The sequence below is a fragment of the Phragmites australis genome, chromosome 6, assembly GCF_958298935.1.
Source record: "Phragmites australis chromosome 6, lpPhrAust1.1, whole genome shotgun sequence".
Classification (NCBI taxonomy): domain Eukaryota; kingdom Viridiplantae; phylum Streptophyta; class Magnoliopsida; order Poales; family Poaceae; genus Phragmites; species Phragmites australis.
Genome location: NC_084926.1, coordinates 32,567,756 through 32,639,844, shown reverse-complemented (window position 1 = coordinate 32,639,844; position 72,089 = coordinate 32,567,756). Strand labels below are relative to the sequence as shown.

The window sequence follows — 72,089 nt, the reverse complement described above, 5'->3', positions numbered from 1 at the left end:
CGGCCACTGCTACCAGGGCGGAGGAGAACGCGAAGCACGAGGCGGAACTGACCGCCCGTGAACGCGCCTTATCCGAGATGGTGGCCAAGACGAAGCAGGCTGCCGGCTCCGCAGCAGTCGGCGGTTCTTCTGGTCCGGTCGGGGACCAGGGACTTGAGGCGCAGCTGCGGGCCGCCAAGGAGAAGCTCGAGACCGCTTTTGTCTCGCGGGTCAACCTGCAGCATATGCTGGAAGACATACTCCGGCGGATGCGGCGGGCCGTAGAGAAGGGTGGTCTTGGGTGGCTCGTTGAAGATCAGAAGAGCGACAGCCCCGCACGACAAGTGTTGGGGCTTCAGCAGGTCTGCGAGCGCCTTGAAGCCCTGCCTTGGGCGGTCCAGGAACTTGCCACCCGGGAGGGACGTGGCTTGGCACATGCAGTGGCCGAGCACGTCCTGGCCTGCTACCGAAGCAGGGACCCGAACTTCCCGCTGGAGCCGGCGCGGGAGGGAGTGGTCGAGGCTGAGGGAGAGGCCGCCCGGGAAGCGGTCTGGAGTACCGCCACCGTGGTGGCAGCTGGCTTCAGGCGAGAGGTGCCGTCGCCGCCAGCCCCCGGGGATGACTCAGAGGATTCAGCCGACGCCTCCGCCGCCGACTAGATCTTTTGTAGCTTTTTTCTTTCTTTTGTCGTCTTGATGAATGTAAATATAGGAGTGAAACCTTAGAAAATGTCTTGTATATGTCTTGTGAATATAATGGCAGCTTTTCATTGGGCTCGCAACTCCAATTTCTCTCAGTGTTTGATGTTTCTTCTGATGTTTTGCCTGGAAGTCCCGGGGAGTACTCAGTCGGGCCATTCCCGACCTTCTCATCCCCGAGAACGAAGTTGTCCCGATCGCTATTGCTAGCGTAGTCGGCCCTCGAGCTCTCACGAGTCCGCATTGTCTAAGTTAAGAAACAAAGACACAGACTTCCTTGCCCGGGAGATAGATCGATCCAGCACGGAACATGCCGTGCCCAGTGAACACTTTTTCACTTCGCGACCACTCAGTTAGTAGACGGGAGACGCGTGCGGGCGAGAATGTGACCAAGAGTCCTCGTGGTCCGGTGGTGCCCGGGCTTAAAACGGGCCGGACCGAGCACTGACAGCCCGCCCCCGAGGCCTGAGCTCCGGACTACTCGAGCAGCTCGAGCGATAGGATTACCCAGGGCACCCGAGGACTCGGTAGCGCTCGGGGTCCTTAAAAGCGGACCGAACACCACGACCACCATGAAGGGCTTCGGTCAGACATTACCGCACGCGCGGTACTCCTTTCTACAAACCGCTCTGTCGTTCTGGGAAAAAGTAGACACGCGGCAGGGTTTTGCGTGCGAGGAGACCACCTCGCCGAACAGATTAAAGCGCGAGAGCCCCCGAGAATGACTCGGGAACATAAATTTACTGAAAGCAGACTTGTCTGAATATAACCACTCACCGGACAGCTGTCGGCCTTCCGGCCAACCGATCCAGGAGGGGTGTGCTTCCGAGCTCGGGTGCCTGGGGACTTGGTTCTTTCAACGGATCGCCCGAGTGCCCAGAGGCATACGAGGCTCCTGGGGTCGGGTGATCTCGACCACCCATGCCTAAGTGGTAGGACCACCCGAGGACCCTTGGGGCCGACCAGAGACTGGGGCATCGAAGCTCTCGCGGTCGAACTGCTCGTGATTGCCAGCCTGTGACTTAAGAGAGAATATAGAATTTCTTTGTCTGGTGCGCTCTGTTAGTGCGGTACTTGCTATAGACTGCTCTCGTTTTTGACCCGAGACCTCTTGAATACCCAAACCGGCGGACAAGAGCGGACAGAGGCATAACCCAGAGGTCCTATGGTTCGGTGGCGCCCGGGTATGACAAACCAGACCGAGCACCGATAGCCCGCTCCGGGGGCCTGAGCTCCGGACTACTCGAGCAGCTCGAGCGATGGGATTACCCAGAGCACCCCGAAACTCGGTAGCGCCCGGAAGCCTGCCACGACACCGAACACCACAGCCTACCATGCCGGACGTAAGTCAGCGGCGACTGCTCGCTTGCATACCGATTGGGATTCTTTTATCAGCGGGGAAAATGAGAGAGCGAACTTTTTCTCGCACAACCGAGCTCCTCACCAGACAGATTAAACATACGGAATCCAGAAAAATATTTCGACATAGCGATTGCTTATTGAAATACTGGATGTGCAATATTTACAAGGTTGGGCGACAGCGACTTACCCAAGGGGCGGAGCCCTCGGACTGCTTGGGCGGGGAGAAGCCCCCGGCCTTGCTGACCTGAGCCGCGAGCACGACCATCTACGGGTAGAAGCGTCGGAGATGCTCGATGTTCCACGGATTCGGGAGTGGCAGTCCTTCCTCCGTCGCCAACCTGAAAGAACCTGCCCGCGGGACCGCGATCACGGTGAAGGGACCTTCCCACACAGGGGACAGCTTATTCATTCCTTCGTGCGACTGGACGCATCGGAGAACTAGGTCCCCCACCTCAAGAGACCGGGCCCGGACATGGTGTAGATGATAACGCCGCAGACTCTGCTGGTATCGAGCCGCCCGGATGGCGGCACGCCGCCGGCGCTCTTCCAGGTAGTCCACGTTGTCACGCCTTTGTTGCTCCTGCTCACCCTCAGAATACGCATGCACTCGAGGGGAGCCCAGAGTGAGCTCGGAGGGGAGGACTGCCTCGGCGCCATAGACAAGGAAGAACGGAGTCTCCCCGGTGGCGCGGCTTGGCGTAGTCCGATTAGCCCACAGCACGGCTGGCAGCTCGTCCACCCATCCCTTCCCGTGCTTAGCGAGCACGTTATAGGTCCGGGTTTTGAGGCCCTTCAGTATCTCCACGTTGGCGAGCTCGACCTGCCCGTTACTCCGAGGATGAGCGACGGAAGCGAAGCAGAGCTTGATGCCGAGGTCTTCGCAATAGTCCCCGAACAGGGCACTTGTGAACTGGGTGCCGTTGTCGGTGATGATCCGGTTCGGGACGCCAAAGCGGCTGGTGATACCGCGGATAAACTGGAGCGCCGTGTTTTTGGTCACCTTGATGACTGGGACCGCCTCCGGCCACTTGGTGAACTTGTCGATGGCGACATATAGGTATGCATAGCCCCCGATTGTTCGGGGGAATGGACCCAGAATGTCCAAACCCTAGACCGCGAAAGGCCATGACAGGGGAATGGTATGAAGAGCCTGAGCTGGCTGGTGAATCTGCTTTGCGTGGAACTGGCACGCCCTGCAGCGCCAAACCAGCTCGGAAGCATCCTGGAGAGCTGTAGGCCAGTAGAAACCTTGCCGGAAGGCCTTCCCGACCAGCGTGCGGAATGATGAATGGCCACCGCACTCGCCCTCGTGGACCTCAGCGAGAAGATCGCTGCCTTCTGCCTGGGAGATGCATTTCAGGAGGACACCTCCTGCGCTACGCCGGTAAAGATCCCCATCTACTATGGCATAGCGTCTGGACTGCCGAGCAACTCTTTCGGCAGACGCCTCATCCCCGGGTAGGAACTTTTCGTTCAAGTATCCTCGGATGTCAGACATCCACGAGGCATCTTGAGAACATTCGGTAAGCGCAGCGCACTCACCGGGCGGCGGCGCCCTGATGGGGCTTCCCACTGAGGGCACCGCCGGGGTCCCCTGAATTGAGTTCGAGGTTTCCCCTTCATCCTGTTCGGCAGGCAGGATGGAAGGCCGTGCGAGTCTTTCTTCAAAGACTCCGGCAGGGACACGCGCGCGTGAGGAGGCCAGGCGGGAGAGCTCGTCGACCAGAGCGTTGTCGCGACGAGGGATGTGCCGCAACTCTAGGCCATCGAAGCGCCTCTCGAGCTTCCTGACCGCAGCCACGTACGCCGCCATTTGAGGATCCGTGCACTGGTACTCCTTGGATACCTGGTTGATGACCAGTTGGGAGTCCCCTTTGACCAGGAGGCAACGAATCCCAAGCCCCACAGCAGCCCGAGGCCGGCGATGAGACCTTCGTACTCCGCCATGTTGTTGGATGCGCGGAACTGCAACTGCACGACGTACCGGAGCTTTTCACCCGTTGGGGAGGTGAGAACCACTCCGGCCCCTGCGCCTTTCAGCGAGAGGGAGCCGTCGAAGTGCATGACCCAGTACCCGGGCGCGTCGTGCCCGGGATAGGCAGAGATCTCTTCTGGGACGATGTAGGGGACGGGCGTCCACTCTGCCAAGAAGTCAGAGAGCGCCTGGCTTTTGATTGCCTGGCGACTGACGAAGTGTAGGTCGAACTCCGCCAGCTCTACCGTCCATTTGACAACGCGCCCGGTGCCTTCCCGGTTCCGGAGAATGGGCCCCAGTGGATACATGGTAACCACCGAGACCTTGTGCGCCTGGAAGTAGTGGCGTAGCTTCCGGGAAGCGATGAGCACGGCATAGAGCAGCTTCTGCGCCTGGGGATATCTTATCTTGGCTTCCCGGAGGACTTCACTGACAAAGTACACCGGTCGCTGCACCCGGCGGGCCCGAACGGCGGCTTCACCTGGGGGGCTGCTGCAGCCGCCAGGTTCGGCGGCACGGTCGGGGCTGGTCGGGCATGCGGGCTCGACTCCCTGTCTGGGAGGAGCAGTGTGCTCGGGCTCGACCCCTTGCCCAGTGGGAGCCGTGAGGACAGATGAGTGATCGGGGGCCTCTGGGAGCTGGGACCCAGCACCCGGCCCTGAACACTCGTCGCGCTCCACCACCAGTACTATGCTCACGACCTGAGGAGTGGCTGAAATGTAGAGCAGTAGGGGTTCACCTTGAGAGGGAGCCACCAGCACGGGTGGCGAAGTGAGGTACTTCTTTAAGTCGCGGAAGGCCTGTTCGGCCTCCGGCGTCCAGTCGAAACGACCGGACTTCTTCAGAAGCTTGAAGAGGGGGAGCCCTCGCTCCCCGAGCTTGGAGATGAAGCGCCCGAGGGCTGCCATGCAGTCGGCGAGACGCTGGACCTCCTTGAGTCGAGCCGGGGGTCGCATCTGCTCGATGGCCCGGATCTTCTCTGGGTTGACCTCGATTCCTCGGCCAGAGACCAAGAAACCAAGGAGCTTGCCCGCCGGTACCCCGAAGACACACTTCTCCGGGTTGAGCTTGAGGCGGGTAGAGCAGAGACTGTTGAAAGTCTCGGCAAGGTCCTCGAGCAGGGTGGCGCGGTCTCGGGTTTTGACCACAAGATCGTCGATGTAAGCTTCGACGTTGCGGCCAACCTGCGAGTCAAGGGTAATATGAATAGCGCGCTGGAAGGAAGATCCAGCATTGCGCAGGCCAAAAGGCATTGATATGTAGCAATAAGTCCCCACCGGAGTGGTAAAAGCAGTTTTTTCCTCGTCCCCTACGGCCATGCGAATCTGGTGATACCCAGAGTTTGCATCTAAAAAGTACAAAAGATCACATCCCGCAGTTGCATCTACAATTTGATCAATACAAGGTAAGGGGAAGGGATCTTTAGGGCAAGCCTTATTTAGGTCGGTGTAGTCCACGCACATGCGGAGCTTGCCGTTGGCCTTCGGGACGATGACTGGGTTTGCGAGCCAGTCGGGGTGAAGGACTTCTCGGATAAATCCGGCGTCGAGGAGCTTGCTAACCTGCTCGCGGATAAACTCCTGGCGCTCAAGCGCCTGTCGCCGGACCTTCTGCTTCACCGGGCGGGCGTCCGGACGCACCGCCAAGTGATGCTCGATCACCTCCCTAGGGATCCTGGGCATGTCGGACGGTTGCCAGGCAAACACGTCTGCGTTAGCCCGGAGGAAGGCGGCGAGCACGCTTTCCTATTTGCTGCCCAGGTCACCGCCGATCCGGACGACCTGGGTGGCATTTTCGCCCACCACGACCTCCTTCGTTGGAACAGAGGTGTCAGCGGCGAGTCGGGGTTTGGATGAAGAGGGTCCCGGGCCCCCTGTAGAGCCATCGACCTCGGCCTGCGCTGAGACCAGAGCCATGTATGACTGTTCAGCGCAGGAGACGGCGCCGCCGGAGTCGGCGATCACGGAGATGGAGCCTGCGGGGCCGGGCATCTTAACCGTAAGGTATGCATAATGCACGGCCATCATAAACTTGGCGAGCACCGGACGCCCGAGGATGGCGTTGTAGGGGAGAGGGAGCTCCGCGACGTCAAAGAGGACGCACTCCGTGCGGAAGTTGTCCCGGCTCCCGAACGTCACGGGCAACTCGACCTGCCCGAGGGGCAGGGAGTGCCCGGGGGTCACTCCGCAGAAGGGGAGCGATGGCTTTAGGCGTCGGGAGGACACCTGCAGCTTCTCAAAAGCCTCCTTGGAGAGGAGGTTGAGGCCGGCACCACCGTCGATCAGCACTCTGCCGACCTTAACATTGCAGATAGTGGAAGACACTACCAGAGGTAGCCGCCCCACGGCTGCAGTACTGGCGGGGTGATCAGCCATGCTGAACGTGATCGGAGCATCCGACCACCTCAGGGGCCTTGCGGCCTCCTCGCTCGGGGTTGTCGAGCACACCTCGCGTCGCATGACCTTGATGCCATTGCGCGAGCAAGGTGTGTAGGCGCCTCCATCGATGAAGGCGACGGCGTGCTCGGGCTCCTGGAAGCCGAGCTCGGCGTTGTCGGGGGCGAACTCAACATCGCCTCCTCCGCGGGACTCGTCGCGCTCCCTCTGGCGCTGCTCCACGAGTCCTTTGACCGTACGACACTCCGTGAGGTCGTGCCATCTGGTCTGGTGTATGGGACACCATTTACCTGGCTCGGGCCCCGCAGGAGCGGGGGCCCTCGCTGGAGCAGGAGCTCGGCCGGGGGCCGGGGCTCTTGCGGGAGCCGGTGCCCTAGCTGGTGCCGGGGCCCTCGTGGGCACGGAGGCCCGAGGAGGATCCCTAGCAGGGGCCCTGGCGGGACATCGGTCGACGCCCGGCCGGCGCTCTTGCCGGCGGTCGGGCTCTTGCGGCACCCTATGAGCGGGGACCTGGGTCGGCTCAACGGGAGCGGCCTCGCGCTTCCTTCTCTTCTTCTTTTCCCGCTTGTCGGAGCGGGAAGAACTTGGCTGGTCAGAGGCGGGGCGAGGAGCATGCCACGCCCTGGCCTCCGCAGCCTTGGCGCACTTATCGGCCAGTGCGAAGAGTTCCGTAGTGGTCTCGATCTCATGCGTACCTAGCTTTTCGAGCATCCGCTCGTCGCGGACGCCCTGCCGGAAAGCAACAATAACAGCATGGGGGGCCACTCGCGGAATAGTGTTGCGAACCTGGCTGAAGCGCTGTATAAAGCGCCGTAGCGTCTCCCCTTCCTGCTGTTGGACGGCGTGGAGGTCGCACTCCAAACCGGGGCGCGTAAACGTGCCCTGAAAGTTGGCCACAAACTGGTGGCACAGGTCATCCCAGGAGCTAATAGACCCTGGGGGTAAGTTCATAAGCCAAGAGCGGGCGGAGCCCCTCAAGGCAACATGAAAATAGTTTGCCATCACCTTTTCGCTGCCTCCGGCCGCTTGTACGGCCGTTGTGTAGATCTGGAGGAACTCGACGGGGTCGATGGACCCGTCGTACTTCTCCGGCAGCTCGGGGCGGAACTTGGAAGGCCACCTGACCCGGCGGAGCTCGGTGGTGAAGGCACGGCAGCCGGTGCCGTACCCCGCAGTACGAGTAGGGGTCCTTGGTGGCGAGTGGCGGCGAGCCGGGGATTCCTGGTGGCCTCGGGCCGGGAGAGAGGAAGCCTGGTCCTCTGCCCCGACCCCCTGCCGGGTCTCCCGCTGGCGCTCGAGAGTAACTCGGGCATCCTCGGGGCCCCTCCGCTCGTCAAGGCGCAAGCGAAGGTCCCGGGCTTCGGACACGGCCAGGGGGACGGCACTTCGCCTGGAGGCCCCTCGGCCCGTGCGGGTGTTGCCCGTTGAGGAGCCGGCTCTGGCGGCACCACGCTGAGAGGTGGTGCGAGGACTCCCGGCCTGCACCTGGCGACGGGCAGTGCCAACCAGAGCGACGACATCTTGGATCCACCGGCCTTCCGGAGTGTTCGGCGTGGCCTGAATGGGCGGGTGCCTGAGGAGAGCATGCGCTGCAAGCAGCGCGCTCCCTGGGCCGGCCTCGCTGAATGCGAGCCTGTGCCGAGGTGGCACCCGACGCGGTCCAGAGGCGGACCTAGCGGCCGGGGTCCCGACCTCCTGCTGGGTGTCGGAAAGTGCGTCGACAGCGGTGGCGGCGGCCCTGATGGGCCCAGCGCCCAGATCCCCTTGAGCGGGAAAAACCGTGCACGTGGATGGCGGCTGCTGCTAGAATGCAGTAGCGACTGGGCTCTCCCGGGCGTCGGGCAGCACTCCGTCAGTGGAAGTGGAGCCGGAACGCTGGAGACGGTGCCCACCAGCCATCTTTTCCTGTGGAAAAAAGCGAAACAAACAAATCCAGGGATATTCCCCCCTACCTGGCGCGCCAGCTGTCGGAGGATGAACTCCTGTCGCAGGGATCCCGAGAGACCCCTTTTTAGAGATTCGGCCGGGGGGATGATCCTGAACGAGCTTGTCTGGGAAATAAATGGGAACGGAAATAAATGCAGTGGCTGGTGGTGGGAGATGATCGACCTAGTGCAAGAAAGATGGGTGCACCGGGGTTTAGACAGGTTCGGGCCGCACGGAGGCGTAACACCCTACTCCTGTGTGAGTGTTATATCTCTCCTTGAAGGGAATTCTTCAAGGATGTATCTGGTTACAGGGGTGATCTGTCTACAGAGAGCTTGAGGCTCTCGTGTTCTAGCTTGGCTTGAGCTTGTTTGTGATGTTCTTCACCTTTTGATCTGGGCTTCGGGTGCTTCTTGAGGGTTGTCGGGGGTTTCCTTCGTGATGTCTTTATGTGTTCTCCATCCTTTCCTTTTATAGGCGCGCCGACCTCAACTTATCCAGAATGGGAAAGAGGGGGCGCGAATGTCAAGGCGCCACGGAGAAAGGCGTCATCATTCCGTCTTGGCGAAGTGACAGGGGCGGTGGAAAAATGCGGCGTGCATCCGACCACCCGCCACTGTGGATGTCCTCCGGCGCCATTAAGAGGGCCCACCGGGCAGCCACAGAGGTGCCCGGTGCGCCCACCCTGTCTTGTTCTTCTGCCAGGGCAGGGTGGCAGGTGGAGTGCTTCGATTTTGGCAATGTTATCCCGAGGCACCCGGGTGAAACGAGACGGGACTTGTGCATTTAATGGACCCACGCCCCCCTGCCAGAGCATGGCAGGATCTGACACTAGGGCGTGGGCAGCTGAGAATGTCAGGATGTCAGGATGTGAGGCCGCGCGTGCCAATTAAATGCGGCATTGGGCCTTTGACTGGCTGACACCCCGACGATGGGACCCTTTGGGTCGTCGGACGATCTTGCGCGAACCTTCGGGGAACCGAGTCCTCGGGGGTTCCCACGTGCAGCCCCGAGCACTCTCTCCCGAGCACTCCGGTGAGACCTTCAGGGAACCGAGTCCTCGGGGGCTGCCACGTGCAGCCCCGAGCACTCTCTCCCGAGCACTTCGGTGAGACCTTCGGGGAACCGAGTCCTCGGGGGCTGCCACGTGCAGCCCCGAGCACTCTCTCCCGAGTACTTGGCTGTTTGGATCATCGGGGGACTACAGTACTCGGGGGTAGGCGAGAACCCTTCCGAGCACTTTCTTCCCGGTACTTGGACTCTGCGGATCATCGGGGAACTGGGGTGCTCGGGAACCGGAGGCGGCGGCCCCGAGCACCTTCTCCCGGGACTTAGCTTCTTCTTATCTTGCAGGGTGGACCTCGCGGGATGGTGACGCGTGGCGGATGGCCGGCCCGGTCTCAGGACTCAGGGACCCCTGGTTCCTGATACACCGACAGACAAGGTGTGGGCGGTGTTAGGGGTGTCATCTGCTCACGAGGAGTCCTCAGGCAGTTCGGAGAGGGAACCCGGACACCGTTGACCGCTTGCACCGGTTAAGGACCGACCGTCGGTGTAGTCGGCTTTAGCACTTACCTTACTCACCACATGCTGATATAATGGTAGGCAAGCTGATTACCTTCATAGACGTGGTCATGTGGGCCTCGTCATAGACGGTGTGAGTCCGGTTTGAGTCCAGGCTTTTAGCGGTATTAGTTTGCTCGGGGAGTAGTTCTAATATCGCCGCGCCGAGCTATGGTTGATCCACATGGTTGGGCCTGGTTGGGAAAGGTTGTCATGGGTACCTCCTTGTGTGCATCTTAGCGGGTGGCACAAGCCGTATGGTCCCTGTGTCGTGTGGGTCTAGGAGTATCCCCCTGCAGGGTGTATAATCAGTTCGAACTGCCGCGCTCTCGATCATGAGCATTGCTATCGCTTATCTCCACTGAGCGACCATGTTTTGGTCATAGAGTTTCGATGTGGGTTGTGGCATGGTTGGTTTGGGGTGGTTTGGTCGGTATGTGGTTGGTGGTTTGGTGGGAATGGTTTACTTTCATACACTTGTTGTTTATATATCTGTTCTGATCAGTTGGTTGGCAGGGTTTGAGTCGGTGGTTGGTTAAGTCAGTTGCTTACACCTAGAGTCTAGGTTGCTTACCGCTTAATGAACCTAAACATGTCTTAATCCTTGCTACGGCTTTAAATGCATGATCCTTGGAGTCGAGAATATATATATACTCATATTGTGTAAGACTTGCTAGTACCTTCGTACTAAGAGGTGCTGCCCTTAAGTTGCTTTCAGGTTCGTAGGTTGGCGAGGAAGAGGCAGTGTTCGGCTACTTTGTGCCTGCCGATCAGGGTGGCGGGTAGGAGTAGCACCTTCTACTCCGAACTCCGGCGCTTTTGGTATGGAGCCTAAGGGCATACGGCTCCATACTCTTTTGTTGTATAGGTTTTTCTTCCGCTGCATAGTTGTTGTTGTTCCTCTTTTGTTGTAAATTGTGGAAGCAGTTGCATGTTTAATAATTGTAATCCAGTTTAATTACTTGCTCTCTATTAAACTGTGTTGTGATATTTGAGTTGGAAGGCATGTGCTCCGATCCTGGGCACAAAACACGTGCCGGGACTACCGGAATGGTATTCTGGTTAATCGTCGAGGTTGTGATTATGAATAATGATCCTCCTGATGATTAATTAGAATACTATTTGGACGGTTCCTCACAGCTTCGTACTCGCTAAATATGTTCGCTAAGTCTTTTATGTGACTGACACAACAAAGAAGAAACGCTTTTTGGTTCTCGGTGGGAAAAGACGCATCATCAAAGCTGTAAACATCATCGATGACGAGGGGTTTAATCAATTCGATGAAATCCCCCCTTTGCTACTGCAACCGTGCCACACCTTTCGCGACTGAGAAAATTCCATACCTGCGCTCTGACCATAACGAAGGGATCCATGTCAAGAAAGCACAAAAACAACGAATTTGAAATTTATTGTAGAATTTGTAATATTAATGTCAAATTTGAATTTTAGGTTTAAAGTTATTTGAATTTGCACTATTAATGTCAAATTTGTAATATTAAGATCTTGTTTAAATTTGTATATATTAAATTTGCAATATTAATGTCAAATTTCAATTATTAATGTCAAATTTGTAGTATTATTGAATCTTAATCTGAAATTTTTATCAAAGTTATAAGTGACGGGTGATACTATTCACCCATCACTTATTATACCTCATAGGTTACAGGTGATACTATTCACCCATCATTTATGACTGTCTTCACTGGTCTGGTGAAGAGAGTCATAGGTGACAGGTGAATAGTATCACCCATCACCGATGAGGTATAATAAGTGATGGGTAGATAGAATAGGTGACGGGTATTAGTGTTGACCTACCATCTATGACCGTGTAACTATATATAGGATGCATCCCGTTTCATTTTTTCTAAGTCTCGACCCCCCGTGCCCAAACTCGTAGAGCCTTCGAGCTTGCCGCTGTTGCCGCCTCCAAGCCCTTCACCGTTAACCTGAGCCAGTTGCCGTTGCTACCATCCAAGCACTCGGTGCGCCGCCACCCTCAGAGCCCCGCCTCCTCCAAGCACTCGACACAATCGCCTTCCTCCGCGATGACCCCGGCCTCCGCAACGCCACTTCTCATCTCTCTAGGTCAGCTCCCAGATCCGTGACGCCGCTCCTCCTCTCTCTCGCTTATGTCCCTTGTGTGCTAAACAACTGCGATTAGATTGGATGTGGAATTTGGAGGTCCAACTGCACCATTGACTCACTTTTATTACTCTTATTTGAAGTGCCACACCACTAACTCTAAACCTCAGAAAACCCATTGTATTAAATTGTATTGTTGTTATCTTTGAAGCTGCAAAACTAGCTGGCATCAAAACCATGGATGCTTTATTATACAATAGATGCTCAAGTGCAGTTCTTTTAATATCTCATTGCTGTCTTCCTTTTATAAATTTTAGCAAAAATAACTTTTGGTGGTTTCATTTTGATATAAGTATCTTAGCATTGGTGGGCTTTCTTTGATGCCTAAATAGTAGCATTCCTCTAATAATCCTAAATCTCATATTAACTTCTTTAGATACTTTTATTAATCTCTCGTATTCTTTTTGGTGAAAATTGGATTTCCTTTTCTTGGAAATTGATTGCTTGTTCTTCCTCTCATGATACAACAGTTCTTCTTTCAGCAAGTTGTTTTGCAAGAATGTGATATATAGCATCCAGGCCTCATGTTTCTCTATATCCAGTGCAATATCTTTGTGTGTTTTTAAATATCTTGAGGGAACTTCCAGTGCAATATCTTTGTGTGGTCTTAAATATCTTGAGGGAACTGAGTATCCTGTCTTTCTTTTGGCTGCACTTCCTCCAGCATAAAATGCTAGAAGCTGCATATTAGTTCGTATCATGCAGGATGGATGTATCTATCTAAAGTAAATGCTAGTGCAAGTAGTTAGGAAATCCAATGGTTTGTTAGTCCAAAAGTTAAGTTTTCCTTTTTTATAGTATAGCATAGTGCATTGATTTGTAAGTCCAATGGTTTGTAAGTATCATTATCTTCTTGTATATATTACATTTGGATAGAGTGATAGAGTACACCATGACAGGAGAAAGGACGATTACAGGAGTCCAAAATATTATTCAATTATATTACACTTGATCGAAAGAAAATCCTTAACCTTGATTCCTTTTCTTTCCTCTAAGAAAGCACGGGGAAGAAGAGGACTGTCACTTATAAGAAACCCAAAGCACAAATGATGCTATCACTAGAGGCCACCCTGATACAAGAAAGGGCAGATAGGAGCCTAAGCCCACACGCGTCGTCCTCCTCCGGCAGCAGTGAAAGCTAGTATCACAACCCTAGCCCTGACCCGTCACTGATGCGGGAGAGCCAATGTCGGGCAAGTGATGAAGAATATAATCCCGCTGAAGAGGTATTGATATGAGTCAATGCATTTCATACTTATTGAATGGAGAAATATTTTTTGTTTATGTCAACTCCCCTTGTTTTCTCTCTAGATGGCGGAAGCGCAGTCTCGAAGCCAGACAGCTGGTAGTGGTGCATGAGCCCGAAAGGCAAGGTCACAAACACAGTGGCCGACGGACAAGGTTACCATCACAGGAATCGATGCTGACGGGCTGCCTACGGATGAAAAGTCCCTGAATAGATTTCGGAGGGTCGTAGGGCTCATGGCATAGGAAAGGGTGCCAATAATGACTTAGTTCTATGACCTCAGTGACGAAGCAAAGAAGGAGTTGTTCGATAATGTCGTGAAGGAGTATCTGGAGTACCCTGGCAACATGAGCGAGCATCAAATGGTCGCCGTGGTCAATTCAACAATGAAAGCAATCGCTAAACTTCACTGAAGCTTTAAGAGCAAGCTTGTGAATCGCTACTTGGCTAAAGGGGTGGCACCCTTCGAGAGCTACAAGCACCTGAAATAGGAAGATTGGGATGCTTTTGTGTAGATGAAGAAATCAGAGCAGTTCAAAAAGGAGAGCGAGGAGAAGAAGCAGCTTTGGGCTAGGAACAAGCAAAACCATAGGACCGGCGCAACTGGATACGTTGGGAAAAGGCCGAAATGGAAGACAGAGGATGATAAGTTAGCCAGAGAAGGCTGTGAGAATCCTTGGTTGCAATTCTCGAGACAATCGTGGTCATATTTGCGTGCAAGGGGTGAGCTATCCGAAAGCGGGGAAATCACATTCAGAAATAGCGAAACCCAGGTAGTCATAGAAAAAGTTAAAGAAAAGGCAGCCGAAGCCAGCAAAGATTCTTTACTGGGGTCAAGGAAAATGTTGTTCTCTCAGCGGCGCTGGGAAACCCGGAGCACCCAAGTCAAATGTGGGGTGCATCAAGTTCCCAGGGCTGGAAATACGGCTTTCTCAAATACCTCAGGATGTACAAGATGAGGAAGAGGTCTGCAGTGGACATGGATGGATTGACAAAGGATATCACCCAGAAAGTTTATGCAAACATCATGGAGCAGTTTGCATCACAGGGAATACAAATTATCATGGCAGCGGAAGCTAGCCCCGGAGCTATAGGGAAGAGTAGTTGCGCCTTCAAGGAGGTCGAGCAACAAGTAGCTGCTGCCGTGATTGAGCCGGATATGATTGACCAGCTAGAAGGGCCCATGCCTTGCAGCCTTGTAATTAGGCCTAGCGGGTATCACGTCAACATTACAAGGGGCTAGGTGCTTCCAGGAGTCTCTATCTTATATACAGTCTCAATACGTGCGGGCTATGCCGTGGTTACGGTGGACATGGTACATAACAATGTCACCGATCATGTGTTAGAGCTCCTAGCCAATGATGAAGTCACCACTTTGGATGAAGTGCTTCATCAAAGGAACCAGTGGAAGAGGGGAAACATCATGGTCTCCAGCGCATCTCAGTTTGGACGATCTCCAAGTGCACCGCCACCGCACCCCGAACTTCCAGAGAAGGCAGCTTCACTGCCTTCTCCTCCTCCAGAGAAGCTAGCTCCACTGCCTTCTCGTCTGCATCCGGCAACCTCGCTTCCAGATCCAATTCCGCCTCCCCCAGAGAGTCCAAAGAAGAAAAAAAAGGAGGCCGAGAAGAAAGTCTCTAAGAAGCACCTGTTGAAGAAGTCGATGGCTATTGTACCGGTAAAGAAGTCCATGAACATTGGAGCAGCGTGGACTAGTGCCAACACAAAATTTGAATATGGGAAGCCCATGATGACGGTAGATGGCCTAACAAGGGTGGGATAAGCATGTGTCGACCTGCATAATTACTACATACAGGCTTCTAGAGATAGCAATGCCACATCTATAGTAATTCAATACAAATGACGACACCTCTTAAGTAATGTAGACAGCTACTTCATTGTGTTTCAATGACTTATATGACCTCTTCAACCTTGATGCCCTGGTCATTTCGTTATTACAAATCTTCACATTGTAAGTCCTTTGAAACTAAATATTTATTAATTAATATCACTAAGTCTTGAAGCTAACTATATTTTTATCTGCAGACACATGATAAAAGAAACAAAGAAGAACAAGGAGCCCATCACATTTCTTGACCCTGAGGCCATTTCAATATCGGTCATCCAACTTCACCTCGACTATGCTATGGACCATGTGACCAGGGCAATGCAACAACATTTCAAAATGCAGTACTTGATGGGCGCCCAAAACACCGGTGGTCATTGGATCTTACTGGTCATTTTCCTCAAGTGGAACTTGGTGTTGTACCTCGACTCGTCAAGACCAGTAGGACCAAAGGCAAACCTGGAGAGCGTGATTACAGCGCTATAAAAGGACTCCTCGATGCGTAAGTTCTACTTGACTTAGTTTACATATTTAACTTTTCTAATATTCAAATGCTCCCGAATTGATCCATCTTTATGCAGGGCCTTTGATAACTACATTTGAGTTCAACCTAACTACAACGAGAAAGACGGCCACAGACTGACACGCAAGACCAGCTTCACGGTAAGTGCTACCAAACATATTACTAAATACTCTTTATTGTTGTTTTTCTCTTTTTGATCTAGCATTAAATTTTCTTTCCAGCAGTACCACCAACAACCATCGGGCAACCAATGCGGATTCTATGTTACATGGAACATGATCCTCACAATCCGAGCAAAGGATATCAAATCCCCCGATGTAAGTTCAATACAAGATTATTCATAACTAATTTTAGTAATTAGTTTAATTCCATGATAACATTACATTGCTGACGCGTCAAATTATGCAAGAATTTAATGCTATTTTTATCAACGATGGTGCACTCCAGGAGATTCGATGATGGCGAGTTTCACTATAGAACCCCTATGTTGTTAGGTCTTTTGTAATATGAGTTGATTGGAACTCTATAATATTTGTGATTTTGTAATGAATTGATTGGAACTTTGTAGCCTTTGTGATTCTGTGATGAAGCGAGTTCTTATATAACTGTGTTTGTCGATATGGATTTGGATATGTTGTTGTTGTTTGCAGGGAGAAGAAGGCTGCCAAATCCTGGCTACGCTCCAGGATGCAGTCTGGAAGCAGTACATTCCTATCGAGTAATATACACATCAATGACAGGTAACCTAGGTTACCTGTCACTTATGTATTTCTCTCAGCACATGGGTGACACACATAAGTAACAGGTAACTAGATTATCCTTCACTTATATTATAACATAATTAACGGGTAACTATATTAACCGTCACTTATGTCCATCACCAAAGCACATGGGAGACGCTCAAAGGTGATGGGTCAAAGTTATAACCCGTCACCGATGATATCATTAGTGATAGGTCCTTACCTGTCACCAATAACTAATAATCAGTGACGTCATCCATAACAAATATGATCCGTCACCTATGCCTATTTTTCACGTAGAGATATATGGGTACATACATAGGATAACAGAGCTATTACTAGCTGCATTTACGTAAAGATAACAAATTTTCTTACGGTTTGCCAAAGGTCAGTGTGAAACTCCACTTTTTTTTTGGCTGCTATGCTATCCTAATGGACTTCACTTTCCAAGCACAGTTGTTTTTTTTTCCCCATTCCTTAGTGAGCCATCCAATCCTTAGTTGCAGTAGCTATGGCGAAAACGAGGTTGGCAAATGTGCCTATCTTGGTGCCGTACTAATTTTCAATCGACCATACACTTGTTTTCCATGGTAGTTGTTACGTGTTTAAGCCCCAACAGCCAATGCATTACTACTTATAAACAAACATATCTATATTGAAATTGCCATATATAGTTTTCGTAAAAGCCACATTTCAAATTCGAACAGTTATTTGAGTTTAAGCATTTAATTAGATTAATCTCCCATGAAAATGATACAGGTAGGCTTCCCGGAAAACATTTATTTACTATAATACTGAAATTTTGTTGACTACGGTTTGCCAAAGAAAATTGACTGGGGACTTTCGCTGAAAGAGTGCCTCAAGTGAACGCAGGGTCAAGAACTCAATCAAGATGAATGGATAAATGGATAATGTGACTATAAATTTATCACCTTTTACTCAATAAAATATTCGACGATGTGTAAACCATCAATCTTACAAATTTATAGATGGAGTAGGTGTACTTCATATATACGAATCACGTAGCACGCACATAGATTTATATAGGTTCAAGTCTCCCTTAGAATAATAATCCTATATCTTATTTGTCTTGCATTGATTTCCAAGACTGAGTACAGAGGATTCTTGGTAAGCCTAGATAGATCTAAACCTAGTCGAGGGGCTTCTTATGCATAGTCGTGTAGAATTGCTAATGTAGAAGGCTTGAGGGCAAGGCTTTTGTGAGGTTGAATGGCATTTGAATTGGCTTGCTCTCTGCAGGGTCCCCTGACTCTATATATATAGGGGGTTATCGTATGGCTTCTAAGTCCTTTCATATCATTCTTAGAGATAAACTTCTATATTTACGAGATACCCTAGGCACATGCGGGCCGGTTCCACATGCCTAGGAATTCCTTTTCTAGGCATATAGATATGGTATGGGAATATAGGAAAGCCTAGAGGATCCGGATACGGTAGTTTTATACTACCCATCGTCAAGTCCCCTATCAGTACGCGAAATGGGGCTTGAACAGAGCAAAAGCTTAGTCAGCAAAGATAAACGTTTTGACCGGCTGCCTCTTCGAGTGGAACTCGGGTCCCCGGATAGGATGATACATATAACTAGGATCTCGGAGTCCTCAGGTCATCTAGTCGGGATTTTGAATACTTCCGAGCGCTTAGGCGAGTCCCAGAGGAGGTATTCCCTCCAAATAGGAATTCCGAGTCATCTAGAAAATATTATCCCAATCTTTTGACAGGACGGGGAGAAAAGACATATCGCTAACTAGGTTTGAATTCATCGTAGCAGAGATTCCGTGTGGCGGTGAAAAGAATCTTTGCCTGGCAACAGATCACGATGACGTTTGGAAACTGTGCGAGTAGAAATGAGTAGTGCACCATTCTCCCTGGGGTACTGTTTGAAATGTCCCATGTGCATCGAAAAGTATTCTAGGTATTGAATATGACAAGGCATTAGTGCAAGAGATCATAGTCCCGAGTTGTATTTGGAACCGTTATCACGCTAATCGGAGATTCGTCAAGTGCCTTTTTGTCCTCGTGAGCTATGATTTGACTGCTGGAAGATACTTGGTTTACCACGAATCATTATGTGGCCAAGCCCACTGTACGATGACTAAAGATGGAGAGTCGTGGCCCCTTCATAGCCTGTAGGCCTTTTTAACCCTGGGTGGCGAGCATTTGTTACCCCTGGTAGCCTTCCTTAGCCTCCAAACCTAGCCACGCAGTCCTCATCATCTTCCAACTCCCGAGAAGTTAGGGTTATGGTTTCATCATCAGCATGTCCTCTGCCCTCGTCACCAAGATCTCCCCCTCCAGCACCACTACCTTCTCCAGCTGAGTCCAACTCCGTTGTGGAGGTTTTCAACATCTTCTTTGATGAGGAGAAGGATGAGGAAGTGGCCACCAATTCCGCAGTAATCGAGTTTATCAATACAGCGAGGCCCCAATTGCCGAGCAATCGTCCCCAAGCCAGGAGGACGTGGACTAGGATGCCTTGGAGGAAGATGTACGACAAGAGGAGGCGACAGCTGAGGAGGAGGAGGAGGAGGAGGATAAGGCTTTCACTTCATCCTCATCCCTAAGCGACAACAGCGACGGCAGCGGAGCAGCCAACTACTACATCAACTGCACCGGGGGAGGAAACTTTGGCATAGGCTCTTCTATTAGGGCCTTCTGATCTTCTTTTTCTTCCTCTCCTTGCACCGTATCAATCTAGGACTTAGGGCATCTTTTTGCATGTATAGCTTCCCTAGCATATCTGTAAAACAAGAACTCGGAATCTTGTTAATGAAATCTCTACTGAAATGCTTGTGTATGAATGTGAGACTCCATGAGTGTAGGATATAGAAAGCATGTGTTAGCCTGTTGCATTTTCCTTTGATTAGTTCAGGAAATTGGTAACCACTTGTCATGATGTACATTATGGAGGACCTTAGGTCCAACTTGAGTGAAAAGCATCTTAGCTTTCAAGCACTCGAGTACTTGACAAGGAACTTCACGACCCCTGTAGTTGTGACTTTAAAGCATCATCCCTTCTCATTAGAAACCATTTTGATACATGCATGGTATGCATTTGCATCCTTCGGTACCGAATACCCATTAAGCCCCCGACTGGTTATTTGGGAGGTGTTCTCAGATAGACAGTTTAAGATAGAGCAAAAAATCAAACTTCCCTTAGTTGAGAAACTTTTCATAACCTCAAGTGCGCACATAGGTGTAGGTACCAGAGTAGCACCTTATCTCATTGTCAAGCATTGAGTTATAATCAAGAAAGGTTGGAACAAAGATTCATTCAACTTTTCGAGTACTATGGCAACTACTATTACAAAATATATCCTAAGTACTTACACATAGAACTTATGAAGTTTCATGAGTTCTTAAGGAGTTAACCATCTTCCATTGCTAACCTGTACGACCAGGACGATTGGATTCAACCACTTTATAAGGATCTTCCCACTTCGGAGATAGCTTGTTGCTATTTTTCTATTTGTGTACGAGTCATAGAACCAGATCTCTGGATTGAAATGATCTCTTCCAGACATTCTGGTCATGGTAGCACTGGAGAGCTTGGTGGTATCTTGCCGATCGTATCAGCACTTGAGTCCTTTTTCCTTTGAGAATGTTGAGGTCATCCTATCTTCTTGAGATTTCATCCTTGTTGGCGTATAGCTCGATGCAGGAAGTTATGATCTTTAGTTAACAGGATAGCATAACTTTAGCTTGTAAACTAGGAAAAAAGGTGTTTCTCCCGTCACCCTACTGAATGTTGTCTGTAATGCTTAGATTAAATTGGGCAATTCGTCGCCCTACTGAATGTTGTCTTTAGCGTTGGCGGATAAGCAGTTGAAGTTGCAAGTCTTGATTGCTTGTAGGATTAGTCCATTAGCCCACTCAACTTGTCCATTGCTCTGCGGATGAGCAATCGACGTAAAGTAAACCATACTACCTAGTCCTTCACAATAATCGATGAAGGTCATGCTTGAGAATTGAGTTTTGTTGTCGGTGATGATCCTACTTGGGATGCCGAATCTTATCACGACACTTTTCATGATGAACTTATTGGCTATTGATGAGGTGATATTGACGACTAGCTTAGATTATTTCACTTGGTGAAGTTATCGATTACAACAAAGAGGAACTTGAAGCACCTGGGTGCTACCGAGAAAGGCCTCAAAATATCCAGCCCCCAACTCATGAATGACCACGACAAGAGGACCATCTGTAAGGCTTGAGTGGGCTAGTGTATGCGCCTATTGTAGAATTGATAGCTGACACATGTCTTTACCATCTCACTCGCATCATGGAGAGTCGTAGGCCAATAAAAACATTGTTTGAATGCCTTTCTAACCAGGATTCAGAAGGAAGTATGAGCTTCGCACACCTCTCCATGGATTTCTTCAAGTAGTTCTCTACCCTGCTTCCGAGAGATGCACTTTATGAATAGTCTGTGGGTGCCTTTTTGATAGAGGACACCGTCCACCAAGGTGTACATCCTGGATCGATGAGATATTTGCTCGAATAGTGCATCTTCTTCAGGTATTACTCGATCTTGAAGGAACTTACGGATGTAATCAATCCACGAATCTTCGTACTCAAGCGGAGCCACAAGTTCCCCTATGTCTCTTTTTGGGACATCAATTCTAACAAGCCCCGAGATGGTTATAGGTCTTATATACCTCCACTCCTTCGGTTGTTTCATATGATGACTTCATGGATGGCTTCGAGTGTCTCTCTATTAAGACTATGATTTGCCCTAGAAATCGTGAGGAGACTAGTCATGCAAGATTATCGGCGAGACAACTATTCTTCCTGGGGATATACTTGACATCATGAATTTCTTTTCCAACTTCCTCCTCTTCGCTAGGTAACCTGTCATAGTCTTGTCCAAGGTTTGATACTTCTTGCTGACTTGCTTGACCACCAACTATAAATCCCCTTTCACGAGAAAGAGGTAGATACCAAGAGCAAAAGCTACTCAAAGACCAGCGAGTAGACCCGCATACTCGGCTATGTTGTTTGTGGCTAGAAAGTCAAACTGCAAAGAGAGATAAGTATGATTCCAGCCCCAAGCCTTGGAGCGTTGCGACCTGTCAAAGAAGTGAGTCCATACATCGTACATGTCACTACAGCTGTCCTGGGGTTGATCAAGTTCTTTCAATTTGGCGACGAAGTCAACGAGTACTTGCGACTTGATCGTTGTCCGAGGTATGAAGCAAATATCATATTCCCCGAGCTCAACAGCCCCCTTAGTGATTCATCCAATGATGTCTCTATTGTGGAGGATTTCTCCGAGTGGGAATATTGAGTGTATGGTGATCCTATGAGCTTGAAAATAGTGCCTTAGTTTGCAAGAGACCATCAGTATCACATATAGTAGCTTCTATACATGCGAGTAGCGCTCCTTGTGACCATAGAGTACTTCACGAACATAATATACTGGACGCTAGATCTTTTACCATAGAGTACTTCACGAACATAATATACTGGACGCTGGATCTTTTATCGCTTATCGGGAATTTCTCGCTCCACCACCAATACTTCGCCACAACGTGTGGTCCGGCCTCTACATATAACAAGATTTCTTCATTTGAGTCAGGAGCGGCTTGCACAAGGAGGAAGAAAGATACCTCTTTAGACTTTCAATGCCTCATCTGACCATTCGAACTTGTCATGTTGGTGCAGTAACTTGAAGAAAGGAGGCCCCCGGTCTCCGTGTCGGGATATCAAATGACTAAGAGCTACCATGAACACAGTTAGTTTTTGAACTTCTCGTACTGACCTGGGGGGTTTCATTTCTTCAATGGCCTTGATCTTGTCAGGGTTAACTTTGATTCCCCGGTATGACATTAGGTACCCGAGTAGCTTTCCTGCATGACTCTGAATGCACACGTCTCTGGGTTAAACATGACTCGGTGCTTGCATAGATTGTTGAAGGTCTCTTGTAGGCCAGTGATAAGATCTTCCTTCTTTTTTGTCTTGATGACATGATCATCAATATAGGCTTTGACATTTCAACCAATCTGGTTGTGAAGAGTTATCCGCAGCCTCGTTGATAGGTGGCGCCAGCGTTCTTCAATCCAAAGGGCATTTTAGATTACAGGATACTCCGAAGGGAGTTATAAAAGAGGTTTTCTCCTCATCCTCAGGATGCATACTAATCCAGTGATAGTCGTACCCGCAGGTGGATTCGACTATTTGGTCAATTTGCAGTAGACCGTTAAAGGGAAGTAGAGGTAAGGCATCCTTCGGGCAGACTTTACTGAGGTCCATGAAATCTAAGCACATGCCCCACTTTTTGCTAGATTTTTTAACCATGATAAGGTTAGCGAGCCACTAGGGGTGCTCCACTTCTCTGATGAATCCTACCTTGGTGAGTCCTCAATTTTCTCCTTGATTGCTTCCTTAAGATTGGGCATCAACCGCCGGAGCTTCTATTTGACCAGCTGAGCATTAGGCCAAATAGCTAACTTGTGCTTGATCACCTCCCTAGGGATACCAAGCATGTTAGATGGCTGCCATGCAAACACATCGGCATTTTCCCAGAGGAAGGTGATGAGTGCGAATTCCTATTCAAAATCCAAGTTAGAGCCGATCTGAACAATCTTGAATGGCTACGCTGGGTCCAAGGGAATGTTTTTGACTTCACCGTGAGACTTCACTGCTGCCATAGGCCTCGAGTTCTTGGTCTTCTTGTCGGGTTGATGCTGAGTCTCCATATCGAGACTCTGCATGTCGTAGCAGAGGCGTGCCTTGGGGAAACTCTGGATGGTGATGACTCCCTCGGGTCCTGGGATCTTCACTCACTGGTATGCGTAATGCGCGACATCCTTGAACTTGGCTAAGATTGATCATCCTAAGATGGCGTTGTACGCCATCTCGAAGTTGATCACATCAAACAAAATATTTTTAGTCCAGAGTTGCCATGCTTCACAAAGGTGATGGGGCCGATGGGCGTGGCTGAGGATCCAGATACTACATTATGGAAGTCTTGAGTAACCGGCTTGATGGCAGATTGTGAGATCTATATTGCATCAAGTGCACCTGAGAAAAGGATGTTCAAAAAATTCCTCCATTGATAAGCACTCGGGAAATGCAATTGTTGATTGTAGGTTTGACCACTATCAAGAAGCGGCTTGGCCATATGAAATTTTCTAGGCAGTCATCTTGGCTAAAAGAGATTTTGAGATCTAACCACTTAACGGCCTGGAGACCCTTGGGGATAGCGGTTAAGAATTCTTGGGCCACTGTCTTATATTGTCGTTTGGACTCATAGGTCACAGAACCACCGAACATGAGGTTGACGGTTCTGTCCCTCGGTTGGTAGGACATCGGGCATGAGTCTTCCTCTCTGCTGCTAGAGCTTGAGTCCCTGCTTTGGGCCATGACATGGGTCTTCTTCCCTTTGGCCTTGTTGATCTCGGCCTTGACCAACTTCTGCCAGATGTGGCTTTCATGGAGGCTATGGCCATCAGTCTGGTGGAAGTCGCACCAGGGTTTGGCATTGCGTTCGTTAGTGCCCAGCTGGTGACCCTTGCTCTGGGATGAGCCTAAGCGCTTATCAGGACATGTATCGGGAAGATCTGCGAAAACATTGTTAGTTTTGGTTTTTTTTTGGCCTTACCTCCCTTGGGGTTCTTCCTGTGCTTGCTCTTCACTACATTGTCATCTAGTCTGAGTTGGGGGCGCTCGATGCCCTGGTCCCTTTCATTAATGAACAGGAGCACCTCTTCAGCATTGATCGCCTTTTTGCAATCTTCATGAGCTCCTTAACCGTCTTAGGCTCATTTCTAGCATCATTGGCTCCTAACCACTTGAGTAAATGTTTGGATAACATCATAGTCGTTTACCTTGGGTATGGTGTTCCGCGTGTTGTTGAAGCTGCGGATGAACTTGCGTAATCTTTCCTTCACCATCTGTATGACACGGAAGAGGTCATTTTTTGCCGGGACATCCTCTGATTAGACCGTTGAGGAGTGGTCGACTGTTCCTCAGGGGTCTTCAAGCTTCTACATTACTCGATGACTTCACATAGATCATTTATGGGATGGTACCTGATCGGCGAGGATCTGTGGCGGCTAGGCACTCAGTTTTCTTTCTGGACTGTCTTGTTCTAGGGGTTGCGTCTTTCTGGGCTTGAGTCATCACAAGAAAGATAGTGCGAGACTTCCCCCACTAGAGGTATTCGTGCTGTGGCTAGATTAGAGTTCTTGGCCTGCATGATGGTTTCCTTGGCCAGGCTGGTCACCGAGTTGATCCAGGCCTTTCCATCGGAGGTATTCAGATCTGCAGTAGGGGGTCGTAAGAGGGTCTCCTGTAGAAGGAGGAGCTACGCCATCATAGATTTGAAGTGTTGAGTCCCTAATTGATGGTTTGGGGATGCTAAATCTCAGATACCATTGGGATTTGGGATCTGAGGAGATGTGATCAGCAAAGGTTGGCTAGTGTCTCATGAAGCTGCAGTGATGGGGTCCCCCATGTTGGCGAGATCGTTGTCATCATGATCAATTGGACCAGCACCCCCATCTCTGATGGAGAAGACTTTGCAGGGGTAATATCCACCGGAGGAATCCAGATTCATCATGGATTTATCATCAAGGAATTCTCCAGATTGGTACCTCAACGATCCATGTTGTCGGAAGCCGCAGGGGAGGATCTCCGCTTGTGGAAAACATCACTTACGCGATTGGCAACTGAGTGGTTTGAACTTGATGCTGTAGTCCTTGGTGCACTGATCCATGAAATGACTTACCTCATTACTGGAGTCCTCGCCAGTAAGGTCGTCACTGAGATCCACCCATTCGATTGCCGGCTCGTTGTCGGTCGAGAGGGTAAAGTTGTCATAGAACCCCTCATTCGGAAAGCCAGTCCTTAGTGCAGACTTTGGTGAAGTTGGTGGCATGTCGTGTGTCAAAGATTCGGTGTCTTTGGTCATACTCCTCATGAATGGCGCTAGCTGTCGACGATTTGTGAAACACCTATCTTACAAACTTGTAGATGGAGTAGGGGTACTTCCTATCGATGAATCACATGGCACGCTCAGAGATTTATACAAGTTCAGACCTCTCTTATGATAATAGCCCTAGGTTCTATTTCTCTTGTTTTGATCTACAAGACTGACTACAAGGGGATTCTTGGCTAGCCTAGATAGATCTAAGCCTAGTCGAGGGGCTCCTTATGCGTAGTCGTGGAGAGTTGATGATGTAGAAGGCTTGGGGACTCAAGGCTTCTATGAGGTTGAATGGCTTCCAAATTGGCTTGTACTCAGTAGGGTCCCCTGACTCTGTATATATAGTGGGTCGTCGTACGACTTCTGAGTCTTTCCTTATCATTCTTAGAGATAAAATTCCCCTGTTTACAAGATATTCTAGGCATCTACGGGTATTTCCATACACCTAAGGATTTCCTTCCTATACATAGAGATATGCCCTGAGAATATAGAAAATTCTAAAGGATCCAGATGCAGTAGTTTTATACTACCCATCGTCAAAAATAATTTGTGTCCAGAAACAACCAATGTGCAATCTGTACATCAACTTCTTAGGTTGGTGCCAAAATGATCGAACAAGATACCTCATTACCATGGTCAGCGTTGATCCAAACATTGGTACTATTTTGCTTGCTTGAAAGCCAATGGGGAGAGAGAAGGGTGTTGCAAAAATGGTGCAAATTAATTGCCACTCACAACATTGTTTAGCCTTTCAACCCTTAAAAACTTGAGTTGTATTTTAAAACCTAAAGGACTGGAACGACGACTAGAGGGGGTGAATAGGAGCCCTTAAAATTCTTCAATAAGAACTAGGTCCATGTCCAATTCGCACCCAACGCACACCAAGAATGAATCACAACAACGCAACATAAAGCACAGCAGAAACACCACAAAACTGCGCTCACGGTGAACACGAAAAGTTCTGATGTCTACAAGGAATTCCGTGCTGAAAATACTGTTCATCAAAAGCTCGAACACTGTTCATCAAAAGTTCCAATTGATCGATATATCTGAAAATCACAAAACTAGATGCCCCATGACTGATATAATTAGAAGTTCTAATTTCGACACTGGAAGTTCATCTCAATCGAAATATCCAAAAAACACAAAATTCAAAGCCTCGAGATGGAAATATTGAATTAATCAAAAGTTCTAATTTTCAGATCGGAAGTTCCAAAGAGTTCAAATTTCCCGAATTGAAAGAACAGCGCTCGGGAAAAAGTGTTCACCGCAAGTTCTGATTAGGATATTGGAAGTTCCGATGTGCATAAATTTCTAGAAGAAAACTACGGCATGTACATGGTGAACTTTGCCCAAAACATCTCCTCAAAAAGATCAAGATTTCACCCTCGATTTCGTAGATTTGACCAAAAACACAAAAGGGTAATTTTTTGGAAAAACCAAATTCAAGGTGCTCGTGTGAGGAAATTGATTTGAAATCACCCTATATGTTCTCACACATGTCCTAGCAACCTTTTGTCCCAACAAATTCACCCAAAATCGTAGCTAAAATGCAAGAATTATAAATCCACCAAAACTTCGAGAACAAGAGACTAGGAGGGAGACAAAAGCACCACAAATTTTCTAAACAACTGACAAATTGATTAAGATCTAGTAAGATTCATGGATACATGGCTTGGAAGGCGCCCATCATCCTCCACTCTTGATGAGATCAAGTGTGGAGCAATTAACATTAATCTCTCTGTCTTGAAACCCTAACTAAGCCTAGCAATTAGAAAAATAGAAAATGGTCTTGGAGTGGTGATTTTCATCGAGCCATCTCCCTTATTTATAGGCAAGTGAAAATTTCCCAAACTGCCCCTTAAGTCTAATACAGGATACACACCACTAAGAGGCAAAATGGTCCAAGTTTTTTGTTATCCATCGGATGGATCCGGCACCTTCACGACTTTGCTTCGTCTCCATGCAAGCTTCGCGATGGTGCCACATGTCCTCCGACTTCATCCCCTGTTTTGTGGAGAAATCGGAAAACCACCTTGCACGCTTCTCAAAGCATGACTTCTCTTTGCTCGCGTAGGCTCTATGCAAGCTTCTCGATGTTGACGCTAGTCAGACCTCCACCATGGTCTTTGACGCCTTGAAGTCTTTGCACTCCCACTAGTAGGATGCCTCTTGACCCTCCATCTTCTTTCTGCCTTGACTTGGTTAACGCTGTCTTCATCACCTTCTCTTCACACCATGTCTTCTTGCGCCCTCCATGTAAGCGATGCGGATCACCCATGGCTTCACCCGGCTTCGCACGGTCTGTCGGCACCAAGCCTCCACTTGCCCTTCATGATGCATGGTCCATCAGCACCAAAAATGCTTGCCCTTCACTGCCTTGCCGTTGTCTGCCATGTCATATCCGTACACCTACACATCATGAGCCAAGAAACATGTTTCTCTACCATCCTCAATTCACTCTTCATCACCACCTCCAACTAGCTAAAAAATATTATCAAGCACAATTGAAATATGGTATGCAAACCGAAAGCTCGAGATCAACATTCCCATCAATCATTATCATCATCAACACACACTACTATAGAAATGGTCATCATTGCCAGCTCAAAAACACCATCAATGACGATTTTGAACAAGTACCGATTACTCGACACTAATCGTCACGGACTATCAGTGCCGGTTTTTGAACCAGCACTAATAATGAGAATCAATGCCAACTTTTTGTTATAAACCAGCATTGATACTGATTATCAGTGCCAGTTTTTGTTATATAACCAGCACTGATAATCAGTATCAGTGCCAGTTCTTTGTTATGAACCGGCACTGATATTGATTATCAGTGCTGGTTTTAGTTCCCATTCATCCAGGAAACAACACAGATAACAAGCACATATACATATATTTCACTCATGATTCAATCACAGATAACAAGCACATATACAGATGTTTCACTCATAAACAGATATTTCAGTCTCAATAAACACTAATACATTAATTCAAGCTACAAGCATTTCTAAAATTACTTCAAAGACGATTACGTTCCTAGTTCACATCTAAAATTTCAACTCCAAATATTACATCAAAATGGTTCAGTGCATAAATGAGCGTACTAGCCGTTGCTTAAAATGGAAGTTCCATTAGACTTCCGTAGATAATGAAACTGTTACTATCACACCGAAATTCAAGGTGTGACTGGTACTTTCCTTCACAAATCTTCCTGCATTGCAGGCCAAGCACTGTGTACTGCCACCGATGGGCAAGAAGATGTAAGAATGAAGTCAAGCTACGATCCGTCCGTATCCGGGTATTCCAGTAAAAATCCTACAAGCAAATAGCGGCAACATAGAGGCAAAACTTAATATTATTGAAATAATCCTAGCTACAAGCTACAAGTTCATATCACCAGTCGTTTCAGCTACATGTAACCGTGAGAGCCTAGGAATCATTGTAAGCACATACTCATTCTGTTCAAGTGCTTTCAATTTGAAATAGATGTAATCCGGAAACATATATCCAAGTTGCAGGTCAACCTATTGTACAAGCACATGGACAAATCATCCAACTATAAGCCTCTAGTCTGTTTCAGAGTGAGATGCTGTTAAAGTGATATATCCTTCTTTATATACTGCAACCTTAAAAGAGACAGTGATCTTCATTTTATTGTTATCAGCCAATGTGGTCGTCACTACAAGTGGTGTACCACCAATGTCTGTAATAATGTCAAGTAGCCATTGTAGTTGAGGAAGCATCTACATCAATCGGCATACCAGTTTCTGAATTTAATCGTGTCAAAATTTGTTAACTGCAAACTGCAATATTAATTGACCTTCTTATAATTTTTAGCAAAGGGATTTTCATCACTGAGCATGCAGATGTACCTGGGACAAATCACAGGTACATCTACATACCCAGAGAAAAAAATGCCAATGCCAAATCAATTGGCTCATTTGAAGTTTAAGTCAAAATTGGCCTGAGATAATGACTACCATAGAGGTTTAGGGTTTAGTAACTCAAATTTGATAAAAATGGTGCAACATGTGGATAATGACTCAATGATGACTTTCATCATCTTTGAATTACGATTAACCATATGCTGTTGCACCATCTTTAAGAACCCAAAACCCTATGAAACATCTCACAAATTATCATCATTGGCCTAATAATAAGGCAACATAACTTTGAGTTACCATTAGCCATATGTTGTTGCACCATCTTTAAGAACCTAAAACTATAGGAAACATCTCTATAAACAAGATAGCACAACTAAATTGCTAATACAAATTTCAGGACACAAAAATGGCCAACTAAAATTACTAACTAAAATTACTAATTGTAATTGGAGAACTAGAATTTGAGAACTAACCCAGGTGTTTCGTGGCTATTCTAGGTAGGGCATGGATACGCCATCGAGGATCTAGAGGCCAGGAGTGCGAGGGAGGTCACTTGGACCTGGATAGCTGGATAGGATGTAGCAGCCACCTTCACGCTGCCTGGATCTACGCCCTCCACCCCTGCCACTGCTATTGCTCATCATGGGGAGGTCGAGGAGGTGACGAGGAGGAGGAGACAGTGGTTCAGTGCGCGAAGAGGAGGAGGATGCGGTGGCCCGGCTTGAGACGATGAGGAGGCAGTAGGCCAGTGCACGAGGAGGAGGCGGCGGGCTTGCATGCGACGAGAAAGAGGTGGTGGGCTAGGGCGTGATGAGGAAGATGCGAAGAGGAGGAGTTTGCGGTACAGCATGCGAAGAGGACGAGGAGACGGCGGTCTGGCATGTGATGAGGAGGAGGCCGCGGGGCAGGGCGCGATGAGGAAGAGGAGGTGGGTCGGGGTGTGCGACGAGGACGAGGCAGCGGGCAGGGGCACGATGGGGAGAGAAAGGGAGTGGAGGCGTAGAGACGGCTAAGGGGTATTGATATGTAGGAAGTAATATCAGTGCCAGTTGATACCTACAACTGACACTGATAAAAAGAATCAGTGCTGGCTCATGATTACCAGCCGTCAATGAAGTATTCGTGCCAGTTTTTACTAAGAACCGACACTGATACTAAGTGAGTATAAGTGTCAGTTTGACCCTAGCTCAATCATTAAACGAGCGTGGGAAGTTACGGACCGGCACTGATGAAGAACTTCATCAGTGCCAGTTCTTGGCTAGTGGCACTGATGAACCGGCTCGAATGATAAGTTCTGTTATAGTGACAATAGCACTTCTCACCTTGTATTCTCACAACCCAATATGCCTGTTTTACGAAATGGCTGAAACCAACATCAAGAGTAAATTACATTTCTTTTCATTCCATCTGAGTATAAAAACCATTCTAGATTTCGGCGTGCCTAAGATGGGATTTCCATGTCCATGGCCACGCGCAGAATCTCAAAGTGCCATGAGCAGCATCCAAGGAAGAAGAAACATCACGGCCAGAATAAAACAGGCATTCGCTGCTATATCTGAGTATCTTTGCAGGCGCACATGGTCAAGTTTTGACCAAATGAAATATGAAATTAGTCAAATGTAGTAGCATGTTGACGATGTAGATATGATACTATATCTGAAATCATTGACATGTGCAGCTTGGATGGATTGGATATTTGGATGAGATTTTTTATCTTTGATCATGAGGGGGCCATGGATGGCACCAGGTCCTTGAAATATTGTGGGGTACATTTGTTTTTATGACACTACTATAGAAAGGGTCATCAGTGCTGACTCAAAAACGCTATCAGTGATGGTTTTTGAACCGGCACTAATTACTCGGCACTGATAGTCCATAACTATCAGTGCCGCCTCGTGAACCGACACTGATAATAAGTATCAATACCGATTTATAACTAAGAACCGGTACTGATATTTAGATTATCAGTTCCGGTTTATGGGACAAGCTGGAACTAATGGCCCCTCCCCTCAATTTATAGAATCTAGCTAATCTAACTAAACATTACACATGCATCACAAATAGTTATCACCTTCACATTCAAGAACATAGATATACATCCTGAAACATCAATTTAACTCAAGTTAGTCATACAATACAGTTATACATACATTACGTACTTTTCCAAATATCCATACACCATTACACTTAAGCATTTGCCTGGGAACTAACCTAAGATAATTTATATAGTTGAAATCTATAATACTATATCTCAGTACTTCATTGATATAAATTAGCGCATAAATTAGTGCCCTCTCTTTCGTTTCAAATGGACAACCCGATGCTTTACCATAGACATTAAATAATGTCTTATTATCTGATTCATTTCCCCTTAAATGAAACCGTATATCAGCCTGAAAGTTACCTTCAGCAGTGCGGACCACTCCAGGGCCATAATAGCTTAACCCAAGCTACTCCATGGCTTGAGCTAAGATAGCATGAAAGCTAATTGACGCAAAGATATCACCAAAAATATCTTACAAGTAAAGAAAATATAATTATGAAAATAATACACACTAACAGTAATGTATATCAAAACAACCGGATTACATATTATTGTACCATATCATATTCATTGAACTGAGCAAGCTTCTCACTGATCGAAGCCAAATCCTCTTCGCCCTCTTCAAACGTTTTTATTTGAAAATAGTTGTAGTCAGGCAAAAAGAACCCATGCTCCTCAAGCGCTTTCAGACACCCTTCCACGACAGTTTTTTCAGCATGCAACGCAATAAGTGATGCATTGCCACAAGCCCTACTAGTGATATCCCCAATACTTTCTCCCTTGCATGTATGTCAAAAGATATTGATAGCTTCACAAAATTTCTTTCATCTACAATGGATTCCACCAAAGGTACATTACCACCTATTGGAGGGATTACCTCTTTGAGCCATAGGATCGGTTTCAACACCTACATGATAGGATGATATGAATTTAGCCTAATATACTATAAACTCAATTATATTGTTATGTCCTAATGAAAGTAGCAATACCACATCCAGATCATAGCTTATAGGATGCAATGATTACTAGAAAAAAATGAGGGAGAAAAAGAAAAGAGATTACTATGCTCAAGCTTGATTCTGACCGGTGTGGGGTCGTCACCGGGGCCACCGCCGGTGGGGGAACGCATGGAGGGTAGTGGACGCCTGGTGCGTGAGACGATGGAGGAGTCATCGAGATCCATCCAGGGCCACCATGGCCACGACCAAGGCCCCTGCCACTACCTTGATCCATCACTTAACCCTAGCACGTGGAGGGGGGCGGCAACGTCGGGCGGCACGGTGTAAATGGTGGCGGAGGTAGGAGGAAGAGGAGGGGCTCATGCAACGGCGGCGGAGGAGGAGGGGGCCGTGGACATGAGCGGAGATGAGAGTGATTGAGAGAGAGAGAGAGAGATGAGTGGATGAGTGGCCGAGCAGCGAATGAGAGTGGTCGAGACGTGAGCAGAGATGAGCCGGCCAAGCGGATTTGAGCGGATGGGAGCCAAAGAACGATTGAACAAAACTTTGGGTCCATTCCAACCATCAGTGCTGGCTCGAATTATAAACTAGCAGTGATAGTATTAGTGCTGGTTTTTTCCAAGAGCTAGCACTGATACCGAGTATCAGTGTCGGTTCAACCTGGAACCAAAATGGATCGAGCGTGGGATGTTACAAACCGGTACTGATACTTCATCAGTGTCGATTTTAGTCTAATCGGCACTAATGACCCAGCTCGGATGACCTGTTCTGTTGTAGTGTGAGATACATGCCTGCTCCTTTTCCCCTGAAATCTTTGCAATTTAGAGATGCATGCATGCTTACTCTTACTTGCATGTTGATGAAGTCACTTACCTCGAGCATGCAAGAGAGGATTGTAGAAAGTAATTAAAAAGCAACCAATGTGTCCCATTCAGACTAAAAAGAAAGAAGAGTTGTGATCTGGTACAAATAATTGTAGCAGTAAGAGCTAATGACTGACACCGACTATAGATACATACTGTAACAATCTCAAATAGACTGTAAATGAAAATTAAGTGTTAAAAACTGATACTATTATGAAGACATATATGCATGGTTGTTAAGAAGAAAGTGTGTCCTTGGAATATGAGGTCCACTACTATGGAAATACTAATCATTATCGGTTCATAACCTTTATCACTACCGGTTATTGAACTGACACCCCACACACCACTATAGAAAAGGCTTTCATTGTTGGCTCGTAAATGGCTTCACTGCTGGTTTTTGAGCTGACAGTGCTTGCTGACTCAGGAACTGCCCGTGATAGTCCTTATCACTGTCGATTGGTGACATGAACCACTAGTGGTAGTCCAACTATCACTGCCAAGTCTAGCCTTGAACTAGCAGTGACATACACATGTCATGTCATATATCATTCACGTACATGCACATTTCACAAATAGTTCACATCACAGATCATTCACATACATGCACATGTTACATTCAACAAAATATAATACAAGTTGAGATATAAAACTAGCATACATATAGTTCATTTACCACAAGTTGATTCACCACATTACAAATATAGTTCATTCACTACACTTTTGCCTGATTCTACTTGGCACGTTGAATGAGATAGTTTGCAGAGTTTAAATCTATAATTTTGACTCTAAAGATTTCATCCACGTGAATTAGTGCATACATGAGCACACTATCTCAGGCGTCATAGGGACGTTCCAATGCCTTTCCATCGATAATGAAACTGTTGCTAATTGAACAAAAATGAATATGAGCCAATACTTGCCTTAAGGAGCCTTGTTCACTATCAGGCCGAAGACTGTGTACCCAAGCTGCTCCATGACATGATGTAAGATTGCACCCAAGCTAATATTCGTGTGCATCAAGCTATTATAGAGAAATCCAACATGCAAAGAGTAGCAACACAGAGGGAAGAAAACATATTAGCAACACGTTACATATTAGCAACACGGTATGATAAGTATCATATTATTGAAAAGATCTTACAGGCAAAGAGCAACAACCCTTAACGTACTGTATCAGATGCATCTAATTGCGAAACGGTAGGATAATTATCCATAGTTTAAGTATCCAAAAGAATAATAATAATAGAGGTACTTCGAGTGGATGAGGAATTCGTGAGTGAAGTGATAAGAGCGATGGACTAGGGTTGATGTTAGAGATTTGTTCATGGAGGAGAAGCGGGAAAGGTTTGGATAGTGTGTCACACTCCGAAATTTCAATTTTAGGATGTGAACATTTTAAAACAATATAATAGCATTTTATTATTTAAAAGCCTTTCCTATTTTTTGGCATTTAAAAATAGTTGTTTTCGAGTGAAAAAATATTTTATTTGGGTTCAAAACTTTCCAAAATGCCTCTATGAATTTTTTTGGTTTAGTGATTGTATTTGCTATTTATTTGGATTTTATTGGCTATATCTGTTTTTTTTACAATAGTTTAATTCATAAAATCCTAAACCTAGCCGGACCCAAACCTATCTATAGCCCAGTCCCACGCTTCACCCCAACCTAGGCTTGGCCCATCTCTCCCCGTGGCCCAGCTCTCTCACTGTGGGGCCCGTGTGTCATCCCCCACCTCTAGTTGCGCCGCTCCCCTCTGCCTGTCCCACCATGATCCTGAGCCACCAGCACCGATTCCCCTCTCTCCTCTCTCTCTCTCTCTCTCCCTCTCTCTCTCTCTCTCTCTCTCTCTCCCCATGTGGCCGCCACATCACCCATTTAGCTTATGTGTCAGCGCAGTCAGCAGTGCCCAGTAGGCGTCATCCCACAACCTCGTCTTCTCACACAGTTTCGAAGTTCAAGACAGTCTCAAATACAAATCTTGGCAATACCAAAGTTGTAGCCTTGTCGAGAGCATCGATTTGCACATATGGAAGTCCCCATTTGGATAATGGAGCTAGGTGTTATGGCCCCCAAAATTAGTGTTGCACAGAAATGTCTAAGTTCAAATAGTTTATCTTGTGACACATTTTTGGAAATTAAGATGGCGTTTTCAGAAGTTCCAATGAATACAAAAGTTGTAGATATTTTTTAGTACTAGAAGATAGAGTTTAAAAATATACAATTTGGAGTTCGGACGGTAGAGATATAGTCCTTGAATCTGAGCCATCTGTTTCATCTTCCACCCATTTGTGAGCCCCTAACTAAACCACAGTCCCAGCCAAAGCCCGATTTGCGCCGCCATTGTCATCGATGTCGCGGACAGCAGCGCCAATGCTGATGGTATCAGCGTTCCCTGGCATACCAGAGGTCGTATCGCCATACCCTTTGTCTAGCACGTGCTTGAGGATGTTCCTCACGCCCCCACAAAACAGGTCGGCCAACAGTGCACCCACGCCACTGGGATCAAGGTCGCCATGCCCGTTGTCTAGTGTCTGGTCACGTTCTGTGCATGCACTGAGTTTTGCTATCACGTTCCTCGTCAATCCAAAAGCCATATGGATATGTCATGGCATGTCACATGGAGTCTTCTACGTGACCCTATGAGCCCTCCAGTGGTTGTGCAGTGATACGACCAGAACGCGGTTGCCAACAGCAGCCATCACCCATCTCATCTCTGCTGATCGAATTGTGTTCCCAAGAAATATGGACATTTCTGTTCAGACGGTGCCATAGAATTGTGTTCCTAAGAAATATGAACATTTCTGTTTAGACGGTTTCTCAAATTTCTTAGCCAATCTCTGGAAACGTGCACATCTTTATCGCTGCATCTGGACGCAGCCATGATTGAATCTGAGAGCAATCGTCGCTATTTTCCGCTACCTCGGAGGAACCCTTCCAAAACCAACCATATTGCTGAGTTAGCCTTTCCACGTTCTACGCAATGCCTCCCTCATTTCGCTGAAACACCACTGAAGCCCAGCGTCAATGTCAGTGGTCACGCACCCGATTGCCGCCTCTGACGAAACCTGATCCCATCCACCGTGCACGCTCCTCCACGCATCGCAGCCGAGGCGAGCACCTCCTCAAGTCTGCGGCAACGTGGCCGACTATTCTAAGCCTACTGCCGTCGCCACCGAGCCCCCTCACGTCAGCGACGCCAAGAGCCCACCGTCGGCCGTCACCCTGTTCTGCTCTCTCTATCCTCTCTGTTTATATGCGCAATTACAAGAAACCCCATCCCTTTCTCTCTTTTATTTATGTCTTTATTTCCTATTTAGGATGTTTACATGTTATCCCCTGCATATTATAGTCAATTTGTTCCAACGATTGCCCCTTCATAATTCAAATAGAGTTCATCATTTCAAATCTTGTTCGGCGAATTTCATCTAAATTCTAAGCCACTTTGTAAATTAATCTAAATTTGGCAAGTTTTCAATGAATCAGTCTTGTTCATGTTCGATAATTAATTAGTCATGTTGTACTATATAATTATAGATATTATTTTAATAGCTAGATGCATATCAGATGGCTTTGATGTGTAAAGCTCACATATTGTTGCATATAGGATATGAATTCAATATTAAAATAATATTTATAAAATTATATAAGATCTCATATGTCAATGTTCTTGGACATCTTTGTACGTCCTTCTTAGGTAAAACCCTAGTTTCCATCATCTTGGATTCCTTCATGTTAAATCTAGTCAACCCAATTCTTTCTTCATTGAAAGCCCCAGCCCTTTGTTCTTTCCTCTTTTGGTTTGCAAATTGGGTTTAATTTTGTGTTTATTTGGTTTTGCTTTTAATTGCATATTTTCATGAGTAGAGGATGACATGTCTACAAGAATCGATGATCTGCAAAGTCAAGACTTCAGAATATTCCAGGACTTAGTTTACGAATATCATGAGCAACATCTAGGGAAGTGTCTTTGAACATCTTGCACTTACTTTAGGATTTTATGTTAGTTGTTTATCCTTCATGAATGCTTGTCTAAATTAGAATCCTATGATTAAGATCTACTAGAATTTGTCTGATTTTCCTTGTCGCTGTCAAATGAGTCCTGGAAATATAGGGTATATACACTACACACTGTCATGGTTGGGTTATAATTTAAACATGACTAATATCTATGCAATATAAATCACGAATGGTAATTTTTGTAGCAACATGGAGTTAGGGATCTGTCGGTGTATCAAGTAAAGGGGTACTCTAGCTAACAGGCCCCACAAAGGGTGTAAATAGCCAGGGGAACATGCTCCTAAAAAAGCTAAGCAGTCGATGGGTTACCACGACCAGTGCAAGGCCTCCAGCGACCAATCTCGCTACACCGTCATACAAACCCATGACTAGCCCCTTGTGGCGGGACCGGATTGGACGCAACCCATCCGAAGAGTCTTTATTGGGCACTCGCTTGAACGCTTCTCTTCACTAGGCACCGGCTCCGATGGATAATGTCATGGGCGGTGCAGGGGGGTGTTGTCCCATCCCGTAGCATTAAAGGCTACGAAGTGAGACTCTACAAGTCGGCGCACCGCTGCACGATAGATGGGACATTGTCAGCCACCCAGCAGGGCAAGTGGACGGGGATGGCGCAGAGAGGCAAGTGGATGGGGACGGTGCAAAGGCAATTGGATGGGGACGGCGCGGAGAGGCAAGCGAACGGGGACGGTTTAGAAGGGCATCATTCCATCCCGTCGCATTAAATGTAGCAAGATAAAGCTCTACGGACTAAGCAAAGACGGCGCGCGGTAGCACAATATACAATGTCGTCAGAGCAAGTTGGCATTCCTGGTACTCCGTAATGATGATTTGAGTTAGATATTACAATGAGCAGAGGCCATCTGTGTAGGACCCGCATGTAAGTTCTCTCTATCTCTCTACTATATAAAGGGATGAGGACCCTGTCTGTAACTAAGGCAGATCAATTCTAGCAAACTACTAGAACACCGTTTGTAACCAAGCGAGATCTACGATAACACAAACACAGGACGTATGATTGTTATCCTCTGGGAGACCCGAACCTGTATAACCCCCGGTGTCCTCGAATCCATTATCTACACACAGACACACCCAGTCCCTGAAACACCGTTCACGCACCCACTGTCCAACATACCCCGGAATCACTGTCAGGAATTTACCCTCGACAGGATTCTAGCAGAATGGTTGGCTTGATGATGGTGCGGGGTATGCACGTGTGCGGGAAATGCATAGTTGGATTGTGTTTTGTACCTGTGTGGAATCCTCAGGACCGGTTCTTGAAGCATGTAACCTGGCTAAACTGCACAACCAGGAGGTCAATATGGATACGGCCTGGCCAATTAATTAGCCACTCCTCCGATTCTGTAGGCACCAGTGGACGATTGAGTGACATAAGAGGGAGCTTCTATAGTGATGGAATCACTGTTAGCGGTGAAACCTTAGTGGGTACTTACAGGTCGGTGGGAGCTTTGTAACGACCTTGTAGTGATCTCCTGACAGCACACCATAGGAAGTGTGCAAATACTTGGCCGGCACAACAATATGGAGACTGTCACCTGGTAATACGGGTGATGAAATCATGACTCGTGGGAAAAGTCATGCAAACTCTGTAGAGTATTAAATTGATCGATCAGCCATGCTCACTGTAAAGAGCGGATTGAACTTCTTCTTGATTAGTAGGGATCTTAGATGGTTGGTTTTGATAGTCAGGTGGTGGTAACACAATGAATTGGTAGCCAAATATAGAATATCTGATGAGTTTGGCAGTAAGATGAAATCTGATGAGCTGTTCTTATGAAGTCAATGTTGTCACATAGTAAATATGACTGCTATAACTTTTTTAGTCCAAGGTTAGGATAACATAGATGTAGTAAACCTGAGTTAAGCTTTTTTTTATCTTAAGTCCTCATGTCATACTTTATCACACTTGCGGAGTACAATGTGTACGTATACTTGCTATTCCAATAATAAATGTTGCTCAGTTGGAGAAGACAACACGGAGATCAAGGAAGCTAGAGACTACAATAAAGACGGAGCGTCCTAGGTCGCATTGCTCCCAGTCGATTGCTTGTAGTGTGCCCTGAAGTTTTCGTTAGAGTTTTCTCATGTTCTTCCACTGCTGTTTAAAATTCTGGTATTTATTTCGATAAAGTTATTTTTATTCAATATAGTACTATTTATCACTGATAACGTCACTACATATATGATGAAACTAATCCTAGTAAATATGTAGTTACATCCGATTTGCCCTTCTAAAATCGGTTGTGACATAGTGGATGGGAAGGGTTTGTAGAGGGAAGATGATTTGTACACGGAGATGTTCTCCTTGAGACTGTGAAGGACGGTGAGGACGACTATGTGGCCAGACATCTTCCCCGATGTCGCCAAGTTGTGCAAGGTTGTGAATCGGCCCTCGAGTTTGATTGCTCGGCTGGCTCTCCTTGTTGTCCCTGAATAGATTTCTGTTGTTCGCCCAAATCATGTGGGCAGAAGAACCGGATGAGATGATGATGGCAAGAATGTCGTTGGAGATGATCTGTAGTCAGCGTCAGCGGCTTCCTGGATGGTGCCATCAACATTTTAGTGAGATTGAACTTGCCGAGAGCGAGAGGAGCTCCTGCCAAACGGAGTAGTTAGGAAGTTGGAGCTTGAGTTTGGAGATATTGGTGGCGCTAATTGCGCTCGCCGACAAGGCCTTTTTGGGTTAGGAGAATTGTTCGCAATGAGGAGAGGCGAGGGATAGAAGCAGCGGTGGAAGGTATTTACAGAATGAAAGCTTTGTAATGTGTTACAGAATGAACCTATTGATTGATTGGGTGTGCAGACTGCAGATAAATAGCTGGACACCCGAGAACGGCTTAAACAACTCAACAAAAACTGAGCTAATGTTGGTATTTACAAAACAAAACTAAGGAAAATGCTTATATCTATACAGCCGAATGTACCACAGTGCGTGGTGTTGCACTGTGGTCGGTCTGGCAAGAATGCGGGTACAGTTCAACAGCCATGAGTAATTGCAGAGTATCACTGAAACCAGTTCCAGTTCTCCAAAAATATGCAATTGTGTTACATCATCTGTTCATTATTACTTCACATTATCTCTAACAATTTGCAGGTGCGTTATATTGTTAATTATATCATATGCGCAATAATTTTGAACAATTTCGGACAAATGGTATAAAGATTCAAACATATATACAGCGGAAACATTTTACTGCAGGTTTGTTGCCAAAGGCCATGTTCTCCTTCATGGATAACCCAAGCCTAGTCGGCCCAAAAGACCACTTTTTCCCCTTGAGAATAACCCAAGCCTAGTCGGCCAAAAAAGAAAAGAACAAGAGAGAAACCCGTTAGCCGCTTCAAAAGTGGAATTAGCTAAAACCACCAATCTTTCTCCCAACTAATGAAGCTAGTGACGCAGCTCGATCGAAGCCTCGATCGAATTAGCTGCCCGATTAAGTAGACCACTACATATCGTGCATAACCCCAGCTGCGTATAGAAATCGATCAGCTGAGCGAGTGCTTAATCCGCTTCTTGCTAACGATCAGTAGTGGCCGGCGGTGCCGTTGTTGGTGGGCTTGTTGCCGTCGACGACGACCTCTGTCATGGCGACCTGATCCGCCTTGTGCTTGCGGGCCTCGATGATCTGCTGCGTGGACTTGTAGTAGATGGCGTACAGGACCAACTGCGCCACCGCGAACAGCACGCCCAGACCGTTGGGGATCTGCACAATCGAAAAACAAAAATCCAGTTGACATAAAAGGAAAGATTCAGAGCACAAGGTGTGCAAGCGGTAGCCTCATCTAAGGCACAGTGGTGTGGCCAAGAAGTACGGATGGAGTCATTCTGATCGGGACATGCAACGGCTCTCCAACACGTTGCCATCAACCAGAGGGACTGCAAGGGTAAAGTCTAGGACAAAAGCAAGCATCTGTCCGTCCGACGGTGAAACCAGCAGCTGAGAGCCTGAGAGCCTGAGACCTGCGCGAGTTTATCCGCCGGCCGGGCGGTTCCTTTTCGCGATCACTGGTACGCGCTCGCCGTCCTCCGTGCCTGCGGCCGAGCGGAACTGCCGTGTCACTGTCCCCCTGGGCATTGGGCATGCGTCCCACCTGTGTTCGTTGGCTGCTTGCTCGTAAGTGGAGCCCGATTTACTCACTGCCCTCTTTCTACTACTAGCAGTGATGGTTGTGTTGTACTAGTAGGTAAATGAACTTGGTAAAAAAGGAATTATATCAAGAAACTTATAAAATTAACAAAAGATGAATAGCTTACGGTGATGTAGAGGTCGAAGCGGATTAGGGCGTAGGCAGTCCAGCAGATGCCGTTCACCAGGGAGGCCAGGGACAGGAACAGGGGCATGTACTCCACGCTCTTCGTCTGGATCACCATTTTCTGAAGATAAAACACATACAGAGGTGGTCGAAAGGTTAGCACGACGAAACAGAGGAAGCACGGCACGAAAAGAAATTAAAAGGAATAAAATCTGCACTATTCTTCTCCTATGCTTATTTATTCTCAGTAGTTAAGAAAGAGAAATAAAACCTCTTCATGCCGACACCCACCTATAATACTTACTACCTAAAAACTAAATTTCAAACGTGCATGCTCTTATCGTATGGCATACACGATCTGCCGAGCACTTAAATCTAAAAACTAAATTCTGAGCGTACATACCCTTATCATACGGCATGCACGATCGGCCGAACATTTAGTATCAGAGGTTCAGTGATGTTGCATTTATGGAAAGTAAAAGATGATAAAATTGCTGATGTCATTCACATGCAACTCTATTTTAACACTTTAAAAAACCATAATTTTCAAACCTAGCATCTAAATTAAAATCCGATTGCACCATTGTGTTTCGTGCGATAAGAGCTTCAAAACTAGACCCCATTTGAGTATATTTTGATGATATTTTTTTCTAACATCTACTTCGTATAAAAAAGTGTTTCTGTGTGTATTATAATTTGCTTATGATTTTTGAAAACTTGATTATGACTTTACAAAAACTTACTTATTTGTCAAAATATTTTTCTCAAATCTGTACCCAGTTATGCTAATTTTGCTTTTCAAATTCACATAATATGCTTTTCCGGTTCATATGAATTGCTTGTAATTTGGAATTAATATGTTTTTTATGAGTTTACACGGATTTGAGTTTTTTAAATTGAAACAATTTGCTTTCTGGATTTTCTGAACTGCTTGGGTGCGCCTCTCTTCTTTGCTGCTATGTTCTGTTAGTCTTTGTTAGGATTACTAAAAATAGAAAAGATGGTTAGATGAAATGCTTTTTCACAGCATATGAAATATTTTTCTATAGTACATAAAATATTTTTTTCAATACATATGATTTTTGCTTGTGGATAGACAAATTCGTTTTTTTTCCAGTGTTACCGTGAGTGCGCTTTAAGTGCGGGATGTCAATTTGCTCTTATTAGAAAAATAATTAATTAAATATTTTCTTAATTAATGGTGTACATGCCATCGACTTATAACATACACTGTCAGTATTTAGTTGTGTCCATACTACTAATTAAAATCAATCGATAAATTAAATGATAACAAGTCACATGCAGCTACCTAATAATAATATGGTATATACGTACTACCTTCAGTACCTACCATGACTGAGAGTGGGGCGGCGTACATTCCGGTGCCGAAGAGGACGCAGAGGATGCCGACGACCATGGACCTGCGCTCGTGGGTGTGCGCCAGTGTGAGCACGAGCGAGGCGACGCCCGCTACGAAGGCGACCTCTGCGGCGAGGAGGAGCAGGACCTTGCGGCGGGCGGTGCCGGCGGAGTAGAGGAGGAAGAGTGTGACGTAGGTGAGCTCGATGGCCATGCCGGTGCCGTTGATGGTGATGACGAGCATGCTGTGAGGGTGTACCAGGGGCAGGCCGTATAGCACCCACATCATGCAATTGAGCAGCGTCGCCACGTACGGTATCGGCGAGTACTGCTCCACCGAACCATTCTTCCAGATGCGGTAGAACGTAGGCCTGCGTATTTGTTCGCGCGTATACATAGATGTCACGCGTGCCTATACGTATGCGTATAGGTATGTATAATCGTATATACTAATCTTGATTGTTTTGTATTTGTAGGTATTAATTATCCATATTTCCGGATAGGTTTAGTATCTCCTATTTGTTTCCATTTTATTTTTTATATATGTGTCTATATGTGTTTCTATAGACAACTGAAAAGGTTTCTGTGATTAATTGGATGTTTTCTCATCTGTGGTAATAATAAATGAACATAATGAATGGTTGAGCAAGTGCTGTTTTAATCAGCGAATGACTGAATTCTTACAGTGGGGAGAGGAAGAGCACAAGGGCGGTTCCATTGCCTGCAGGATACACAAAAAAGAAACCAAAAAGTTAATCTAATTCTGGACAAAATTGTTAAAAAAAATGCATGAGAAACAAAATGATTACAACTCCAGGAAAACTGGGGAATAAAACATGCCTTGTATTGGCAGGAAGCAAATCAAAGCTTGTTATAGATGACGACAAGTTTAGAGTCTTGGAAATAAAATTAGAGATGGATTGAAATTAAAGGACGGTAGTGTGTGGTGCAGTTAGGGACTTTTAGAATTGATACTGATTAGCCGTAAATCAATTTGATTTTGTTATGCCATTAAGAAAACACTATTGGGGAAGTTGCAAGAAAAGAGCCCGGCACCCCACATGACCGGCTAGTGCCATCTACCACACGCTCCACAGCTAACATCTTTGGTTCATGCGTGCGTGTGTATGTGCATGAACAAGTCCAGCTAGAGTGCATGTAGGGACAGCGCGGCACCGGCCGGCGGCGGCTCACCTATGACGCCGATGACCGTGCGGATGGTGTCCGCTGAGATCATGGTCGCTAGCTTCGGGTCGAGCTTGTGGGCAACTCTAGAGACAAATGATGGCTTAGTTCAGAGGAAGCAGTGGTGAGCGAAGAGGAGGAAGAGACAAACGAGCTGAGCTCTCTGTCTCTCTCTCTCCGGGTTCTCGGTGCGTGAGTGAATGTGGCCTCAAGGAAACACCTAAGGGCTGCTTAAATAGAGGAGCCGGGAGTGCTGGAGCCCAAAACGGGACGGATATTTTCCGCCCGTCCGATCGACCAAAGGCTTGAGAAGCAAATATAGGATGCAAAAAATAGCTATCCAATACTATTCGTGTCCGACTCCGGATCCGAGAAAAAAAAGATAGGATACAGAATGAGTGGTATCCATCCGAGGTATCGAATGTTATGTGTTACTGATAGAATATGAGAATTGGTTAATGTGGTTGATGTGTTGCATTGAATCTCGAGGGCAGAATATATAGAATACAAATCTTGGAGGGTAAGAAGCCTCTCTTAGAGATAAGGCGGGTATCTTGAGGTAACAATCAATCCTAAACTACCATATCTGGAGATACCTAAATAAAAACAACCCTCGCAGTCGCAACAATAGCATCACAGATGATGAAACTGGAGAGGAAGACGAATGACATCGGTCCGCAGTCGAAATAATGCGATGTAGATGATGTGACTGGAAAAACTGATGAGTTGCTCATGCAGATGGTAGCCCTTTGTGCCTGATGTCGAGGTAGTTAAGAGCGAGGCGAGTAGCCGTGGTCGAGGATGCAATGCGTGAGATAGCCGTGGTCGACGTAGCTGTAGTCGGGGTTGTCGTTGATGAGGAAGCCATACTTGAAGCCACAAGCGTAAATGGGCGCCATGGTGACGAGTGCGGGGAGGTTCTAGGGAAGAAGACAGTGATGTAGATGAGGCAATTGTTGAAGAAGAGGTCGATGCCGAAGTCAATGCAGTCAAGACCGTCGGGGATGAAGGAACATACCGGTGTTGCCAGTACTAGATGTGCGAAGGTAGAGAGCCCAACCATTCGCCAGTGTCTGAGGGACCAGCAGAGAAGTCCAGGATGGTCGCAGTGTGCAGAGCAGCAAGGAGAAGAGTGCCGATGCAGCCCGCGGTTCCCGGAGTAGACGAAGTAGTCGAGGAGGAGATTGCGACATTGGCGATGAGGTTGTGCTTGGACAAAGGTGGTAGAGTGAGGCGGAACCAGTGGCATGGAGTGGTGACGCCGGAGTCCGAGAGAGTGTGGCGGCGGTGCTCGAAGAAACCAGCAAAGAACACCCGAACAACATGGCGAAGACCAAGGGCGCTGATGACTAAGGCGATGATGCGTCGAAGAGGGGGCGTCGATCGGCCGAAGCATTGTGGCCCGCTAGACGGTAATGTAGTGTGATGGTGGGATCCTCTGTTCGGTAGGACCAAGCCAGGGAGGGTGTAGCGGCACTACGGAGGCACATCCACAGGTAGTAGCATTGTGTCCTGATGGCGACGCAGTGGTAGCCCTGGTGGTCGAGAAGACACGTGTACTCGTGGACGAAGAGGACGGGAGCTGTTGTCGATCGACTGGGATGAACGGCATGCCATCGGCTGATCAAATCGACGGCGCACAAGGCCATCAAGTCAGAGGGTCCCGAGTGGTGACGACGATGAACCGGCGACTAGGGTGTGCAGATGGGGCAGCCGCCGGTGGCGCGTGAAGGCATTCCTAGGGTGCCGTGCGCCTAGGCATACTGCACGGGTGAAGATGTAGGGTCGGCTAGTATAGTTGACATCGATGGTGGCCACGACGAACCGACAACAGTGCACGCAGAGGAGGCAGCTAGGTGGCGGCGTGTGAAGTGGGCGCGGTGTCATGGGCAGTGTGGTTGGGTGGCGTGGTCAGGGGCGACGTGGACAAGCGCGTGGTCAGGGCCAGCGTGGTCGGGCGGTGAAGGTCCAGCGTGTGGAGTGTCGAGGTGAGTGTCGAGGGGATCCAAGTGGGTGGATGGAGCAGTGGATGGATCTCGGCGCTCGTGCACCTAGCGGATCTAGGTGCGAAGATTGTCGAGGTGAGCATCGAGTGGATCCAGGCGCTAAAGTCGACGTGTGCGAGATGGAGATGGGCGTTAACCAGCGCGCGGAGATGGGTGGTGAGGATCCAAGTCGTGTGCGTGGTGTCTACGAAGAGTAGACGGCCATGCCGCACGGGTGGAGGAGCTGGTGTATTCATGTCGAGGTCAGAGTAGAGGCGCGCGAAGACAACAGGCGGCGTGGGATGCAAACTGATCTTGGATCCGAAAAACCAAAGAGAAACGCTGATCAATGATCAGCGCGATAGGAAAAACCTGATCAACAGATCAGTAAAAGACTCTCTGGGGTGACCGAGCAACACGATCGGCGACGTGAACCCTAGGTACGGGCGGCGTTACCCCCGATGGAGATCATGGAGATCGATCTCCCTAGAGGCATGCGGTGCAGAAGCTGGTGGCGCTAGGGTTTGTGGTCTAGGATCAGAACCTAAACTCGTGATACTATGATAGAATATGAGGATTGGTTAATGTGGTTGATATATTAAATTGAGCCTCGAGAGCATAATATATAGATTACAAAGCTTGGAGGGCAAGAAGCCACTCCTAGAGATAATGTAGATATCCTGGGATTACAATAAATCCTAAACTACCATATCCGGAGATATCCCAAATATACTCTAGCAGTTACGCAAAAGCCTATTGTGATTCCACTTAAAAACTTGATAATATATAGATAGATTGCCACACGTCCGTAAACAGATAATATTGAATGCTTTTATTTTCACATCTTAGCGATCATCTCTCGGTGCTCATTTTGATTACACCCCTATAATGTTTAATGTGATATGTATGGATACAAATAAAGTAAAAAAATTACATCTATCTGACTAGCTGAAAACTTGCGATACTATTTGCTTTGACTCTAACTCTGAGAAAAAAATGTAACATAGGATATATGATGAAGAAATAATTATCCAGTACTATTCGTGTCTGACTCTAACTCTAAGAATAAATATAGAATAAGATAAAAGACTTATATCCATCCGTATCTGATCCAATTACACCCTTAGCTACATCCATGACTCTCTCATACACACAACAATGACAGCACAGCACACACTCTCTCTCTAGTCTCCTTTTTGTTGGATACTCTCTCTCCCTCACTCTCTAACAACCGGGACCCAGCCCAGGGAATTAAAATGAAGCCAGGGTTGGTCCGGTCCGATCGATCACCTTTTTCTTTTATTTTCTTTCGTTTTTCTTTTTGTCTTTTACATTCTGTCCAAGATGGTTGCATCGCAGCGTCACAGTGTGTGCACCGCGTCGGGATGGTAGCTGGATACGGAACAAGAAGAGCCAAAAATTATTTGAAGCCAAAGATTTAACTAAGAATATCAATACTGAACCAATGGATGGACTACGACTAACAAACAAATGAAGCTAGGAATACCACATAGGACAAATTCCAATTAAAGAAAAAATCAGATCACTTGAAACTTTAACTATATATTTACTTAGAACAAACACTCCACACATTCTTAAAAAAAAAAGAACAAAGACACCACAGTAAGTTTTATTTCTAAATATTTAAAAGAGTTTTGTTAATTTCCTTTGTTACGAAGAAAACATAATCTTGCATTCAAAAAAGAAAAAAAACTCGCAAAACAATAAATAAATAAATAAATAACGGAATCGAATTGTAGATGGCAAAAGGAACTCATGAACCCAATACTAGTGCTTCATTAATGTATAATTAGCTGTTTGAACCTTTTCACTTGGGGAATAGCTCTATTATAAAGGTCGACATATGTAATTTGCTTTCTTGGGCCAGTCTAAAAAAATCAAGCACCTTGAAAAATCAATCATCCTAGTGTAGGGTTAGTATATTTTGGTGATTAATATCAACATAGTTAATAAACCTAACATAGTTTGCTAGTATATAAGGGTTTAGTCTCATGGGTGCTAAGTGACTAACATGTGTTTGCTAGTGTATAAAGTCTCATGGATGCTAAGTGATGTCCTTGGGGGTATTAAACACCTCAAAAGATTTGGCATTAAGGTCAAAGAAGAGTTTCATGAAGATATAAGGATATATTGTTTAGATAAATAATTATGGTATTGAGAGCATCACTTATGTAGATATATTTGTTTCTCTTTGGCTGTAATACAAAGAGGGGTTTGGGTTAGTAGCTTGATGTAGTGTCTTTATGTTAGTTACCTAGTTGTGACGCACACAAGGTTTGATTAGTCCTAATAGATCAGAGGAAGACCCAAGACATCAAGGAAGAAGAACCATTGAAGTTGGTACAAAGTTTGTGTTGAATTGGACAAATCCTTACTAAAATGCATACATCGGGTGTTCCAATGTAAACACTAGATGATTCATCGTATGTTCCGATGTACACCGGAGCAAGTTTCTAGAAGGGGTTTAAATGAGGAAGTCCAAGCACTATGCATATCGGATGTTCTGATGCACACCAAAGAAGACCATTGGAAGTTACACTAGATGTTCTGGTGAAAAACGGAGGATAACACCAGAGCATTTATAAAGAGAGGGTGTTTGTCTTGAAGGTTGCGAGATACACTCACCGGATGTTCCAGTGATGAAGTATGAAGACCATCGGATGATATGAAGATGTGGCAGAAGAGCGGCTAGTTTCTAGAGCTAGTTGAGTTACACTCACCGAATGTTCCGGTGCTAAGGTAGTTGTGCTCATCGGAACATCTGATGTTCACAATTTTCTGGGCCCGAGAGGCAACGGCTAGTTTTGTGGGTTGGGGCTATAAATAGACCCCCACTCGGCCATTTGAAGAGGGCAAGAGCTCAGGAGCATACACATAAACTTGAGAGGAGTTCTTACCACCACAGTTGAGCACATTGAAGACTGAGAAAATTAGCACAAGATTAAGAACTTGATTAGTGCTAGTATAGGTCAGTATGCATATAGCTAGGTGATTAGGCTAGAATCTAATCAAGTGAGTGATTGATGCACCCAAAATAAGCATCATATTTCCTAGTGATTTCATGAATATCTTTGATAATTATTACTTGGCTAATCATTGATTAACTGCTATTTGCACGACGTATGCTATTTTTTGTTAAACCTATAGGAAAAGGGAACATTTGCACAATCCATGCAGATAGATGCAAAGCTCTCACGAAAATGACGCCACACTACAAGAAATCTGACTATCGATGATGACATGTTATCATCACAGTATAACGATATTTTTATTACAAAATAATGATAATGATATATTTTCCACGTCATGTGCTTTGTCATAGAAATCGTCATGGAACGTCTTACATTTTATGATGATTATACTGTCATCATGGAAGAGAGAATATTCAATGATATTTTTATTTGTCATACAGTGTGAGATTAAATGTCATTATTGGCTCGTGTTTCATCACCAAAATTCTCACATCCATTGCTTGCCTATGATGAAAAAAGAAAATCGTCATGCAAAGCATGATCGTTGTGACAAAAACTGTTTGTCATGAAGTTTTTGTGTATCGTCACTAAGGGTCTAACATGCAATGATTGATTATGACAAAACAATTAATCATCATCCAATATATGGTTGTTATGAAAAAATAATTTGTCATGTAGTATATTATCATACATCCCATAGCAATATAGAAATACATTACAAAACAATTTGAACATTTGGATCATCTCATTACATCAACTTATCTGTTGCTTGCCTATGAGAAGTGCCATATGGTCTTTCATGATTTTTGTTTGACTCCTTTACTTCCTCAACTTACTTCTTCAATCCCTCAATTTCTTCCTACTGAGAACCAACAATTGCATGCAACTCTTCCTCATTTCTACTAGCAATTTGTGTATGTAGTATTTGTTCTTGGACTATTTCTTCAAGCTCTCTTATGCGTGCAGTAGATGAACTAGTGGCAGCTTGAACCACCTGAATGAATACCCATGTTCACCAAAAACTTGCTTGATTTACTGAACTCAGACAGAACATCATTCACAACCTCATCTGCAGTTTTTGGCTCTTCACCTTCTTCTAGAGTTTGATCCCTTGCAGGACCATTGGCATCCTAAAATTGGTTGGAAGGATAAGAAGATGAATGCAAGATATTTTCTACAAATACAAAATAGACATTGACTAAATGGAAGTGCATGTAAAGATGGAAAGTGCTATCTAACAACCTAGATATGCCCTATGTTAATCTGTCATCGGTAACTTCATCCTACATTTGGTAGCTGGAACTCTAAATAAGAAAGAAAAACTTCATAGCTGTTCTAGCATGCTGTATTGAGAGCTTTGTACATATTATAGGTAAGATGTTTTAGTTTCCACATAAAATAATTTCTTCCAATAAAATAGAATAGATCAGCTTATGGAAGAAACTATATAATAAATAGGGTGAAATGTGAACCTGAAAGAGATAGAGTTGTTTCTATTAGCAAGAGTAATTAATCGCCTTGAATCTAGCTTTAGCGCAGGAAAGAGTTGCTTGAGAATATTAGATGTCCTTTCACCAATCTGCAATGATAGAAGCTTGTCAAACCATTGTGGTGACGAAGGTCAACACAACGCATAACACCATACAAAGAGCAAATAAAAAAGATAGCAAACTAGTATTCTAGTAATCAACCAGGACCCAGAATCCATCGACCTCACAACAACCAATTTTAATTATTTCTCAAGGCTCTATGAAGCAGGCTGAAAATGAATGTCACAAAAATTGTTTCAAGCTAAGTCAAGAAGAAAATGGAAGTGGAGATGCTCAGTTTAGTAGGTTGAATGGACTGAGACTTGTCTTCATAGTAGTAAGCACATCTCAGGTTAATGAGAAAAACATCATTACAACCTCCAAATTCTATGGAAATATTAAGATTAACATGCAATTATGTTAATTTAAAATAGAAAGGAAAAGAACAAAATGGAGTCCCCTCACCACGCCACCAAAAAAAAAGGAAACGTAGCAAAGTAATTAAAGTGGAGGTTCTCAGTCTTGAATTATGAATGGATTGAAGTGTCTTTCATGGTCACAATAAGTCTCAGGTTAACGAGAAAGACATCATTGCAGCATCCAATATGTACTGAGTACCTGGGTTTAAAAGTTATCTAGTATTAAATGGGGATAAGCTTCTGACATTATACCCATCATCTGCCTGTCCTTGATATCATGCCATTTCACCTGCACAACAACAAAAACTCATGCTACCACCAGGTGTGGCATCAGTGATATCATATGAATGGCAGGACTCGACAATTTCCAATATGACCTGGCAAAAAAGATATTGTAGATAATTAAGAAGTGAAGAACAAGGACTAAGATAACAAAAGATACTAGTGAACTGTACAGTCTAAGCAAATGCATTTTGCATGGCAATGTGTTAACTTCTAATCTACAACCCAACATCATGTACTATAATTTCTTATTTTTCTTACAAGGAACTGAAAACAAGTATATGAACATGAAACGGAACATGGTAACACAACCGCAATATACCTGGCCACCATGGTTCATTCGTTGTGAATAGGGAAAGATAACTTTCAGCTCCTAGCAACAAACAAAACAAGAAAGGTTGATCAACACAATGCAATCCACCATCTCAAATTGCGAAGAACATCTTATTTCCAGCAAAACAAAATACCTTGACAAATTGAGTCAGGGGTAGGCTGGGATTGCGAGATGTAGTAAACAGTATCTTGGGTTCCCGAGTGGTGGCAGTGGGCGTACTCATCATCAATGTTGTTCCTAGGAATTGCACCCAATCGCCAATCAATAATCAAAACACATCACACACCAAAACAACAATACATTTCACTAGCTTGAGCAAGAAGAAACGGGAACAACATGCCTGCTTGCTCCTAGTCATCAAGATCAATATGCCTTCGAAGCTCATGCTCCTCGTTGCAGAGCTCGGTGGGGATGGGCTTGCCCTCCTTGAGCACCTCTTGGAGGCGGAACTTCTTCTCAAACCATGTCCGCTCGGTACCCTCAAGGCTCATCTCATACAGATACTCTCACCGCTTCTGCTCGATCCGCTGTAGCATCACGATCCGTACCTATCTTCTCCTCTCCCACACCAAAACCCGTAAAACCCTAGGCGTTTGATTGGGGAGGAGGCGATAAACCATAACCAGTCAGCTTTGTGCTTCATTGGCGGCGCGGTGAGGGTGGATACGGAGCTATGACTCACTTTAATAGTGGCTGAAAGGATCGGTGACGTCCTAAGGTAGGGGATGAATTAGGACACTTAGAACTATTCAGCTCCAAAAACATCACAAGATAAACCTATATGAATTTGTATCTAAATATTTTCTAGGTTCATCTAGTGTGTCTACTCCACCGTTCAAAAAAGTTTGCAACCTATACCCAATCCTAGCAAACTACTCTATGAGGGTAAACATGCAAGAATAGATTGCAATAAGTAAATGTGGAAATGTAAAGATAGTAGAGAGAGTAAACTCGGTGCAAGGGATTTTTATCCCGTGGTATCGATGGCATAAACACCATCTCTAGTCCACGTTAGAGCAATAACCTAGGCTATAGCTCCCGGATGGCACTCGGCAATAGCCCTTGAGCAACCTAGGCCTCAAGTACGTTGAGCCACCAAGCCACCAAGGCAAGATCATACCACAAGCCTCTCTTCCAGTCACTTGCTGTTGTCTTCACTTTGGAGCTTCAGTAACCAAGGCATGGCTCTTTGCATCCCCATATAAAAATCTTGCCACCGCTCCACACCAAGTTGGAGGGTCAACAAACATGAGCCACCAAAGGCTCATAGTGCTGGTGTGTCACCAAGACTCCAAGGCGCCGGTGTACCACTTGGTACAATGTAGGATCACTACTTGATCCCTTCTCTGGGCAACAACACCTAGCAACAACTTTCTCTAGGCCTATTAGCACAAATTACTCCCTAGTCTTTTGCTTAATTACCTTGGATGATCACTTCTAGCACTTTGGTGGCTTGGATGTCTTCTCAAGTGTCTATAAGCTTTCCTGAACTCCAGCACACTTAAATGACCGAGTGGGGCATATTTATAGTGTTAACCCCATGAACTAGCCATTGCTCAAACAGCTCAAACAGACTGTGAACACCAGATGATCTGGTGTGAACAAAAATACCAACACCGGATCATCCGGTGTGAAACTAGCCATTTGAACTCCACTTAAATCCATTTATGAACACTGTATATTCCAGTATAACCTTCAACTCTATCACCGGACCATCCAGTGTGTATACTTGAGCCTGATCGAGCCACTTCTTAATGTTCAATTGTCCGATGTATATAACCCCTCTGATCATCGGACCATCTGGTGTGGACAACTTCTCGCACCTTTGGAAACCTTCTAAAAAATCATCCGGTGAAGCCTCCGGTGTATTCTTCTCTTCATCACCGGACCATCCGGTGAGTTCATAGTTCTTCTGCACTGAAAAACTTGCTCCTGGAAAATGCTCTATTGTGCATTTCTCCTTAACACCAGACCATTCGGTGTGTTGATCTGCAGAGCATTCTTCTAAGACAAAATGCTCTGATGTGCACACTTGCTGAGCATTGGACCATCCGGTGTACTCTTCTTCTTTTTCTCCTCTGAGCTGAAAATTACTCTAGCGTGTACAACAGCCAGAGCACTAGACTATCCGGTGAGGTCATTTTTCGTGGGACTTCTTCTATTCAATTAATCTTTGTCCAGACTGCAATGGCTTCTTCATGCATTGCATCCATGAGACCTACTAAAGTATATACTTGACAAACATGTTAGTCCCATTAACTATTCTATCATTAAACACCAAAATCACATACATGCCCTAAGAGGGTCATGTTCACTACAATGTCCTCTTTTTTGTGATTGATGACAACATAACCAAAGCAGGAGGCAAATGCTTAAAATATACCAATTGAAAACCAAAAACTAAATGTAATTGACACAAGACCTTACCTACTTGTTTGGATGCATGGTAAGAACAAACAATGATAATGATTGTAAGTAAAAGATCCCATCTTTGTCATACCTCGTTGTTACCTTTATTTTGTCCCCCTTTTGTTGTGGCCATCATGGAGACAATTCTCCCCCTATCGCTACTATCTTCCTTGATTGACCCATGCAAGAGCTCCTTAGTTTTGTCCACCTTTTGTAAACTTGGTGTCCCAAGGCATTTTACTTCCTTTCTTGTTCTTCCCCTAAGCATGCCATCTTGCTTTGATCGCTAAACTTCTCCCACTTTGTTAACAATTGCAAAAGGCTACAACACATGTTGACTCCAAGGAAAAATGTTAGAGTAAACGGGAGAGAGCTTCATAAATCATGATCCAATAAGATGATACCACTTGTAGGAATCATAATTCATGAAACTCATATAATATGGTCTAAATTCCCCCTATGTGTGTGCATGTGATTAGGCCCACTTGTGATAAACCACTTGTAGGTATGTGATAATACTTGCATACTAAACAATATATCAAGATAGGAAGTTTAAGCCATATTATGCATAGAGGTAGCTTAAATGTACAAATGATTTGAAAATGATACTAATTGAAGCCTTTAAGCATTGCATGCCTCCAGGGACTTGTAGATTATTCCATTAGACTATAAATGATATGACTTGCAACACATGTTAGTCTCAAAATCACAACCCATAAGATATGTTCCCCTAATGTGTTTATACAAGTGTCAAATACTAGTGAGAGACATGCACGTATCATTGATAACAATAGGGAATTTATCCTATAGATTAGACTCATGGCACATAAATAAAAAACTTGAAAACAAGTGCCATAAAAAAAACCTACAACTAATAAACCATATAGGTTGCTCATGGGTTAGAAAGAAACACAAACAACCTACCATATGAAAAACCTGCACTAGGTATTGCAAAGAAATGAAATATGCACATGCAATCCAAGACAAGTGTCGAGGGTTAATCCTTGACAATATTTCTGGGGTGTACCGGACGACGAGAGCATGATCAATGTTTCCTATGGATGTGTGTGTGTGTGTGTGTTGAAGAAAACTCAAGAACTCAAGGAATTATCTAAATTTAGGCCTTTCGTGGGATAGCAGTCCTACGTCCTGTGTATTTTCTTATAGCTTGGATGAACTTATAACAGAATGAGTTTCATGTCTTACAAGATTGGTCCCCCTCCCTTCATATAGCAGGAGGAGAGGGGTACATACAAACAGACCGTGCCAACCCTGAGACCGGCCTAACACTAATGGAGCTAACTACTCCTAGCCCATGATGATGAAGGGTAGGCAGGTTTGCCCTACTCTAGTCGATCGGTAAAGCCTTGTCGCATCACTGCGCGCCGCACGCTCGCCTGTGAGGTTATCCCGTCACTGCCCGTTACACTTTCGCCTATGCGATGAGCACATCGCTCCTTCGGATATGATCAATACCACCAATAATCCTCAGATCATACAAGGTCCAATTACAAGAGCATGTGCGCAACAATTAGACCACCAGGTGAACTCATTTCTCGCTGTTCATGCTTCCTTGGATGGATTCCTCCTAAATTATTGTGATGCTTAATTGCTTAGGAACGTGGGAGAAGTACCACAACCTTACCTGGACATCACCCCTCGAAGGCCAAGTCTACTCGGACTCAAGGGTGAGCTCTAATCGTGGTCGTGGTTGAGTCGCAGGACTACATGTCAGTAAAACAGGCATAACTCTCTCATACGAAGTCCGTTTTAGGCAATCTTGGATATTATGGAAAGCTTACAACGAGCCTTTTATAATGGATATGAGCTGGACCAAATATTCTTTATAGTTTAGTCAGAGTCAAAGAAATAAGATGTTGCACCACCATGTTGGACCTAGTTGGGTCATGTAATCGTGTTAGGGTCGGAGTCCAGGTTGTGTACGCCTCTTTCCATGGCTTCACAACCCTAGGTTGACCTCCTCACCCCCCCTATATATACATAGTAGCCTTCATAGTTTAGGCTCATGTTTTGCTTAGATTATTCTGTTTTATACAGTTTCACTGCTTGTTCTGTTTGTGGAATCCCAACTTGAGCACTTCATTGGTAATTAGAAATATTCGGCTTGCATCTACCTGTTCTTGCTTGTGTTCTCGATTCACTTGCAGGAAAAGCCTTCTTGGCGAGATCAACCACATCTTGAGACTGTTGATAACCACAGAGTAGTGGTGTAGTAGTTGTGAGGGTTCTCGATCTATCTTGGTCAGAGCCTTTGGATCATCAATGTCGAAACTCCACCAATCGACTTATCATGTTACCTTTGGAAGATTAGGCAAACGCGCATCACTGTGAGATCATCCCATTTGCATAGCCGTCCTGTAGGCCATATCCCATTCGCCCAATGATGCCATGCTTGCCTACAAGCCTATTCACATGGACGGGGCACTGCACCTTTGCGCTAGCCTCGACTTTGCTCGCCGAGAGGAGATGCCTGGGGAAGAAAAATACTTGAGTGGATAGAATTAAATAAGATTAGACTAGTTAGGTGAGTACCTGCTCCGCGACCAGCAAGGGCTGGTTGCGGGGTTTCCTTCAGCGATAACGAGACTGGTCGCACGAGCCCTGCCTGGTCATGCAGTGGGGCCACAGTTTTGATAATATCAACTGCCAGTTGGCATTTCCAGTGTGAACCCCTTAATAGGGCATCCCTTATTCTTTACACCGACAATAAGGAAAATGTACTATATGCAAAAAAAATGCATGAATAACAATCTAGCTGTCATTACCTCTTAACCTTTGGATGGTAGATTTGAGTATATGATGATCGAGGTCTTTATCAATGTCCCTAATCTTGTATACTTGACTTCTTTTCTTGAATCTTCAGTTCATCTTGTGAGTCTAGTCTCCAAATCCCCCAAGCCAACTCGTAGACTTCAAGTCTTCTATGGAACCCAAACTGATTGGGACCCCTTCATGTTGGTGATGACTTCCTTGGGCACCCAAATGGGTTGGTTCGACCTCCAATCCTTTCTGCCAACCATGTGTGCAATCACTTTGCTCTTGTCCTTCTTCTTTAGCTTGTAATGGTTGCTCTTGGTCTTGATTTTATAGTTGGGCTTGGTGTGAAAGTTGGAGATCTTGTTTGAGAGGTTTATTGCCTTTTTCTTCTCCTTGGTCCCCTTCCTGACTTCCTTGCATTGGAAGAACTTGTGACCTTCATGATGACACTTGAAGCATGTCACGGTGGACCCCTCCGTAAGCTTGTTCACCATGTTGTCATGATTATCTTGAGGAGGTTGGACATGATTCTTGCCCTTCAATCATGCTAAGTCCTTATTGAGCTTATCCAACTCTTGCTTGAGCTCATCATTTTCTTGTGCAATGAGATCACTGCATGATTCTACAACAACATTCTCAACACATGTCTCATTGTAAAGGGGTGAGCAAGATAGATCGATCAATTCATCACAAGAAGTGAAAGCATCTAACTTAGGATTAAAATTAAAGAGAGAGGTAGATTGCTTCAATGGAGCCTTAGTTTGCGATTCAATGCTCTCAAATTTTGCCTTAAGCTCTTCATGCTTCTTATTTAACAATTCGAATTTGCTCAACAATTGTTCATAATTGGAAACAAAAGAAGCATGAATATCATTAAGGGCATTGAATTTCTTAAGTTCTTTAGCTTACTTCTTTAAGGCCCTTTGTTGCTCATTGATCAATCTAAGAAGTTCTTCTTGAGATGATGAATCTTCATCAGATTCATCATCACTTACATCGTTTTACATATCTTTGGCCATAAGGCACTTGTGTGATAACGACTTGCATGATGATGACTATGAGGAAAAGCTTCTCTTCGAGGAGTGGATGGTTAAACTTTCATCACTTGAGATTGAATCTTCATCTTCACTCATCCATCTTCATTTGCTTGCAAATGCTTTGTCTCTTCCCCTTGTCTCCCTATTGTTTTTTATCTTCTTCTCTTTCTTGATATAATCAATTGTGTTGACCAATTTTTTAGGGAGATTGGATGATCAATCTTAGTGTTGATCCTCTTGAGGTCCTTCTCCAATCTTGAGATGATCATGGCGATCATGGGATCCATTTCTTCATCAATTGAGGTGCTTTGCTCATCTTCTTCATCACTCTCTTCATCTTCATTACCATCATCTTCGCTTGAGCTTGACTCTTTCTCTTGCCTTCTCATCTTCTCTTTTATGTGTGGGCAAGGAGCTTTCTTGCTTGCGAGGGTAAGGTTCTTGGTATCGGATGAGGATGAGCCTTCAACCTTCATGTTCATGGTCACCTTATGGGCGGTGATCTTGCCGATAACTTAGCTTGGAGTCACCTTGCTAATATTGTTGTTGTTGGAGATGATGCAGACTATCAACTTTACTTTGGAAGAAGAGCTTGAAGTATTCTTCTCACCACTTGACCGTCTCTAATTGGCGTCAAACCTAGCTTATTGATCTCATTGACAAGAATGTTCAAACGTTAGTACATGTCATTAGCACTTTCATGGGCAAACTGTTTAATACTATTAAGTTGAGACACTAGCACATGATATTTCTCATTACGCACATCCTTTGTGCATTCATGTACTTCATTAAGATTAGTCCAAATATCATGAGCATTAGTGATCGAATAAACTCAATTAAATGCATCAATACTTAGAGATGATAAAAAGATACTCTTTGCTAAAGCATCAAATTGTTTCTCGTTGTTTGTGATATGTTGCTTCATCCCTTCTTCGGTGACAATCCAAACATCTAACCTTTGGCTTGCCAATAACAAGTTATTAGAATTTTCCAACAGGGAAAGTGAGTACCGTCAAAACGTGGAGCACTACTAGTATCCATCCCTACCCCGGATGTCACAACTCAATAGGTGGTTGTCGGTGATATGGGAACCGGGGGTTCCCGAGTCCCGAGGCCATGATAGCACACTGCCACATGGCGCCATCTCTCAGGGATCATCTCCCCGAGGGCCCGAGAAAAGCCAAGTCCAGGAGGGGGTACTCGGGGCCAAGAACAGTTGGTCCCCGAGTACCCAGAGTTTCCCGAGGACCCGAGAAGAGCCAAGTCCGGGAGGGGGTGCTCGGGGCCAAGAACAGTTGGTCCCCGAGTACCTAGAGTTCCCTGAGGACCCGAGAAGAGATAGGCCCGGGAGGGGGTGCTCGGAGCCAAGAACAGTTGGTCCCAGAGTACCCAGAGTTCCCCGAGGACCTAAGAAGCCCCTTGCTGGTGGACCCCTCAAGGGCTCCAGGTAAGGTGTCAATCGGTGGGAAGCCCAATGCTACATTTAAGGGGGAGCGTGGCCGGTCACATCCAACCACTCCCCCCCACGTTTGTCGTACTGAGTACGTAAGTCCTTGCCACCACCTGGCAGGAAGACATGGGGACAATTAATGCGACGGGTCCCATCGCACGTCACCCTGTGGGGCCCATAAAGGAAGACGGCTTGAAGATATTGTCGATGGGCTTGAGGCGTATTGCCTGTTGCCCTGCCGCGACAGACCGTGTCAGATCTGCTCTGACTGGACGGGCATGCGGGGATATTCAGTGGCTGGCTGGTGGGCCCCCCTGCACCTACTAAAGTTGGGGCGTAATGACCGACGGGACCGGTCGAAGGGCGCATTTTCAACCCCTGTAACATCAGACTGTAGACCCATGATAGTTATTTTCCATTTATGGCTTAGGAAACTTGTGCCCCCGATCTAGGCATGCCGAGCCTCTCCCGGTGGGATAAAAGGGGGGAGCACTTCGGAGAAGGACAAGTTGGAAGTTGAGGCTAAGGGAGAAGTTCAGGCCAAGTTCAGGAAGTTCAAATGGACTGGACTTGAAGAAGGAAGCTCAAGACTTAGAATACCAGCAGATTGTAACACAGAGATTCAGAGAAAGGTATTCCAAGAGCATTAATAACACAGCAGACAAACAGGAGTAGGGTATTATGCCTCCGTGCAGCCCGAACCTATCTAAATCCCTTGTGCATATACTCCCACTAGCCGACGATCATCTGTCCCACCTAGATCCTATACATTCGCATTAATCCCACGTACGAGGTAGATCTAGAATCAGCCCCCCGGCCGAATCTCAAAGGGGATCCCTCAGGATCCCCGCTTGCGGTGTTCATCCACCGATAGCTGGCACGCCAAGTAGGGGGTTGCATCCCTAAATCCGCCTCGTTTTTTTGCAGGAAAAATGGCGGGCGGACATCGTCTTCAGCGCACTGGCTCAAACTCAAGCGAAGAAATGGAAAACGTGGCCCAGGAGGCCCCGGCTCCTGCTGATCCTCAGCAGCGTCAGCAGTTGGCCCGTACGGCGCCTCCCAGCATCGGGGACAACGGTCTTGGGCCCCGCAGGGCTGCGGCCACCGCAGGAGGGCCGCCAAACCCACAGCAAGTGGCAATCATCCCTGCCGCAAGGACGGCATTCGGACAACACCGAGCGCCGTTACGGTGTAAACTCACCTTCGGTGACGCCAGCCCTGGGAGCGCCTTTCTTGCGGGGGAAACACCAGAGGGCCTACGGGAGGTGGTCGACTTGGTGGGAACGGTTCACCAGCAAGTACTTGCTGAAAGTTCCCGTGCCACCTCCCACCACGGTGCAACAAGAGCCGGACCATCTTCGGGTGGCGGCAGAACCAGCCGGGGGGCTCCAGGCGAAGCGCCACCCCCTTGGTCATGACCGGAGCTTAGGACCTCTGTTTTCACCTCAATGAGTGGAGGGCCATTTAAGATGCACGCATCACCCTCGAGCTCCACAAGGAGTCCCGGCCTGAGGCTGAGGCGGAGGACCAAGCTTCCTCTATACCGGCCCGTGACCGTCGGGGTTCCCCAGCGCGCCGGCGTTCACCCCCAAGGGCACAACTGGCGCCGTGGGATATGACACGGGCTGCCATGCATTCACCAGCGAGCTCCGCCGGGTCAACTGGCCCACGAAGTTCCGGTCAGAACTACCGGAGAAGTACGACGAGTCCATCGACCCCGTCGAGTTCCTCCAAATCTACACCACCACTGTCCAAGCGGCGGCGGGAATGAAAAGGTGATGGCCAACTACTTCCACGTGGCCTTGAGGGGCTCTGCCTGCTCTTGGCTTATGAACTTACCCCCAGAATCTATTTGCTCCTGGGATGATCTGTTCCACCAGTTTGTAGTGAATTTTTAGGGCACTTTCGTGCTCCCCGGCCTGGAGTGCGACCTCCATGCCATCAAGCAGGAGGAGGGGGAGATGCTGAGGTGATTCATACAGCATTTCAGCCAGGTCCGCAACACCATCATTGTCGCCTTCCGGCAGGGCATCCGCGACGAGCGGATGCTCGAGAAGCTAGGTACGCATGAGGTCGAGACCACCGTGGAGCTCTTCGTGCTGGCTGACAAGTGCGCCAAGGCAGCGGAGGCTTGGGCATGGCACTTCCCGTGCCCCGAGCAACCCTCAGTTGACAAAGCAGGTCCTTCCCGCTCCGATAAGTGGGAAAAGAAAAGGAGGAAGAAGCACGATGCTGCGCCCGTCCTGCCAGCAGAAGGCGCTGCCCGCAGGCCGGCACACCGAGCAGCTGTCGACAAAAAGCCCACTCCCGCGAGGCCCGAGGCGGGGAAATGGTGTAAGATCCACCAAACCGACTGGCACAACCTCACTGAGTGCTGGTCGGTCAAGGGTCTCGTGGAGTGGCGCCAGAAGGAGCGCGAGGAGCGCCGCAAGGGTGCTGACGACAAAGGCACCCTCAAAAATCAAGAGCTCAAGTTTCAAGAGCCCGAGCACACCATCGCCTTCATTGACGGAGGTGCGTACAGCCCTTCCTCTCACCGCTGCATCAAAACAATGCGGCGTGAGGTGTGCTCGGTAACCCTGGGCGCTACGGCCGCAAGGCCTCTCAAGTGGTCGGAGATCCCGATCACCTTCAGTCAGGGGACCATCCCGCGTGTACTGCAGGGGTGGGGTGACTGCCTCTGGTAGTGTCCCCTGCAATGTGAAGGTCAGCCGTGTGTTGATCGACGGGGGTGCAGGCCTAAACCTCATGTCCCAGGAGGCATTCAAGAAGCTGTAGGTGCCTCCAAAGCACCTAAAACCGTCCCTCCCCTTTTATGGGGTGACGCCGGGACACACACTACCCCTCGGGCATGTCAAGCTGCCCATCACCTTTGGGAGTCGGGACAACTTACGGACGAAGAACGTCGTCTTTGACGTCGCGGAGGTCCCTCTACCCTACAACACGATCCTCGGGCGCCCGGCACTTGCCAGGTTCATGGTGGTGACACACTACACCTACCTCACGGTCAAGATGTCGGGCCTGGCCAGCCCCATCTCCGTGCCCACCGAAACCGGCAGTGCTGTCTCCTGCGCTGAGCAGCTATACTTGGCCTTGGTCTCCGCTCGGGCCGAGGTCGAAGGACACCCAGGGGGCCCGGGACCCTCTTCATCCAAACCCCAGCTCGCCGCCGACACTCCATCCCCACGAAGGAGGTCGCGGTGGGAGAAGAGCCGTCCCAGGTCACCAGAATCGGTGGTGACCTGGGCGGCAAATAGAAAAGCGCGCTCGTCACCTTCCTCCAGGCTAACGCTGACGTGTTTGCATGGCAGCCGTCGGATATGCCCCGGATCCCTAGGGAGGTGATCGAGCACCACCTTGTTGTGCACCCAGACGCACGGCCGGTGAGGCACAAGATCCGCCGGCAGGCGCTCAAGTGCCCGGAGTTCATCCGGGAGCAAGTTAACATGCTCCTTGACACCAGCTTCATCCGAGAAGTCCTCCACCCGGAGTGGCTAGCAAACCCCGTCGTTGTCCCGAAGGCCAACAGCAAGCTGTGGATGTGCGTCGACTACACCGACCTTAACAAGGCTTGCCCAAAAGATCCTTTCCCTTTACCCCGCATAGACCAGATAGTCGATTCCACTGTGGGGTGTGATCTTTTGAGTTTTCTAGATGCAAATTCGGGTTATCACCAAATTCGCATGGCCAGGCAGGATGAAGAAAAAACATCTTTTATTTCCCCGGTGGGGACGTATTGCTATGTGTCTATGCCTTTTGGTTTGCGCAACACTGGATCTTCATTCCAGCGGGCCGTGCGCATTACCCTTAACACGCAGGTTGGTCGCAACGTCGAAGCTTATGTCAACGACATCGTGGTCAAGTCCCGAGAACGGGCCACCCTGCTGGAAGACTTGGCCGAGACTTTCAACAGTCTCCTCACCACCCGCCTGAAGCTCAACCACGAGAAGTGCATATTCGGGGTACTCGTGGGCAAGCTCCTCGGCTTCTTTGTTTCCAGCCGCGGGGTGCCCGATGTATATAACCACTCTGATCACCGGACCCTCTGGTGGGTACATATTCTCGCTCCTCTAGAAGCCTTCTGGAAAATCCTCTGGTGAAGCCTCCGGTGTATTCTTCTCTTCATCGCTGGACCATCTGGTGAGTTCAAAGCTCTTCAGCACTACAAAACTTGCTCCTAGAAAATGCTCCGATGTGCATTTCTCCTTAACACCAGACCATCCGATGTGTTGAACTACAGAACATTCCTCTGAGACAAAACGTTCCGATGTAAACACATGCTGAGCACCATACCATTCGGTGTACTCTTATCCTTTTTCTCCTCTGGCATAAAAAAAATACTCCAGCTTATACAATAGCCAGAGCACCGGACCATCTGGTGTGGTCATTTTTCCTAGGACTTCTTCAATTCAATCAATCTTTATCCCGGCTACGGTGGCTTCTCCATGTATTGCATCCATGAGACCTACTAAAGCATATACTAGACAAACATGTTAGTCTTATTGACTACTAAAATCACATACAGGCCCTAAGAGGGCCATGTTCGCTACAGCGGCGCAAGTGAGCCGATATGGTCTAACCCTATCGGGACCATTGGGTGTTGCGCCTTAGGACGAAGTTGGGCCATGGGCCAAGTGTAGCTGCATGTGTTTGCACTTTGCATTGTACCTTCTTATTTTTGTTCGGATGGTGTTTGCACTGTTGCTAGATGGGTATTTGAATGAGAGGATTGCTTTAAGTCTTCAGATTTTAAACTAAACTTGGAGGGCCTATCCATAAAAAATATTTTAGTTTAAGATTAGCTCATATTTGAATGATTTTAATCCTTCTATCCGAAAGTATAGTGCTTGCCACCGCCCAGGTGTGCACCATACCACCAGCGCGATGCCACCTCCTCCACCTGGCACATGTGATGGCTGTCAAAAGTGGGGGCCCCGCTGCCTACAGGAGTGGGGAGCCATTGCCCGTGACCAACTAGCTACACAGTTCTGGTATGTCCTCCATCCTACTTTTAATCATTGTTGCCATCCTTGTTAATTTTATAATTATTTATTTCTCATATTTAACAGTAGAATTTTTGTTGCGCGCTCTTCAAAATGATATTAGGAGAAAAACCTCATATAACAAAGGCGTGTTACAAAGTAGCAATGATCCACACTTGTTACTCTTGGTGCTAGCCAGCACCTAGACATCTTGGAGACGTTTGTGTCTTGCTAGACCCTCCGAGGAGGTTGTGGAGCAGCCTCAGGCTTTGTGAGTGATTGGAGTATACCATGCCAGAGTGGCAAAGCACTACCTTAATGGATACGGTAGTGAGCTTTCGAGAGAGGTTTAGTAAGAAACCCATCGGAGGGAGCTCTAATAGCTATCTATGGAGTTATCGACCCAGGGAGCTTAGCTCTTGTGAGAGGCTCTAACGTGAACTAGGGATGGACAATAATCCACTGAGTTTACATTATCTCTATTGTTTACATTCCGTATTTACTTCTTATATTTACTATTTCGCATTTATCTTTCCTATAATTATCATGTGTAGTTTGTAGGATTGGTTCCTAAAGTACAAAACTGTATTGTAATAGAGTAGAAATACTAGATAAAAGAATATTTAGATAGAAATTGATTAGATTTATCTTATTAAAATTATGCCTTAGTTTTAAGTGGCCATAGATCACTGAACCTTACACACCTTAATTTAGTAGCTACATTGAAGTTTCGTTGCTGAGATTTTGAATAGTCAAAATTAGAACCACTTCTTTTTTACCATGATGTTCCTTGTTGGACTGTAGTAAAGTCTTCACGAGTTGATAATTTTCATTTGTCTTGATATATAGTTTCATAATATTACAAAACTTTGTATATATTTTATATTTATTTAAATTATTGTGTCATATCCAGAACGACACTTTTTTAAGACCAGATGAAATATAAAGTATAAAGAAAAAAGGGTTAGCTCACTACGTGAAAAATAGATAAAGGAGATATAATTTAGTGATGGGTCCTTCTACGACCCGTCACTTATAGCCTCGGGTCAGGACAGGACCATGACCCATCACTGATAATAGCTCATTAGTGACGGGTCATAAAGTTACCTGTCACTTATCACATTAGTGATGGGTCGTAACTACACCCGTCACTAACGTTTAACACATTAGTGACGAGTCTCCCTACACCAGTCACAAGTGACGGGTCATGTTACGACCGTCACTTATGACCTGACATTGGTGACGGGTCTCCCTAGGATAGTCATAAGTAACGGTGATATTGCGACACATTATAAGTGACGGGTGATATTACGACCCGTCACTTATGACAAATTATAAGTGACGAGTACTCTTATGACCCGTCACTCATTACTTAGCTCTGTTATTAGAGCTGGCCAGCTACTGCGTGCTCAACGGTTACAGAGACTCAGTACTGTGCACCCAACAGTTCTGGTGATTTTCTTCGGTTCCGCTAGAGACTCTCTAATATCTTGTTCATTTAAAGTTTGAATTGTTGCTAGGTCTTTGAAGGTTTGCATCTCCCCCTTTTCTCCTCCTCTAACCCCTATTTGGTAAATTTTTTTGCTTTGAGTTGTAATGAACCATTTTGCATCTTTATCTAAAATCTTAGTACAAGTGAGTTGTACTTATGTTAGATTTGATACTAGGTTTGCTCGATCTACCGTGAGAGATGCCATAGATCTAGTGTAATTGTATGGAATTTTTAATCACATGCTTAATCATGAAATTAAGGTAATTGTTAATGAAGAATGAATATTTTTATATTGTAGATGGTGGATAGAAGTTGGATGTACCTTGAGATCTGGACTTATCCAGAGTACCTAAGTGGGGTGAAGTATTTCATGAGTACTGCTTTGGCGGATATGAAAGATTATGGTAAAACGGCAATGTATTGTTGTCACACCCAGTTTTAACGGACAAAACCAAGTGTGGTTTATGTGTGCTAGAAAGTTTGATACACATAAGGACGTCATAGGTGAAGATAACAGCGCCAAAACTTTAACTTACAACCGCTCAACTCGTACATTAATGACTTAAGCTAAACAACTTTATTATCTAAACGACATCAACCTAAACAATGGCAGCAGAATGAAAGCATTGGTGACCAAGCAACTCCACAGGCACCGACCAGAAGACACACTCCCAGAACACCAGGTCGTCGTCTTGGAAATCTTCAAAGTCTTCCACTAAGCAGCATATGTATTGTAGGAGATAGCAAGGGTGAGCACATGGAGTACTCATCAAGTGCGGTAAGGTAGTGACATGCATACTTTCAACTAGAATAGGCTAACACATGGTATATTTGCGTAAATGCGAGTATAGAAATAGTAATGGAACTGAAAAGCATTAAGTAGTTGTTAAGTGAATGTAACCCAACCGACCCAGCAACTAGCACCCAAGGTTAACTACCTTGTAAACCATAACCACCTTGAACCACCAGTGCCACCAACTTATAACCACAACATAACCAACTAATCATGTGAGGATCCAAGTCTTCCATAACCGTGGGCATGGCTCTTATAACAATTTTTACACTCTGCAGAGATTGTCCATCTTTACCCACGAGTAGGAATTTCTATGTTGCCGTGTTTGCAAAACACATAACACACTTTTGAGGTGTGTTGCCAGGAGATCACTGCATTACACTACCACTAACTAGAGCATACTCCAGTATGCATCTGCCTACTAGGTTTCACCGCCAGGAATTACAGAATACCCTTCCAACCCAGAAGCCCCCTTTTGTGCTGACCCAGCACATACTGGATAGAACTCTAACTAGTATGCCAAGCCTTACCCATATCAGCCTCGTGGTTGGTACGATACTTCTTGGGTTGTCGCTCCAAGAACTGGTCCTTACTAACGTTACTTGAGCAAATAATAAACCAACAACATAACCATGATCATCACAACACATACCACTTTGCTCAAGGCCTAAGGTTCCATGTTGCTAAACCATTAATAAATTAACCATCACCGTTGCATATGTTCGTTAGTGAAGTATACAACACTTCCTAACGTCCTGATAGCAAGGCTAAGCAATTCTACCAGTGAGACTCATATCAACTATCACATGGGGCTTCAAGGGATGTAAAGGAAGAACCAGGGAAAACCCTAATATAGGTGACTACCCATCATATTAATAGACACTGCATGCAATTTGTAAAATAAAACATTTAAAAACATATGTTCAAGATGATCAAGGACACTTACCTTCTCCTTGCTGCTGCTCCTGGTCTTGACGTTCCTCAAACTGACCAGGGGCGTTGTTGTCTAATCTTACAATTACTGGTAAATCATATATGCAAACACACTAAGAACAGTACACAAATAATAGAACAACAAGATAAAACCTCTCTAGAAAATGAATCCAATAACGCAAGAATCACCAAAAAAAGGAGTTAGAACGAAAAAGTTAGTTTTACTAAATAGGGGATTTTCTGCAAAATTAGAAGAATTATGGAATTATTAGATTTATTTTTATTCTGAAAACACATTTTATTGCGCATCTGCTCACTGGGCATGACTAGATTGAACACGTTAGCGAATTTGATGACGTGGTAGCTCATATGGCTTGATGACATGGCAAAGATGCAGACTGGATCTAAGTTGGACACGTAGCAACTCGGGATTATGTAGCGAAGGGGTATGGGATAGATCTAATCTTGAACGTAGGTTCTGGATCCAACGGCTAGGGCTAAGGATGGGCTTACTAACGGCAGCAGAGGGTGGCAGCGGGCATGGCATGGCGGTGCACGGCTGAAAACACGCCAAAATAGTGCTCTGGCTCGCCGGCGACGATGGTGAGCAGTGGAACACGGTGAGGGGAGCTCGACGAACTCACCTAGGGCGTCGGCAGACAAACCACCAGAGCGGCTTGGCGATGTGCGGTGATGGATTTGGGCATCGGAGTTTCGGTGCTAGGGCTATCTGGCATCTATTTCACATCGGTGAGTTAGGGAAAAGGCTTGGGGTGCTCTAGGGAGGGTATAGGGGAGCATATATATGCAGGCAGGTTAGGGGAGGCTGGGGTCGAGCCGGTTAGGGTTTGGCAGTGACGCACAAATCCGAGCTCAATCTCCTCATTCAAAACCTGATTTGTTAGAGATAAGGCTGGCAATAGATAGAGGGGCTCACTGGGCGAGCTTCGAGAAAGTTTCCCTGTCAGATTGGCCGTGGAACCATGCGGTGGCTCGGTCTCGTGATGGAGTCAGACTCTGATTCGAGGTAGGAGACAGGCGTGTGAGCGGGACCCACGTGTTAGTGGCTCGGGCGAAAATGGAAGGGCGTGGGTGCGTTCGACAGAGGGAGGCAGAAGGCGGGCTGGCGTGGCTACTGTCTCGAGCTGAGGTGGCTACGGTGAGCTACTGGTCCGGAGTGGGTGGAGGAGAGGGAAAAGGCCGGTTTGGGCGGGCAGGCTAGGACGAAAGGAGGGGGATGGGCCGGGGTTAGAAGTTAGGCTTTGGGCTTTTCTTTTTATTCTTTTCCTTTTTCAAGTTTATAGCAAAACAAAACCAACTCAAAACATTCAAAAGAAAATCAACTAAATCCAAAGGAAAACCAACAAAGATCCAACAAAGTCTATATGCTATTTCTAGCAAGAATGCAATACAAGAAAATATATCCTAAGTCAAAATTGAGTTTATTTTAGAAAATAGGTTTTATCCTAATCTTTTCATTTAAATCCTAATTAAATCCTAAAAAGTATAGGAATTTTAGAAATTGAAAGCTAGGGTGATATGGATCATGATCTCAGGAACGAGGACATATTAAGTTTCAATGAAAATGATCTCATGGATTTTGTGGAGAATGTGGACTAGATGGTGCGGGATGTCGAGCGGCATGATGAGTATAATAATTGTGAGTTTGCTAAATTCTAGGAATTTGTGCAAGATTCCAAGGCACCTCTTTATCATAACTATAAGGAGAATTACATGCGACTATTTGGGGATCTAAAGCTTCTATAGCTAAAGGCAACCCATGGTTGGACCGACAAGAGTTTCAAAGCATTATTGGATCTGCTAAGGGACATGCTACCAAAGGGAAACTTGGTGCTCGAGGGCACCTATGATGCGAAGAAGATAATATGTCCTTTAGGACTGGAAATAGAAAAAATACATGCATGTATGCAGGATTGTATCTTGTTTCGTGAAGAGTATGCAGAACTGGATCAATATCCTATTTGTGGAACCCATCGATATAAGCGTAGAAATGACGGTGGTGACGGGGATGGAGGCAAGAAAACTAAAGGGCATCCTAGAAAGGTGGTGCGGTATTTTCCTGTAATTCCCCGCCTAAAGCATTTCTTTGCCAACAAAAAGGAGGCCCACTTGGTGTGTTGGTATAAGGAGGGCTGTAAGAACGACATAATTATACGGCACCCAGCGGATTCCGCTCAATGGTGAACCATTGATTCCACATTTTGTTGGTTTGCTGAAGAATTAAGAAATATTAGGTTTCCTATGAGCACAGATGACATGAATCCATTCGGTAACATGAGTATCTCACATAGCACCTAGCTTGTTATATTGTCGATCTACAACCTTCCACCCTGGCTTTGTAATAAGCAGAAATGCATTATGTTGTTGATCTTGATATCAGGATTAAAACAACCTGGCAACAATATCGAAGAATACCTTAGGCCTTTAGTCAATGATCTTAAGAAACTCTGGTCAAAAGGCATCGAGGTTTTGGATCAGTACAAGCAAGTGTACTTTACCTTCCATACCATATTGTTTGTCACCATCAATGATCTACCAGCACTTCGTAACTTGTCAGGTCGGAGCAAAAGAAAAGGTAAAGCTTGCCCCCATTGCTTAGATGACACATGCAGTTTGAGGTTGAAAAACTCAAAGAAAATAGTATACATGGGGCATCGACGTTTCCTTCCCAAGAAGCATCCGTACCAAAACATAGACAAACAGTTCGATGGCACAAGGGAGAAATTGTTATCTCCAAGGCATTTCAGCGGGGAAGATGTCCACAATCAGGTTGAGAATATCAATGTTGTCCTTCGCAAGCAAAAATGGTCCTCCAAGGATGAAGAACAAAAGGAAATATGGAACAAGAAATCAATACTATTCGAGCTATAGTATTGAGAAAAATTAGATGTTTGCCACTCTATTGACAACATGCATGTAAAGAAGAATATATGCGAGAGTCTGATCAGTTCATTTCTCCAAATGAAGGGAAAAGGAAAGAATCATGAGAACGCACGAGCTGACCTTGAAGAAATGGGCTTAAGGCTGGAGCTCCATGCACATGATACGAATGAAGGAAAACACCTACCACCAGCAGCTATCACTCTCCAAGAAGGGGATAAATGAATTTTGTGAGTTCTTGCATAGTGTGAAAGTTCCCTATGATTACTCATCCAACATTGCAACACTTGTTTCGATGAAAGAGCTAAAAATGAATTTCGCCGTGATGAAGTCCCATGATTGCCATGTGATTACGATGCCACTGCTTGCGGTAGCTATTAGGAACATCCTCCCAATTAAGGTTCGTGAGGATATCCTAAGCCTACGCTTTTTCTCCAATGCAATTAAACAAAAGGTGCTCAATCTAGACTCGCTGGAGGAGCTAGAAAAAAGACACTTTCAGACTCTATGTATTATGGAGGTGTATTTTCTGCCATCCTTTTTCAATATCATGGCACATCTCACTCCTCACCTTGTGAACGAGATACACTACCTTGGTAACGTGTTCCTACTGGCATCGGGCCCTATATACACAATTATGACATATCAAGGGTACGATATAAACTGATACACATTTTACACGGTTGCCCAAGATGAGAAGAGAATATATTAGAACAACTATGTCCATATAGATGCTTATGACAACGACTTGCAGAGTGGCACATATTATAGTCAAATAGAGGAGATTTGGGAGCTGAACTATTTCAGATTAAAGGTAGACATGTTTCGGTGCTGTTGGGTACATGGGGAAAAAGGTGTCACTAATGACTAGTATGGATTCACTATGTTGATCTCAAACATGTCGGATACAAGTCTGAACCGTTCATACTCGCTAAAGATGTTCACCAAGTTTTTTATGTGACTGACACAACAAAGAAGAAACACATGTGGTTCTAGCTGGGAAAAGATGCATCGTTGGAGTTGCAAACATCGTTGATGAGGAGTTCGTCAATTTGATGAAATCCCCCCTTTTGCTACTGCGATCGTGTCATGCCTTTCGCCGTCCAAGAAAACTCCATGCCTGCGCTCTGACCATAACGAAGGGATCCATGTCAAGAAAGCATGAAAATGGCGAATTTGAATTTGAGTGTCAAATTTAAATTGTATATATTAAGTTTGTAATATTGATATTAAATTTGTAATATTAATGTTAAATTTGTATTTTAGGTTTAAGTTATTTGAATATTAGTTCACCAAAATACTTTTCTCTTCACCGGATGATCCAACGCTCTCATTTTCCTCCTTAGCGGATCATAAGTAAAAGGTGACGGGTAATACTTTTTACCCATCACATATTATAAGTAAAAGGTGACAGGTCATACTCTTTACCCGTCACCTTTTACTATCTTCACCCATCACTTGTTTTGAGTCACAGGTGATGGGTTAATAGTATAACCTGTCACCTATAAATTATAATAAGTGACAGCTAAAGATTGTAGGTGACGGGTGACATTTTTCACCCTTCACCTATGTCTATATATGTATATATAGGCTGAGTCGCCGCCCTCTTTCGTGTCATTTTTCCTAAGATGTTTCCCGCTCGCCTACGCACCCGCTCGCGCTAGGCTTTGTTGTCACCCCACTCGACTACGCCTCTTCGCCGCCAAGAGCCTCTTCACCGTCCTTAGAGCCCCCTCCCCGACCTTTGGTCCCCGCCGCTCACGGAGCCCCACCACCCTCCACCCTCCACCGCACACCCCCTTCATGTACCCCGAGCTACCACCAAGCACCA

The 72,089-nt window shown here is 46.1% G+C and overlaps 1 protein-coding gene and 1 pseudogene across 1 annotated transcript; both read right to left on the bottom strand.

Annotated features, from left to right (window-relative positions):
* Positions 1-40,343: 40,343 nt before the first annotated feature.
* Positions 40,344-44,130, bottom strand: LOC133920590 (bidirectional sugar transporter SWEET4-like). The gene is made up of 5 exons (XM_062365193.1): positions 43,951-44,130; positions 43,441-43,477; positions 42,749-43,127; positions 41,399-41,518; positions 40,344-40,847 (listed from the first exon to the last, which is right to left on the bottom strand). Exons 1-5 carry the CDS (start codon positions 43,991-43,993, stop codon positions 40,668-40,670), a joined length of 759 nt encoding a protein of 252 aa, XP_062221177.1. The 5' UTR covers positions 43,994-44,130; the 3' UTR covers positions 40,344-40,667.
* Positions 44,131-49,893: 5,763 nt separating this feature from the next.
* On the bottom strand, positions 49,894-52,019 carry LOC133923133 (uncharacterized; annotated as a pseudogene).
* Positions 52,020-72,089: the final 20,070 nt, after the last annotated feature.

What these genes read in the sequence shown, in the direction of transcription:
- LOC133920590 (XM_062365193.1), bottom strand. Translation starts at nt 43,993, where the DNA reads ATGATCTCAGCGGACACCATCCGCACGGTCATCGGCGTCATAG. An exon ending in CACGGTCATCGGCGTCATAG is followed by an intron (nt 43,478 to 43,950) that starts GTGAGCCGCCGC and finishes TGTATCCTGCAG; the next exon opens with GCAATGGAACCGCCCTTGTG. An exon ending in CCGCCCCACTCTCAGTCATG is followed by an intron (nt 41,519 to 42,748) that starts GTAGGTACTGAA and finishes TTTTATCTTCAG; the next exon opens with AAAATGGTGATCCAGACGAA.